This window comes from Battus philenor, unplaced genomic scaffold (genome assembly GCF_028537555.1).
Source record: "Battus philenor isolate CCGP_79_NKW_IND1 unplaced genomic scaffold, ilBatPhil1.0.hap1 SCAF_11, whole genome shotgun sequence".
Classification (NCBI taxonomy): domain Eukaryota; kingdom Metazoa; phylum Arthropoda; class Insecta; order Lepidoptera; family Papilionidae; genus Battus; species Battus philenor.
Window position 1 is genome coordinate 10,157,854 of NW_027181673.1, and position 72,089 is coordinate 10,229,942.

At 31.5% G+C, this 72,089-nt stretch overlaps 6 protein-coding genes across 6 annotated transcripts; all 6 read right to left on the bottom strand.

Annotated features, from left to right (window-relative positions):
* Nucleotides 1-207: 207 nt before the first annotated feature.
* On the bottom strand, nucleotides 208-1,782 carry LOC137932218 (uncharacterized). The gene is made up of 2 exons (XM_068775822.1): nucleotides 1,771-1,782; nucleotides 208-1,497 (listed from the first exon to the last, which is right to left on the bottom strand). The coding sequence occupies exons 1-2, from the start codon at nucleotides 1,780-1,782 to the stop codon at nucleotides 208-210; spliced, it is 1,302 nt and encodes a 433-aa protein (XP_068631923.1).
* Nucleotides 1,783-6,015: 4,233 nt separating this feature from the next.
* LOC137930866 (uncharacterized PE-PGRS family protein PE_PGRS10-like) lies at nucleotides 6,016-7,200 on the bottom strand. Its single transcript, XM_068774207.1, has 2 exons — nucleotides 7,132-7,200; nucleotides 6,016-7,043 (listed from the first exon to the last, which is right to left on the bottom strand). Exons 1-2 carry the CDS (start codon nucleotides 7,141-7,143, stop codon nucleotides 6,048-6,050), a joined length of 1,008 nt encoding a protein of 335 aa, XP_068630308.1. The 5' UTR covers nucleotides 7,144-7,200; the 3' UTR covers nucleotides 6,016-6,047.
* Nucleotides 7,201-11,029: 3,829 nt separating this feature from the next.
* LOC137930874 (tetra-peptide repeat homeobox protein 1-like) lies at nucleotides 11,030-12,164 on the bottom strand. Its single transcript, XM_068774220.1, has 2 exons — nucleotides 12,107-12,164; nucleotides 11,030-12,030 (listed from the first exon to the last, which is right to left on the bottom strand). Exons 1-2 carry the CDS (start codon nucleotides 12,116-12,118, stop codon nucleotides 11,146-11,148), a joined length of 897 nt encoding a protein of 298 aa, XP_068630321.1. The 5' UTR covers nucleotides 12,119-12,164; the 3' UTR covers nucleotides 11,030-11,145.
* A 3,747-nt stretch (nucleotides 12,165-15,911) lies between these two features.
* Nucleotides 15,912-20,563, bottom strand: LOC137932228 (homeobox protein 2-like). Its single transcript, XM_068775833.1, has 2 exons — nucleotides 20,504-20,563; nucleotides 15,912-19,202 (listed from the first exon to the last, which is right to left on the bottom strand). Exons 1-2 carry the CDS (start codon nucleotides 20,561-20,563, stop codon nucleotides 15,912-15,914), a joined length of 3,351 nt encoding a protein of 1,116 aa, XP_068631934.1.
* Nucleotides 20,564-34,344: 13,781 nt separating this feature from the next.
* Nucleotides 34,345-42,017, bottom strand: LOC137931469 (uncharacterized). Its single transcript, XM_068774855.1, has 3 exons — nucleotides 41,980-42,017; nucleotides 35,366-36,630; nucleotides 34,345-35,251 (listed from the first exon to the last, which is right to left on the bottom strand). Exons 1-3 carry the CDS (start codon nucleotides 41,998-42,000, stop codon nucleotides 34,345-34,347), a joined length of 2,193 nt encoding a protein of 730 aa, XP_068630956.1. The 5' UTR covers nucleotides 42,001-42,017.
* Nucleotides 42,018-59,644: 17,627 nt separating this feature from the next.
* On the bottom strand, nucleotides 59,645-65,214 carry LOC137932239 (uncharacterized). Its single transcript, XM_068775844.1, has 2 exons — nucleotides 65,200-65,214; nucleotides 59,645-60,949 (listed from the first exon to the last, which is right to left on the bottom strand). The coding sequence occupies exons 1-2, from the start codon at nucleotides 65,212-65,214 to the stop codon at nucleotides 59,645-59,647; spliced, it is 1,320 nt and encodes a 439-aa protein (XP_068631945.1).
* Nucleotides 65,215-72,089: the final 6,875 nt, after the last annotated feature.

A 72,089-nucleotide genomic window follows, 5' to 3' on the forward strand; every position in this document is an offset into this window, starting at 1 on the left:
TCTACTTCTCAGATGAACTTTCATAAAATAATATTGTATATATTAATTATAGAATAAAGACGTTTATATTACACATTTTCAAATCTTAGCACCAGTGGTAATCATCGTGAAATAATGAAAACTGTTTCTGTGGTAACAAAATATAATTAATAGTTAAACGTCACCAAGAATAACAACAATTTTCACAAAAACAAAAGACATTAAGTTCTAATTTTCCCATGTATGGCGAATGATAGTTATGCTTTCAGGCTGACCTCTCTGTCGAGAAGGAACTTCTGCGGTAACTTCTTTCTTACCACCGGAAACTACTCTACGTTCACTTGCTGGTTTTTCTGTAGAAGCGACCGTAGGTTTTTTTACTCGTAAAATTCTAGGTATTTCGGTTTCAGTCGGTGTTGGGGAAATTTTCGGATCCAACTTTTTAATTTTTGCTATTTGATTAGACACTGGTCTAAAAAATTCCAGGGGCACAGGGAATGGATGGGGTACTTTAACCTCAAATGGTTCCGGAATCGGCACTAACACGGGAGTTGGAACTTTAACATGTTTGATAAGCGGTGCCTGTTGATGTTTTGTAATAGTCACCTCCTTGCGAATTAGGAGCGACGTACTGTTAGTAAGAGATACCGGTCGTGTCGCATTTTGCTTTTCTGATTGACTCTTCTTACGTTCTTCGTTCTCAATTGCTTGCTTTTGATCATTATACCTCGCTGAGAATTGCAGTCTACTAAACGTGGACTCAGATTTAGCTTTTGGCTTTTCTGTCGTCGTTATTGTGCTGGTAGTTCTTTCGGTACTAGATAATTGTTTTCTTATTTGAGCACGATTCAATTCTAATAAACGTAGCCAGCGCTCTCTAATAGGGTCCTCTTGAGGAGCTTTAGTCGTGTTGGATACATTTTTTCCAGTCGCAGTGTCGTAAGGAACTAGTTTATATCTTTGCTGTTGTGCTTGTGGGACTTCTGGCTGGAGTTCTTCAACTACTTCCGCGCTTTCTTCTGGCTCCTGTTGGGTTTGTTCAGTTTGTGTCTCAGTTTCAGGGTAATAACGCCAATAAGCATAAGCATCTTCGGGTGATGGAATAAATTTCTTTTCTTCAGGCCAAGATAACTGTGGTTCTTCTCCTATTTGTTCTAAATTAAGCTCATTGACCGGTATTAAAGAAGGAATCTGTTGTTCTCCTACTAATCTTTGTGAGTCTAATTGTGCAGGGCTCAGATCGAAAATATCACTCTGTTCAGGTTGACTCTCCTCTAACTCATCTTGATTTGCTTCCGCGCCTTCAGTTTGGTCTTCAAGTTCAGTACTAATGTAACCTTTACCTTCTTGTATTGCTTTTATTTGGCTGGGTGTTAAGTATACTACAACTTCCTTGATGGCATACCTCTTTTGAGGTCTTTGGACCGTTAGTGTCTTTTCGACGAATGTTTGTGGCCCGGGGTCCAATTGTTTCGATTGTACAAGCACTACAGCGAAGGCCAAAAACATAAACCAAAACTGTAACAAATGTTTCTTTTTAATGCGAATCAAAAACAGAAGACTGGATTTGGCATAAAATTTAGAAATTTTATTTTTACATTTGAAATCGAATGTTGTTTCTTATTAATATTTTAAATACCAAAGTTTATTGAATGAGTTTTTTTTTAATAATGTAATATTTTCTATATTTTCACTAACAAACAGTGTAAAATACGAGATATAACGGTTGAAATTAAAGGATTTTTTATTTACACTACATTCACTTTTAAACCAATTTATAAATAAACTTACTAAAGTATTCATGGTGACAATGCACAAGTGGCTGCGAAGGGCTCCAAGGGAAGTCTATGCAAAATGAGAAACCAACACTTATTTTATACAAAAGTCAAGTTTTCGAAATTTCATCAAAATTTAAAGGCATCACATAATTAGAAACAGGGCGCAGACATTAGTTACGTTTACGTTTTTTGAATTAATAAACTATATATGCAAATTTACGTAGGCATTTTTAAGTTACGAACTGGGTGGGCGATTTCGAAAACATAAAAATTAGACCTCTTTTTATAATATGTAAATGTTAATTTTTATAACTTTAACAGATGCCTACAACGGTGTCAAAGATTGTGTTGACATTTTACAAATATGTGTATTGATTTTTAAAATTGTGTGTTGATGATTGTAAACCACAATAGAGTTAAACTCATGATGGGTTTGATAACCGACTTTCAGATCTTAACTTCTATTGTTATGACAGTTCAAAAGGCTTTTATAATTGTTTGGTAATTTTGATGAAATAACACCGATGAAATTACAATTCGTTTGTTTTCCATATGAAGTAAAAGTTACATTTCTAATGTTTATTAGATAAATGCTCCCTTTGTTACCAACAGCTCTATTTGGCCTTTTGTAATCTATAACTCGAAAGGAGGGTAAAATCCCCTCATTGATAAGTCAAATGGCAAGTCGCCACACCTAACTGTAGTATTGCAGGAAGGTGATAGAGGTGAGTATAAAAAGAAAGAAATAATTTGAGTAAGCAATAAAAAGAGGAAAAGTAAAATTGAAATATTGTGATAGAAAAACGGGATTAAACAAAAATTATAACCCGTAGTATTCTGCAGGGATGGTAATGGAAAGGAGGCGAATTATCGAAGGAAACAACAATGTTTTGAAAGGAATATTTTTTAGAAATCTTTATACTTTTCCTTCAGGATTAGTTCATTCAACAAAGATATCTTATTTCCTTGGTAGTCAAAATGAATATAATGATAGACAGGATCTAATTACGGGAGGAGAATAAACGGGAGATAATTAAAATGTGGATTTTACTTAAATTATTTTTATAGTTCAATAATATTTATTAACCAAGTGGAAGCTAAATTAGGCTGTGTTGATATAACTTTACAAATGTTATTCAATTAGTTAAGATAACATAAATCTAAATTTTTAATTTAGTGAAAACATTGATGTGAATATGTAGATATCGATGGTTAAACATTTTTTAATTGTGATGTTTATACAGGCCAGGCCTTAAAAATGTATGAATTTAAGAACAAAATATGCACACGTAATTTCATAAATCAAGTCTAATAAAACGTAAAATATTTCAATTGTTTGAAATTTGCTATTAATACAAAAAAGTATACTCGACAATCTTGTAGTGTAATAAAAATTAAAATATTAATTTTCTTTTTGTCTAATAGATGGGCGACAGTAAAACAAAAAAGATAACATCTGCGCGATTACAAACATTATATAATCAGGCCTGACCCACTTCAAAATTTTCCATAATTTAATTTTACCTGCTGTTACGTCATATATGTGATGTTTAATAAAGTTCAATGAACTCTGATGTAGCTAACGAGAAATAAATTTCACTCCATCTCTTGTGGAATAAGAACAATGTGGTTAAAAAAACTTAACACTAAGTATTATACTTTCCGCTAGATGGCAGAGAACCAACAACAGTTACTGTGAATTTAAAATAAGTGATATCGAATTGAAATACAGTGTAAAAGTTAAGGTTTGTACGGAAAATGTCAGATTATTAGCTGGAAATCTTCTAAGGGCTGTCTGATGTGTGCAAGTATGATATATCTCAGTTGTAATTGAGCATAGTTTATGAAATTCTTTAATATTAAGGTGTACTTTTTTATAATAACTTAATAGAAATCTGGAGGGTCACCTATGTTCAGTAATGGACGCTTTACGGCTGAAAGGATAATAATAATGATGTTGAAGATCTAAAGATGAACTTAAACGTGGTCACAGCAGGAATTTATATTTAAAAATATGCATAGCGCAATGTTGTTTCGTTGTATAACTAACAATAAGTTGAATAACCTTCCTAACTCATCAATCACATAAAAACCTACAACAACACTTGTTACATGTTACGAAGTTTGTCAAGCTCGTTTATTACAAAGCTAAGCAACCTAATTTTGGTTCTCGTACCTCTTAATGAACGTAATTTATCATCTACTCTGATATCTTAATACCTACTCGCTAAAACTTGTTTAGTTTCCCTACAAACTATTAATTACTTATATCTAACTCATAACGTTAATTTTTAAAATACATCTAGTTCTGGACTAGTATTGTATATATTTTTATCATTTCAGCCGTAAGGCGTCCACTACTGGCTTCCAATAGTACCGGTTGGAATATATGATAGTTCATAAAATTTTTAAGAACCCCTTGCTGGTCATCGCGTACCCTCAAGATATTGCATAACACACGTTGAAATATGCAGGCTTGTTCATAATTACTATGGCTTTATAGCATGGCTGCACAGACCGCGGCCCGCCGGTCTAATACTGGTGGCCCGCCGACAGCAAAAATAATACTCTTGTACATTCGAAAAATATTGAATTATATACCAGAATAAAACCAAAATAAATTAATTATTTAAATTTCTGGCGACCGGCCCGCCATCAGTTCATGATTTGCCCGAGTGGCCCCTAGTCTTAATAAGTCTGTGCAACCATGCTTTATAGTATAATGTCATAAAATTGCAGATTATCGGAGCTTTATTTTGTATATACAGAAAGACCCAATTGCTGACACAAATTTCGTGTGTATTGGGTATTTAATGCAGAATCGATGACGATGTTGAACTATTTTAAAAAAAAAGTTAATATATGTCCAAAGCATTGTCACGCGTCGTAGTTATGGTCGCTAAATGAATATTTTACAAGTGTAATATTTAGAATGGATGTTGTCATGATAAAACACAGGAAATAGAAAAAAATCCAGCACTTTTAAACCGAAAAGAAGTTAAGCGTGCGTGCATAAATAAGATAAAGTTAGAAATAATCAAATCGAACAATAAAACCAAAACATAAGAAATAAAAACTAATTACTGGACATCATTTACTAAGTTCTTTATAGGCTACATCATTTTTCAGGTAAGCATGAAATATATATAATATTTTATATAATATATATAATATTTTATAAAAAGAAAGCTATATTTAATGCATAACTACATAGTTTTTAAGTTTTCAGCATTAAAAAAATACTATCTCTTGAACAGTTGTTGCGTTACTTTAAATATTTGTATACACTCAATTTATTTCATTTTTAAACCAAATTTTTACGAAATGTAATCTAAACACGTACACAATTTCGCTTCTTCTTTTCAGCTGATAGATGTCCACTGTAAGGCATAGGCCTCCTCCAAATCCGTCTACCAGCTCATAGGCGCCACTCTGGAGCGATAAGCAACTGCCACTTTAGACAGTTACTCTTCTTAGTCATAAGTTACATTAAAATGTTAAGCTGGAAGTCAAAAACGAATCCAATCAATGTATAACAGGCGTTCGAACTTATATATTGAACAAGTTGGATGAATTAATATTCACATAATTGTCAGCTTTACATATTTTTCAGTAATATATGGGTTTCTGACAATAATTCTTCAGGTTTTACATAAATAAAAGACAGTTTTGTATTTACTTCAAAATCATAAAATAATAAAAAATACACCATCTATGAGACTTCGTTATCTTTGTTTGGTTTATAGTACAAAATATCTAATTTAAGACTTGTTTGTTCACGTATTAATAAATTAAAAATGTTTATTAATATTTCGTAGTAACCATATTAAGAAATCTTGTAAACAGTTTGTTTATTTTTAGTAAAGAGACTTGGTATAACAAACAAATATACTTATTGTTCCTATTTTCTTTTAGATGTATAAAATTATTTAGTTATAATCTCATACAATATGTGAAAATGTTTATCGTCAATTATCAGTATTTGAAATAATCATAACATTCAAATAATTAATATATATCACTGGATAATAATATTTTTAAGAATCAGCTTTGGTAATTATTTATTTTTTTCATGTTAGCTTGAATTTGGTCTCGGCTATAAAAATTTTGATTGTCGAATTTTTTTAACAATTTTTTTTACGTTGTAAGTTAACACGGGGAAGGTTCGAAAAAATAAAACTGTTTTAATACGATTTCTAAGAAAATATAAACATTTTATTTTTATAGCTAATGACTGAATATTTACAATTGTGTTCACTATTTGGTACGATCATGACTGTTTATTATTTTTTACCAGCAGCAGCTCTTCTTTTTGTAGTGGGTAACGTGTTTAATGATGTGAATAGGGTAAGGCTTCCATACGGCTACGGGTACTTCTACATGCTTCTCAACTGGTACGTGGACTTTCTTGATCACCTCGTACGGTCTCTCCACAGGGACGGGCACTTTCTTGATGACTTCAAAAGGCACGTGTTTCACCACCTCCACAGGGACTGGTCTCTCAACCTCAACATGTTCAGTTTTGTAGACAGGGTAAGGGACGTGTTTAACGACATCAACGTGGACGGGGTATGGTTGTGGCACTGGAACTTTCACTTCTTGGCGGACAGGCACGGCTACAGGTTGAGGTACAGCGACTTGCACATGACGTGTTACTTCAATAGGAACGCGACGTACAACGTTTTGCACGACTGATTGTAATTCGTATCTAGAAGCGGAGGTTATTGGACGGCCAACTGAGACAGAGGTACCAATGACACGAGGAGCTCCAAGGGCGCCCGCTGCGGCGGGGCCACCGAGTCCATCTGAACCACCATTTCCAAAAGCAGGACCAGAGGCATCAGAAGCACTCAGTAAACCGCCATCATTACCTCCAAGAGCTGGTGCACTCGGTAGTGAGCCTGCATCTAAAGACGGACCAGAAATATCTGGGGCACTGCCTGTGCCTGCATCGCCGAAACCAGCGCCATTGAACCCAGAACTATCATATCCACTTCCACTTCCAATGGAACCACTGGAGAAACTGTGACTCTCTCCGAACTCAGCTCCGCTGCTGAAGCCACCTGAACTTGAGGAGTGGTCATCGAAACTTTGTCCAAAAGAACTCGCACTTGGTCCACTTAAATCTGAAGATGGGGCAGGTGGTCCGTAAGACGACGATGGTGCACCAAAGTTTGCTGATGGAGAATTGATTGCAGATGATAAAAAGGAATCAGCACTGTGTTGTCCAGTAAGGATCCCTGCGTTAGCATATAACGCTAAGGTTGTCAAAAATAGTAGTTTCATCTGAAATGTAACGGGAATGGAAGATTTATTATTTAAATAAAATTATATTTAATAATATAGTTAAAATGTTTTACATTTTAAAACTTACAACAAACGCCATGGCTTTTAGCTAAACGCTTAGAGCCAGCTAAGTTAAAGTTGTTGTTGTCTGTTTCGAGTTTCGGTGGTTTGTGATTTGTTAAAGCGGTGGCAGCACATATTTATACAGGTTTTTCGATACAACGCCCGTGCATAAATTAACAGCGACGGATGTATCATAGGTTATATGTCCCTAGTTTTTCGGTGTTAATGTATTACAGTTGGGTAAATTTTGTTAGCTTCAACGTTATTTATTCCCGGTGGCAAAAAACTTCTTTCTATTTTTGGCTAAGTAATTGTTTACTAATTTTTATACTAACTTTAATTGTTTCTTGCTCACGTATTAAATAATATAACGTGGACTTACATTTTTTTGATATGCCTTATCAGAGTTGACGTTAACTAAAGTAAAATAATTTAAAATCAATGAATTTTTGTTTTAATCTTAAATTTACTGTATTTTAAATTTAATAGTTTTGTACTTCATTAATTGTTCATAAGCAAAGTAACTTTTTTAAAGTAGTTACAGTCATTTTATTTATTTGAAGTTGATAAAATTTAGCTAAATATTAAATTATGTTAATAATATTTAGTTTATAATCTAAGTAAATGTTAGCACAAAATAAACGAATAGTTTATATGATGCAATACTTTAAAATACTGTATTTTTGTGACAAATAAATAAATTGATTAAATCGAGTTTGTCTTAATTAATTAATTTGCAGGTATTTTTGTTTAATGGTATAAGTTTATTCTTACCAATATTATGTTCCGGTTTTAAGAATTCTGTAAATAATATTAATACTAAGATAATGGAACTACAAATTGTCTTAGGGTGAAGCGCGATTCTGTGGCTGATTTTTTCGTTTAACTTCTCTATTCACAGCGCAATGTTTTGCATAGTGTACACACACAGTGCATTTGTCATCGCATAAACATTCTGTTTGATTCCTTGTGGTTTTCTCGCAACTTTTTAGTTGCCGATATTGTAATCGAGTGCAATGTATGAAGCTGTCGTGGCTTTATTTCAAAAAAATTTATCGAACGATGTTTATTATTCACCTTTTTATTACAGTTTTTATAAAATAAACGTTTAAATTTTACGAATAATATTGTTATTAATATAAAATTCATGACTTGTGTTATTAATTACAGAGCCATTTGTTATTGTTTTTCTGTCTTATTAATTTTTTAACTTTTAAACATAAGCTAGTATAATTATGGCCTGCGTACGACTGCAATAGGCAAACATATTTTATATTGTACTATATACGTAATTAATGTAAACTGTTATCATATATTTTACTGCTGGTGTGAAGTAAGACGAATAATTTAAAAAAAAAAAAACTTTAGTAAATTATAGGCTTGTCCCTTCTTGCAAAACAAATTAATTTTAGTTACAAATCTTATTAATATTAATAGATGACCATGGCCATCTTTCAGCAACACACTATAAAATTAGTATGCAACGTTTCTTGATCAAATTTTTTAATTTGTGCGACGTTCAGGCTCTGTTACGCCACCTAATTTTAACATAACCGCCCTTCATTGAGCAACGCGAAATTATTATAATAATTCCATATAAAACTGGTTTGAGGTTTCTCTGTATAGTTTCACCTGGTCGTGAGAAAATATATGCTAATCAGTTTTCGAATGACCGATATTTTCGACTTCTTCCGGCTGTTTCCGTGTCACCTTTTACGTAATTTTAAGCTCAGCTTGTTCAAACCTGTCTCTAATCTGGTTTATATGTGCACAGACGTATAACGTAATTTATATCATCACTCACCTTTATTCGTCGCATATCGAGTGTATCTCTAGCTTAATGGTACTGGTAGCGAACCCTTTATATAATGTTACTTCGTAAAATAAATTATTTTATTAGTAATATTAATCCTGTTAGTCTTTTGTTAGTTTTTTATATTGCGGATTTTCTATCCGTGAGTCTTGAGTTCGATGTTAAAAATCAGGTATAATACAATTGTATCCATCAATTAACATAGAGTGAAATTGAAAAGGGGGTGTAGGTGGAATGACAATATAGTCCAGGTCGTGGGAAGTCGCTGGATAGGAGCTGGGCAAGACCGATCATCGTGGGGACGATCTTTGGGGGAGGCCTTTGCCATGCAGTGGGCGTCTACCGTCTGACATGATAATAATGATAAGAAAGGATAAGGATGGTCCAAGTAGCAATAAACAAACTATTATCTGTATTAGATAAACTTTGTATACATATTTCATTTTTATCAAACAAGAAACTTTCTTGCAGGAAAGATGAGAGCGGAATTAAAAGTTGTTAAAAGGCTTAGAAAATAAAAGTTGTCCAGGCCACACAACTTTTTATTTTCAAAACAAAAAAAATTCAAATCTTTATTTCGAAAGTGGCTAGTCTACCGTGAAAAGACATTTTAATTCATATAAAAAGTAAGAGTAAACGCATTAGGCGTTATTAAGAAGAGATTTGATTTTCGTAGTATTTCTCTACATTTTATTAATAATTTGTTTAACTTACTTTGTAAAATTGTTTAAATTAGTAAAAACTGGAAGCTGAAATAGCGCGCAGAACAGATGGTTGTTGGGATATTAAGGTTTTAGAGTGACCAGGAACCAGCAACCGCAGCGTGAGTCTTCCGTTTATTAGGTGAACAGAGGACTTAGTTTTCGGAAGGCGGTGGATGCATAACGCTTTCTATCAGTTCTATTAATAATCTACGGGATAACCCTATATCTGTGTTTGAAATAATGATGACGATTAAGTAGCAGGCGGGTGGTAGTTTTGTGTGACCTTAGGTGATAATCCACTTCGAGATTACGGTCTTTCTTATTAAAAAGTATTAAAATAAGGTTTAAATAATTGGTATTCTATTAATAAATAAATCGTGTAATAGATAATCGTTCGAAATAGCTTTTTAATACCAATATATTTTTTTTACAAAAACGGGGGTGCTACTTGTTTAATGATTTGTGCTACAAAAAGTAATGTGTCGTTACGAAGGAATTATCGATATCATGTATAAAACTACAATCTTAGATAACTTTCAATACATATACATATATAAATATATGTTTATATGTACATACATATCTTACATCATACTATGAGCCTAATAGTTCCATTTGAAAAAAAATAGTACCCATTTATCATTGTTGATAGATGTTCATGTTTAATCAGTAGAAGAGTATTTAGTTTTATAATTTCTGAATTAAGCCTGGTAATAAATTACACAGATGGTCTAGCGGATCGGTAAATTGAAATGGCACTAGGCAGATCAAGATACGCGCAGAAATGATGGTCACTCGAGCCTTTAAGGTCCGGACGATGGACCGAAATTTAGAAAACACAATAATAATATTCAAATTTTATTACATAATAATAATTATGTAAATTTCTGCTCGCTATCTTGATATTTCTTAATAAGTATATCGTAAGTATGTAAGTATATATTATAACATTAAAATTTATTTAAAAGGTATATTTATCTTAAAAAGGACAAAATGACATGTTAAGATTAGATGAAGATTTCTCTTTTTTTGTTAGGTTATTTGTATAATATTTTTTAATCTAAGACTTAAATGCAGTCGACTTCTCACCTTAACAGTTACGTTAGTTTTTTTTTTTAAATAAGTTGAATCAAATTATCGTTATTATTATTTTGAGTATGACGTATGGCGCCTAATAACTCAAAAAGTGGTGATATAAACTTGTTGTTATTTTTATATTTATGTATTGTCAATGGTCGTAATAGTTTTGTAATGTATGTACAGCATAAATTAATTAAAAATACTGAGTCTTTGGATAATCATTTTATTAAAATAACGAAACTTATATTACTATGTACAAACTGAGGTGAAAATCATTCGAAAAGACAATTCTTGACCTAACTTAATGACTTAGTTATCACCCTACATTGCAGCCTCTCGATGAGCTTATGTTCGCAAATATTTACAAAATGGTTAGACTAGTAGAGAGGTGTAAAATATTTTGTTAATGACGTTCATCGGTAGCCTTGTGGAGATCCTCCATTTACCAAAGCGACCAGCCGTGGCCGTGTTCCTTTTCGTGTCCATGGCTATGGCTAACATGCGCCTTGTGATGTACTGTCTTCACCACTGGTACGGGGTAGGTTTTGACAACATGAACAGGTACTTTCACCACTTTTACAATGGGAACTTCGACAACCTTCTCGACTGGTACAGGATGATCTACTGGCACCTCTACTACTCTCTCGACGGGTACTTTAACGATCTTCTCAACTGGATAAGGCACTGGTTTGTCGACTTTAACATGTTTGATCTTTAGAACTGGTACCGGCACATTTCTCACAACGGGCACTTTGACAGGATAAGGCTGTGGTACTGGAATCTTTACTTGTTGCGGCACTGGAACGGGCACTGGCTGAGGTACTCTATGGGTCACTTCGCGCACTACCTGGTATGTTTCGTCGCGAACACGGTATTTAGTTGGGGCTCCATTACTGTTAGCCAGACCGTGAATTTCGGTAATTACTGGAGCTTTAGCTCCGGGAGGCGGTGCATCGCCACCTGCAAGAGAAGGTCCGCCTAATGATCCGCCGAAAGATCCGAATGAAGATCCGCTAAAAGATCCTTCTAGAGATGATCCCAAAGATCCGCTTATCCCACTAGCTCCGGGCAAGCTTGCTCCACTATGAATGGGACCTGCACTTGCAGATGCATCAAAACCGCTGCCGTGTGATCCACTAATGAATCCATTTCCAGAAAAGGAAGCTGAAGGTAAAGACCCCGATGGGAAACTGCTCGGAGAGAAGCTTGAAGAGGCGGAAGAAGAGTATGAAGATGGTAATGGTGGTGCTGAGAGACTGCCGTGGCTACCATGTAAGTAGCCTGCATTACTGCTACAAATCAATATTCCTAAAACTGCAAGTTGAGTCTGAAATAACAATGATCAAATGTTTATTTTATAATAGCTAATATTTTTTTTATTTTTTCTTTGAATATATACTTACAAAAGTAGCCATTTTAATTAGCTAATCGCTGGCCACACGTGTGGTTGTCTCTTCAACAACAAGCCAAGCTCGTTTGTGTGGTTCCGGCCATATCCCTCATATTTATATCACAGTTGTGGTTACTATGATTCCAAGCGATGCTGGCACGCCGAACAGGTTATACGTTCGCGTCTCTTTCTAGCGGATACTATATTCTACTGAATTAATTCCGATTTCGGTTACTTAATCGTTGACCTACAAACATGTTTGAGAGTATCACTAAAGTAAGGTTCTTCTCATTAATATTCTAGTCATTAATAAATAATGATTTCGTATACACAAAACAAAAAATATAAGAATGATAAAAAAATCAGTTTTCCTTTAAAATTGCTTTCGAATATCTGACAAAAAGAAATTTTAACTTTATATTTCTGCTGTAGTTATAAAATTCTTTTAAGGCTTTTAACTAATCTAAAATGTAAAGTCAAAGTTCATATTCTGAATATGAATCTAAATCTAAATCTGATGTATTGTTAAGTATTTTTTTATATATTACTTGTAATAACTAGCTAAAAGTAGAAGAAAATTTATTCGACAATAATTTACGAATTCAAATTACAATTATAATTTCATATTATTAATAATAATTCGTTGCAACAAATGTCGTACAATATAGCGCCGAAACAAACAACTATCACCTGATATCAAGTGGTATACCCTGGCCATTACATTATGAAGCTAGCTAGGATTATGACGTTCAATTCTTGGACAAATCCAGTTTTCACCTCGAAACACAAGTAATGAGAACTTATTGGTCAAACTAATAAAATAGAACCTAATCTTTTTATTAATGTAGTAAGAAAATATTAAAAATACAATAACATCTTTGTATCCTTTAAAGATCATTTTAGTCTGTGTCTGAAATAAAATAAGTTGATTTGGCCAAAGAAGTCATTAAATATATTTTAGTTCATGGTAAATGTATAGACTATATATTTCTTTATTTTCTTCTAATTTTTACTGCTTCCATTTTGCTGTTGAATTAAATTTGTATCAAAATAATTTTCCGCGCTAAATTTCCCGCAAGTGTTTTCGAAAAGAGATAGGTTGATTAGATTAGTCAATAGTAAATTTCGTTGTGATTTTATGTCAATTAGATTTGTGATTCAATACTTATAGACAGTATAAATAAACATGACGTAATTTCGTGGCGTTTCGTGGATTCAGCGTGCGTTTTATGGAGAGCGAGCGGCTTCAGTACACGGCGCTGACGACTCCCGTAGCAGATTTAGGGAGGCCCCTTGTAATGCATTGTTCACCTTCACCGAACCTTTGCTCTCCCTACCTAACCAAATTTAAATGTTCCTATACTGCTTTAGAAAAAATGAATTGATATCCGCCAATAACAGACTTAAATCCTTCAGCAGTTTATAGAGAGATTTCATTATTAAACCTTTCGGTCGTCTCCGTCGCATACAAATTCACTACGAATTTATTCCTAGTAATTTCGTTTATTTATTCACCTTTCTTGTATGATTATTGGGTACATTTCTTTCACAGGAATTATGATGTAATATGCAATATTTTTTTATTCCTTACACATATTATTACATGATAATAATATTTTTTTTGTTGCATGCGGCACAGGTAGTCACTGGAGTTGTAAGGTTCAGATCAGACGGATGTCCTTAATACAAACATTGGTACAATCGGTTTTATCAATGTCCAACAGCGGACTTTTAGCGGTTAAAATTATGATGAGGATAATACTTGATTTTTTAAATTAGGTTTTAAAAAAAACTCAATTGTTATAGAAAATAGTAAGTTTTTCAATAAGAATTCGTAAATATATAATAACTATCATTAATGTAAATTAACGGTTGCAAAATAATGTTCCATTGATCTTCGCCTATCACGCGAGCTATGAAACGACAGATGTTTGGAATAATAGTGTAACAAAAAACTCTTGAGTTTAATGATTTAATCACACGTCTGTGATATACGCTTGAGACGCAAGAAGAAAGCGAGACACACGCAAGAAAAATTCATTTCACTTCTTAACAATAATGACTGATAAATTTATAAATATTGTTTATTGATTGAGGCACTGAGATTGGCTTAGAAATTGTTATTAAATACTTTGATAAATTAACAACTATGTGAGCTCAAAATCTTAAACATGAAAATAAAGTAAAAGATGTGGAATAAATTCGTGTAGTATTAAGAATGTTGGAAAATCGTGGAATTAGCACAAAATTCGTGTCTTCATTCTGCAGGAACTTAAGATCAATGAACGCCTTTCCGAAATGATTGATTCTCAAATATAATAATACTTCGGGTACGCTATACGAAAAACGGCGAAAGTAAGACGGTGCTTGGAAGAGATTTGTAGTTTTTGGTAGATATAGACTCTAGATCCAGAAGTAGCTTGGTTTTATGGTAGACGGATCAGGTTAAAATATACATGCAATCTCCCTTCAATCGATACTCACGAAATATTCCGTTGAGAGTACGAGGGCGATAAATTAAGGAGAATCGTGAGACAATCATAGAAGCCGTAAAAGACACCGAAGTCGGGTCTTCGTAGCAGAATAAGAAGAAATCGTTTTGGTCAACGTTTTTGATATTATTAGTTTATTAAGTAATATTTTTTAGAAGAGTACACGTAGAATTCAAAAATACAAAAAAAAACTTCATTAACCTGCTAAAATAAATGTTCTAAAAATTTTGGCGGTAGAGCAATTTTAACTCTTTTTTTTCTGTCATCAAGTTCAAGCTTTTTCCGAATAATAAATATTATGTTGCATACTTTTGACAAAAGACAAAAAATATATGGTTTTCCCAATTCTTTATTAATTTTTATTTGTTTAACAATAACACCATATAATAATAAATAAGTATAACATTAAAAACTTATAACAAACAAAAAAACTGGAGACTATTTACAATCATCGTATTGATATGAAAAATATTTATACTTTTATATCACTAAAGGTAGCGATCCAGTTGAGTACCATGAATTATTTACAATAAAGCTTCCTTAAATTATTTTTTCAGATAAATGCCGTCTCAGCTTGCCTTAAAACTGAACTTAAAATAAAGCGTAAATAACTAATAAATTTAAATGATTAAAAAACTGGTTACTTTAACGACATTGTTAGAATGCGGTGTGATTGCTCACTAGGGCCGAAATACAACCGCGTCGCGGCTCCGCACTACTAACATCGGCTGCAAACTTTTTCTGCGTACACCGCGCCACAAATTCCAGCGTTATGACGTCACACTTAGTGACAACCAATGCAGTTTCTATCAGGTTTATGCATAATATATGTTAACAGAGCTGTTAATATTTTAATTTCTGACATTAAGATAGATTTATTTATATCTTTGACCCATCATCTGTAAATCAGTAAAAGGTTAATTTGAATTAATTTTTCTATATAGTTTCTGGGAACAATCTCTTCTTAAGAGCTTTCTTGGAGTGTTAATAAGATTATCCTTATAACCTCTTAATTTTTTATCTATTTTTAACACTTCGTTTTTCCGATAAAAGAACTCCCAGTCAAAATTCACAGTTTTACATTTTACTACATTGATGTCGTATCTCCCTTTCCTTTTTAAATTGGTGTTAATTCTTGTTATAACAAAAGATCAATGCGTTAACTGCGCTCCCTGGCTAAGATACCAATGTTCGATTATCACAAAAAATGATCAGCCTGCTTTACGACAATAAACCCTTTGTTTTGAAACACCGTAACATATAGCGACGCCTTATATGTTCCGACCCATAATATTATTATAAAATCAAGAAATGAAACTACCGTAATTAAGACTCATTAGTATCTAACGTGTCAGATTTATCGATAGCTGCAGGAGGAGGAGGTCGTAAAAGAGTTGGGACTGTAGGTTTTGTGTCATCATCGAAACTTTCTGCGTCAAACATTTGCTCACGCTTAGCAATACGAGACAATCTATATTTGCTACCTCGTTGTCTCCGATTGTATTCAACTTTGCTCCGACTTCTACCTTTTATAGGATGTATTGCTGGAGGTTTAAGCAGAGGATATGGCTCACCGGTGCTTTTAGGCAATTTTCTGTGAAGGTACTGACGATCTGATAATGTTAAAGAATTTGGATGCCTATTCCTGTTCATTACCCGGTAATGCGAATGCAGTCTTGATCGGTCACCATCAATTTCCATTGCTAAAACATCATTAGTTGTTTCCGTTTCGTCAGCTTCCCTAGCTTCTCTATTTTCAGTATCCATATCATCTTGTTCAATAACTGACCCTATAGGGTGAATATGAGTTGTATCAGTAATAGGTATAAGACTTTCTTGTTCTTCTTGGCTTCGTGAATATTTTACTCCTTGATAAGGATAACGGTCCATGTTACGCACTTCAAAAAAAGGACTACTGGCAGTTCCCACACCATCATTCTTCATATCAGGCATTCTGTATTGTCCAGAAACATCACTATTTAAAATAATTTGTTGTAAATGTGATAATTCCCACGGTAAAGGATTACGAAATGTCTGAACATTAAAATCGTTTGATGGTGTTCTTCCTTTTAAAATTTCTGTCACCAATTTAAGATCTAAATTATACGGATTAACAACTTTAAATCCATTTATGGTAGGTAGTAAAGTTTCTCGTTGACTTTCATGTTCAGGTTTAGAACTTAACTCAGCTTGCTTGTCTCGTATTAGTTTGTTTAGGATACTTGCAGCAACATCTATTTGATGCGAATCAACGTTTTGATTAAGTGTTAAAGGTGTACCTGTAGGAATAATTCCATTATTATTTCCATTCATATGTGAAAAACGCAAATTATGTAAGCCTTGTGTTAACCAATACGGAATGTCATTGAGCTTCAAACTAATACTATCAGAAGATGCTTGATTTTGTGGACGTTGCAAAGATTGATGTTGCACGTTGTTTTGGAGTTGCACGTTGTCTAAATTTTGTTGTGTTATGTATTGATACGATGGTACATTTCCGTTTGTTTGCGGCTTAAAAGATAACTGTTTGAAATTTAATGAGGGTTCATAGTTTTTAGGTTGTTCATTTGTTAATTCTAAGCGTCTTAAATCATCTGATGGTATATTTTCCGCTGGCGTAGTTCTTGTGTTATAACCGTATTCTATATTTTTATCTTTAAAGTAAGAGTCAGAAACTGTTTTAGCAGCTTGGTTAAAATTCTGTAAATTGCTATCGTTGGTTGAAATATAACCATTGTGTGAATCTGTTATAATATTTTTCTGTACATTATTGACTTGATTGTTATTAAAAACATCCGTTTTAACAGAATTTTGTGAAACTTTATCCTCCTCAAATCGTTGTTTGGTTGTTACTTCTTTCATACTTTCTTGAGAATTCGAATAATAGTAGGGTCCGCCCTTTATCATATCTGATTGTGTTTTGTAATTGTTTGAATTATCATTAGTAAAACTTTTTTGATTATTGTTATTATTTCTAAATATGGCATCATTTATGTCAGAACCTGTCAAAACATTTTGCGGATTATTTAAGTAGATATTTAGTTGCTTATTCATGTTTTCTTGAGATTTAGCTGCTGCTTTTGCAAATTCTTGTCCTAACTTTTCAGAATTATACTTAGAAGTTTGGTCATAGTTGTATGTTTTTCCATTGTCGACATAGTGATAAGGTGAACTAATTGAACTACTATCTATTTGATGAATGCTGTTTTGTTGTTTAGGATACTTTGCTTGGAAATTTACGTCGTATTTTATCAAAGGTTTTCGACCGTCAATTTTCCAACCATAATCTCCATGCGAATAAACTTCACTTACTTTGCTCTGTTCCATATCCTTATCTCGATTTTTGAGATCAGTAAAGGTCTGATAGTCAGGTTGAACGAAGCTTACAAACAAATTGTTTGCGGAAGGCATGCTACCGATACGGTTGTTATCACTACTTGTACTATCTACATTAGAATTTTGTAGAGAATCTTGTATATTATTTTGAAAAATTTGTTGTTGAGTTTGTGCTTCTTGTCTTAAATTTGCCAAATTGTTATAGTTTAAATGTGCAGAGTTTTGCCAGTTCACTCTTTCTGTGTCTGGATAACTAGATGACGTTGGTAATTGAGTTGATGATGGGAATTCATTTATATATTGTTGTTGCATATTCATGCTCACCTTACCAAAGCCATTGGCAGAATTTTCATAATGGTTTACTTGCATGTTTGAATCACTATTTCTATTGTTACTCCCGTAATTAAATATATTAGTATCGGCAGTAGAAGAATATCGGTTAATAGGATTGTATGAAGGTGATCCTGTTTGTATATTTGGTAGTGTAGAAGAATATGACAGTAAGTTTGTAGGACTAGACAGGTACATAGGCGAGGAACTTGAAACATAGTTGCTAGAGGGACCTTCAATGTATTGATTGTTCGGTGAACTTGTCGATAAATATAAAGTTACCGATGAAGGAGTACTCTGAATAGTGTCAATACCATAAGAGTAAGCATTGTTGTATTGGTTCGTATTTAAATTAGGAGTATATACTTGTGAAGGATTTTTAGGTTCCATAAGCGGTGACATATTCATTTGTTGGTTTCCATTATTATAAGCTGAAGTTGAAAGCGTAGAGTATTGATATTGTGGTTGAGGAGTAGCTGTATATCCAAAAGTCGGCGCAGGCGTTGATATTTGTTGTTGTTGTTGATGGTATTGATTTTCGGCACGCATCTGTTTTAGAAATTCTTCAGGCGGTAAGGAGTATTGCATTGCTGCGTACTGATTACTGGCTTCGGTTTCAATATCTTGTGTATTTTTATTTACACTTTGTTCGTTAGCATCATCTTCTGGTTGTAGAAAAGGATTTTTTATACGAAATATTTTTCTAATCCTTCCTCTATCCAGTCGATGGTGGTCCGAAACTTTATTGGAATCATCTCCTATATGATATTGTTGAATGTTTACAGAACTCATGGTCTGACTATTCGGTACAAGATTTGTACTGTAACTAGTGATAGTTTCGGGAGATTCTTCATTGGATGAAATTTGTTTTAAGTGAACATTGTTTTGATCCTCATATTCATTTAAGCAGTGGACCTCTACGGTGATCAGCAACAAAACCAGTATCCGTATCTGTAACAGTGAAAAATTATGTATTAGAAAGATATATAAAATTTTAAAAATATTTTTTTGTTATAAGGTATTCACCAGTATATGACACCGTATTTAAAATTAATGCAATAAGTGGATTTCTCCACCAGATGACAATAAAGTCAAATGCAATGATTTTTAAAATAATTAATTAATAAACCAACAAATGCATTTTTACACAATTTTAATGTCCCAAAAAGTAAATAAAAATTAAAATACTTTATGTAGTAGGTAAAAAATTTTAAGTTTTAATTTTAAAGTGATATGTAATATCACATTATTGTTTAAATTTAATGTTACAAGCATTTATTATCATTATGTTAATTAGATAATAAAAGCTTCATCAACATATTTTTAAATTGAAAGTCTTAAAAGACCAACAAACTAAATGTTATATATAATTTGTAAAAAAATATTCTTCTTGTTTATTCATACAAAAGGTATTTTAAAAATTAGTAACAATCGGAAAGAAACACTCAACAGCTGAACATAACTCTTATGCACACATAATTATAATATTTTAACAAATATGTTTTACAACACACACCAAAAGTGAACATTCAAAAAAATTTTAAATCATCCGTACCGTTACATAGCTGTTTTGTAATAGTAGATTTCTCTTTGGCACACTAATGTACAGAAATAATAAAACTAACGACTATTGTTTAAATTTGGTCAAAGATGACAATGAATCATTTCAGGTAATTGTTTTAGAAAATAACATCATATGTAATAAGAACTATATTTTCTAAGATAACTTATTTTTAATACTTATAATTAAATTTAGTCTTGTTTTACAAAGTATAACGGCTAACTTAATGCCGAACGCATTTTTAACAGTTAACCATATGGGAGGTGTAGAGATAAATTAATGGAGGTAGGTGAAATAACTTAATATCATAAAAAATAGCAAATACATGTACACGCATGTAAATAAACAAAAATAAAAAAAAACTTCTTATAACATAAAATAAATAAATTCAAACCTACGTTTTGAATGCGCAACGATTCTTGATCTAAATATTAAAAGGAACTACTTGGTATTTTTTCTCATTCTTATTATTTAATATAAAATATATTTGATTCTATAATAGAAGACTAACTAGCGACTATCGATATTCTCTGTCATGAAATCAGAGGGGCAGGGAAATTGGATAGTAATAAATTTATTCTGTGACCACTCGGTGTCAAAGTTCAATGTGACGTACAATTATCTATGGTCTTAACCTACGGATGCGACAACAGCCTTTCTCTTGCCTTTAGCATTTATCAGTTTCTCTAACCTTACATGGTACCCAAGGGAAAGTTGTAGGGACTCTTGATTTAGTGCCAACTTCCCACATGACAATCCTATCTGTCATCGCAAACAATTTATAAATTTATTATTTTTATTAATGTCTTATTATGATGATTTTTCTTCTAACAGATTAATTAAAAAAATAGATTTCATATTAACATAATTAGTAAGGTATTTTTGTTGTTATTTTTATTATCTTCTTAAACAATTTCACCAGTCAAATTTCTGAACGACATTTTTAAAATTAAAAAATATTTTTAATGAAGCAGAATATTATGGTTCAATCAACACTAACTCATGAGAATTTATATAAACTATTAGAAATTTTCCTCAGGCATAATAATTATAGACAAATATATTTATTCCTATCTCAAAACATTTTCTAAAATTATGTAATACAGCGCTTTTAGTAAAATTACATAAATTCCATAAAGGTAAAACCTGTCCATTCATTATTTGATACGAACAAAGTGGAACGTCAAAAAAAATCAAGATTATGCGAATAGTCTATTTGACCATTAATGACTGTACATCCTGGTGACACGGAGAATTGCAGACTCCTCAAACATACAGACATTAGCAATACGGAAATTTTCTATTTGATCGTAATAAAACAGATACTCAGAAGCGCAAACGGGCTTATCCGTTTAGTTGGATTTTATATATTTTTTAATATTTTTGTCCACATTAGACAATTCATAACGACCTCTTATGTAAGAAAAATGTCATATTAGACCAATTTGATAGAAACTATTAAAGAATCAGATTCAAGTCCCTTATAATGATATCTTACAACTTAAAGCAGACATTAACAATATCTTTACTTAGAGCAATTCATTCCTATGCTTTATTACTCAAACATTCTTCACATTGAAATAAGATTTTTTGCAAAGTTTAGTTCAAAAAAGAACTTTGGCTTATAATAGAAAGCATTTTACACCAAATAAGTCCAGGAATGATACTTAGCAAGTTAGATATACAGATATATCAACGTGTAAAAGAGAGAGAAAACAAACTATTCCTCCTTGTAGGAAGAAAGAAGTTCTAAGGATATGGTGACACTTGCACACTGAAATTACAATACATGTACATATATAAAATACATCATAATCATTATTAAAAATCCTCGACTGCAGCAGACCTTTCGTTTGCCGTAACATGGCGCATGTCAGTGTCGGGAAGAAATTTTTTAAATGATAAATGAAGTATTTTTGTTTATGATCCTGTGGTCTTACATCCAGGGAAAGCGATTTTAAGCCGTATTTTTAAAGAAATTCGACATAATGTAGCCTACTTTATTTCGAGCAGATCTGACCCGTACGCACCCGAGGAGTTCGGACAGATATGTTTGATGGCAATTGACAGGACACTATATGTGAAATCAACCTTTAGAGTCCTATATATATGTTTCTTACATATCGTGTAACACAACAGAATTTTAGATTTTTTGCAAATTTATAACATTGAAGTGATTTCAAACGAAAAAAAAAATTACAAATTAGTGAAATGAAAAAAAAGCACATTATCTATATGAATATTTGAACCGAGTAATATAAATATGTAGGTTTATTTACATACGCTTGTCGAGTGTTATGTGGAACGGAAATATTTATTACGTAAAAACTAGATTTATGACATTGTCCTAATTGGAACGCGACACGGCTATACTTAGATCACGTAACCAAAGTCACCAGAGAAAGTGGACGAAACGCACTCACTTCATTTTTATGTTATTTTATGTAATACGTATCCGCCATTCGTAATTTTAACAAGTACATAAATTGTTGTTTGTTTATTTTTGCACTTCATCTATTTACGTCAATATACGTAAATAATTACATTAGTATTTTTTTAATGTTGTTATAAGCGGATTGGCATGTTCATGTTGCAGTGGGCAAGCTGAATACCGTAGGACAGATGGCCGGTGGAGCCATAATGTTAGCTGAAATGGAGACCACTCGTGAACTTATTAAGAACATTGCAAGACGTAGGATGCAAACAGCTTCCAGTGGATCTTATTGGAAATTTATGGCGCAAGCTTATATCCAGCAGTGGACTTAATATGGCTGAAATGATGATGATGATGATGATGATGATGATGATGATAAACGTATTTATACTTAAATTTACAAAATAAAGTCTCTTATACTAAAAGAATCGTGTATAAGCAGCCCATATTATGTCGGTCGACAGTACGAAATTAGGCATGGGTGGCCGTCTTCATCTTCACAATATCTCTTCCATAAAATGATTGACGACTAAGAGAAAATTAATTTCCTAGCTCCACAAAATGGGTAAACATAATATGAAGTATTTCACAGCAGTAGAAATTTTAAACAGAGAATGTTACTTACCCTTGCCAAAGATCTGATTCCCGGTAAGAGTACGCATTTGTAAATTTTATACTAAAACTCTTTGTACGTATAAAAAACATTTCGAGTAAACCTGCATAATCCGAGATAATAAATACAATAAACATATATACGCAGGAAACTTTAAAAGGAGAAATTTAAAAAGCTGGCGACATACGTCTAGTATTCGCGGTTGGAGTCACAAAAAAACTTATAGTAAATTTAATTTAAACCACGCATTGTAATCCATAGTTTTAAATAAATTTAAATAAAATTATTACTATTCAGATAGAATATAAATAATTCAATTAATCAAAATAAAAAAGTCTTATCCAGTTTTAAACAAAATAAATAATACAAGATACTGTTATATTTGAACAGTTATACAAATGACTTGATTATTCAATAGGTGATGCTTAAAAAAATAAAGTAACTTATAAATTAGCAAGCGTATTATTTCGTTCTCTCTATACTGATCTACAAATACGAAGTTTTTATTATTAGAATATAAATTATATTATGTTGTCCCGACACACTTTGTGCTCTTAAGTTATACGCCTGCTTCAATCCTATAGGAAAAAATAATTAATGTTACTTATTTCAGAGTGTTCATTTTATTCATTGATTTTATTTTAAATATATAAGCTGACTGTAGCAGATGAATTATAAAAGTCGCGAACTTCAAAATAAATGAATGAAATGTCAAATGCTATATTAGTTTCTAGCGAACTGGTCTATTACGCACAGTTCCAATCCTTATATTTTTTTTAAATTTTTTATTTTCTGCTCAATTTTCAAATTATTAATTTCGAATGAATTTTCTGCAAACTACGAAACTCTGGAAAAAATGGCAGAATTCGGTAGTCGTTCAACTTCATTCAAGTTATTGGCCATAATCAAGACATAGGAAATAGGGATTCACTTTTATACCTCTACATACTGCTTATTATGTTTTCAATCATTTCAAGATATGTTCATAAGTAAACGTCGCGACTGAACTATTCAACTAAACAATTCAAATGGTGTCTGGTGTTGACTTTTCAATTCTTTGTTATTTTGTTCGATAATAATGTAAAAGCAGGGCTCGTTCAATCGGAATTATTATGATAGTAAATCCTTTTAGTTTAACCTTATTTATATATTTATGAATTAGTTTTCAAATAGAAACGGTTTCGTATGGCTTTAACAGCAAGTTTCCACAAATAATAAATTAATTTATAACCAAATTTTTCAATCATATAACTCAATCGTCATAATTCCGCTGCTGGTTCGGCGCTATGTTTTTAACACCACTGGATTTTGTATAGAGCCATGTTAAAGATAAACACTACAAACCCGATCGAATAGATTGTAACCTTAACGTTTAAAATTCATCACTTGATTAACTAAACATATTCTTTATAACAAAATGTTGACAAATGTTTATGTGATGGTGGTGGATACCTGTCCAGTAATATTTATCATAATTTCAAATGTTTTAAAGAAATACATACATAACATTTTACAGTAAAAAAAGCTAAATTATAAAGCTTTAAGACTTATTTTCTAAATTTATTTAATATTCTCAAAATCTAATTTATTTATTATTTTCAAAATCTATTGGAATATGACAGATCAGTAACTACTAGCAATTTAGTGTGCTTAGACAGATAGTAAACAATAATTAAGTTTCATATGTAGTAACCCAATTTATGCAAATGCTTTTTCTCGCTAAATTATCATTAAGTTATTTATTATCTCTGAAAATAATGATTTTTTGGATAGGGTTTACAACACATTATTTAACGGCAAATGAGCTATACATTCACCCCTTCAATGTTTTTACACCTATCAATCACTCTGTATGTTTATTTTCTTAATGCTTATTATTTTAATTATGTGAAATTATAATTATTTAATTAATTATACAATTTCAGAGTAAATTTTGCATAATTAATTGTAAAAAATATTTTTTTCTTTGTTATTAACATATTTAATTGTCTTGTTACGTTACTTATAAATGTAGTGTTCGAAATTTGTTTAAGTTTATCGTTAAGATATCAATGGAGAATATAAATATTACAAAAGAATGAAAGGTTCTAATTTTAATGGAATATTGTTAACTGTGCAAACATTTATTGGCCATATTTTTTGTAATATTTAATACTGTATTATAATGATATTATAATTAAGCAATTATAATATTTATACAATTCCCACGTCATAGAGCAACATAACGTTTGAGGAATACGAGCGATAAGTGGATTTCAGGAACAATGACAAGACCTGTCACTATTTCATAATAATACCGTAAATTTAAGCTGATTGCAGAAAATGTATATGAAACATTTATTTCAAATTTATATTTATTGGAAATCTTTTGCCGACTGTAAAATATTAATAATATTTATTTAGGTTAATAATTCAAAAGTTGTATATATTACATTAAATAACCAGTCATATTAATCTCAATCTTAATAATCAGGAAACCACAAAGTTTTGAAATTACCCGTGTAGGCCGTGTGAGAATAATACATTATCTATTTATCATTTCACTTCTTGTAAATAACGTTTATTTATTTAGACTACCTAAGTCTACTTTAGAAGTTACCATAACGGAAAAATGTTATGGAATAATTGAAAGCCATAGGAGAGACCTATGTCCTAACAGTGGACGACCTATGTTTAAAATGATCACGACATTGAGTCAAAATATCTTTATTAAATGAGATCATTGCAATTGTTTACAATCGTCAGTTAAAAATTATATTTACATTAGTTCATAACGCGCCAACTACGGAGAAGAACTAAGAAGAAACTCAGTGGGTTTTGTAATTTATTTTTATGATTTACATAAGCATAATTTTTTTTTTAAATTACAACAATTCATTGCCAAATTCTTTATTGTGAACATACTTGGAAATAGAGTAGAGTGGAGTCACTTTTAGCAGAGCTTGTGCTAAATTTACCGTATTGTTTGGTCTAGTTATAAAATCGTATACGTTGACTTACGGTTACATTTAGATTGTTTTTTTATTTGTTAATTCCATTGGCCAGATTTATAGTAATTTAATTTAAATTGCGTAGTTTAGACAGCATACAGTCAGTAATAAAAATTAATTATAACTATTGATTTGATATTATAAAATGCATAATTTTATTGATTTTTATTGCAGTTGCTGAAATATTCGTAATAAATAAATTTAAATTATAAAAAGGCTTATAGAAGTAAAATAACCTTTTTTATTGTATAACTATATATTTTTACTTACTGCTTTATTCGCGACCTTCATATTTAAGATTTTTCGGCACTAAACACAAGAATTACAGATAATATATTAACACCACATAACTTGAACACAATCTCACACCATAGTCCTTTTATTCGTTATGTTTGATAAAGTTTAATTAATAAAGGGTTCGCAAGGGTTGTCTATGGTCGTCGAGCGTTGCAGCCGTGGTGAAATGAAGTTCAAGGCTAGTTTGTCTTAGGTTTATATACAGGGGTAGCGAAGCGTGGAGTCTTCTATGTGTGCTGTTCAGTATAATGCACGGTCCCAGTGTTTCATGCTCAAGCGAACGTTACTCTCGGGACTATAGATATCAAACGATACTGTGCAAACATTTGACGTAATTACGTACACTCACTATTAACTTCAAGTGTAAACTTTCATGCACAACGTAAAGTTAATTGATAAAAAAATTAAATTCTCTTCTCTGTCTTTTGTGGCATGTATTACTTACGGTAATAAATATATGAAATATATGAATATAAATAATACATATATTTCATGTTGATTTCCTTACACGAAATTATGTGCAAATTTCCTATAAAACAAGAATGAATATTTATTTTTCACGTGCTAGCAGCAGAAAAACTAATTGCATTTATTTAGAAACTCTTTTTAGTAACTAATTGCGTAATGGCGGATTTAAACCTTATAGGGGTATTACTACTAGTCAATCTATATTGGTGCAAAGCAAAAAAAAATGTAAAATACTATACATTACGCATACATAATAAAAGACATAATATTATTAATTACCAACAAACACTTTTTTATAAAATGTTATTTTATAAAATAATTTCGACTTAAATAATTCTTTTCTTCAGTTATCGATTTTCCATCACGATTCAAGATATTCATGTATAATTTCACCGATGCGTAAGATTAATTATGAAATCCCCTTGCGACGTAAATCTTTCGACAAGGCCTGATCGTTTCAAAACTATTACCGGTAGCTTTGGGTTTTAATATGCTTATGTCAAATAAATAAAAAAAGATGTCAATACGCAATCAAAAATAAATGGCAATAGTATTTGGAAATTTTTTTGAACGATAATATATGATTTACATATTTTAAATTAAAGTACGTGAAAATTGAACTGATGGTATCTAACCTAAAATACGAGGCAATTCATTTCTCTCTTATAGCAATGCATAAAAATCTAGTAAAGAAAAAATTATTACGCCTTCCCATTCCTGTCCCAATTTATTCTATATTTAACATCATCATAATCATCATCTTGTCAGCCGATAGACGTCCAGTGCAAGGCAAACCTCTCCCAAAGATCGCCATGATGACTGGCCATGCTGACTAAATAGTCCTGTATTTACTATTATTGGAAATACTTATTTTAATAAAATAAGCCAATGAAATGAATACGTGCTTTTAAATTCACTGAATTACAGTATACAACGTTGTTGCAAAACTTTTTATAATACTCAAGATATCTTGTTAAATTGACCTATTCGGAGATATTAACCTTTGCATAGCTATCGACGTCCCACGGTATCATCGCGTGACTAACTATACCTTGGTTTGCAAGTTTCAATTTCGCTTTCAGTGAGTCATGCATGCATGGAAGATTCACTGCGGTTAATTAAGTTAACTAAACATGATAATTTAACTTATTTATAACTGACTGTGCCCGCAACTTCATCTCCGTGGAATTTAACAATTTTTTTTTTGGCTTTAAGAAGTTTTCTAAAATAAAAGTAGCCTAAACGACACCTTATTGCAATAGCTACTTGTGCCAGTGTAAGTCTCCTAAAAATCAATCCAGCCATTTTGAAAATTAACCGAAACAAACAGACAAACGAACTGTCAAAAATTTTAAAAAAATCATTTTGGTAAAAATACATGTATTCATATCAATTTAGTAGAAAAACTGTTATTTAAATATTACAAACAAACAGTTCAGTTTTATTTATTTTTATAAACATCGCATTTATCCTAATATTTGTAATTTCTAACCAGTTTAATTTTTTTATAACAAGCCGGGAAAACACATTACATTGAAATACTTACTGTTTAAAATTAAATTAGTACAAAACATTGCGTATCTTAGATCCAACGCGACGCTGCAATGCGTATAAATTAGATGGTTGGCAAATAATTGATCTTTAGTTATTAGAAAATAAAAATAATTAAACTAGAAGAGTTTATTAGATACCATTCGAAATGAATACTATACACGCAAGTACTGTTAATAACAGTCTGCTTGAGACTAGAGAAGTAAGGAATTTGCGTTCTTGCAATTATAGAAAATCTTGGCGCATCTTTCTCTAAACGTATTATAACCTCACAGATTTTTTTTAAGAAAAACACGTTTAAGCTTATGAATATCAATGTTAAAAAGTTTTATATATTGGAAATTTGTTACATGTATTATATTAGGTATTATTATGAGTATACATAACATACAGGCTGAATGGTTTACTGGTGTAAAATTTTTATAGGTTCACTATAGATTATTTGTACAGCGAAAGTGATAATTTTTTTTAAGTTTTTAGTCTAACATAAATCAATAATTTCTTTTTTCTATTCGATTGCGACAGGCAAACAATTTCTAACAGTACAAAGTGCAGGGATAGATAGTAAAAAGTATTATAATTCATTTTAATACATAGTAATACTAAGTTTGTAAATGCCTTCTCTTATCAAATAATAGTCGTTTTACTTCTGAAACAAGTGATTTTCGGACAGGGTATACGATAAATTTGACAGCAAATAAGTTATGCATTCAATCGCTCTATTTTTTTCTTATTAACAATACTGCTGTAATAATTTTCTTTAATGTTAGTATTAAAAGAATCTCGTAGTATACATTAAATCACCAAGATAGAAGAGGAGATTAGAAAGGAAAGATCCTATCATGCATTACTGTTTATCCATGGGGCTTTGGAAAGGAACTATTCAACTTAAGCAGAATAACAATAAATCATCGTAAGATGTGTTATCAATAAAAAAATACTACAATGTATTATTTTGAGTGTACATTTTAGAAATAAATTCATGGTCTACATTTATCGATTATCGAGACATTTCTTCACAACTATGGCTTTATCATATATCTATTTATTGAATAATAAATCCCATTTTTAGATGGTCGCAAAATAACTTGAAAACGACTTCGCCGGTTTCACTCAACCTTTTAATATCTTTCCTAATACTTTGTGGAAGGGTTTAATGAAAAACAAAATAAAATTGTTTAGAAGCTTGAAAAATTTCTGAAAACGAAGTTACTTAAAATTTGGCGACTTTAACAGTTTTATATAATAAACGCGCGTCTGATCATTCGCATTGAACTTTGCGCGTTTTACCGTACGCTTAGAACTACGCGTATGGTAGTTAAAGCGCTATAAAATAACATTGTCTTTTATAGATGCATAGTTTGTTGATCATAACATTGATTCATATTTTTCATTTAACCAATAAATAAAGTGATCACTCAACATATTTCCATGTTGTATTAACTAATTTTTTGTCTTGGAATGCGTCAGGCCAATAACTGTTGATAGTACGTATTGATTCAAATTTCAAAAATTTCTTTTTTTAAAATTCAGTGTAGCGGTTTAAATATTAAAAACACTGTGTATAAATTTTGAAAATTGTGTAAAAAATTATGATGAACAGTGCTCTCTTAATGAAAAAAGGTATAAATTTATTCTATACATATTTCTTCGGAAGTGACTAAAAATACTTTTATCATATATATTTGTACATGAAATTTATAATATGCATTGTCATTGTAAACAGACTTCACAGTTTCCTCGCAATTACTCTTTATATATTTGCAACTTAAGAACTGTTCTAATCTTGTTTCTATGAACTACATCTTGAAACTTTTGGACTGCGGATGTTCACAGAAAAACCAAACTTTTTCATTGGCATTCATTTACAAAAAGTGAAATTCATAAAGTTTTGAAAGATTCGCCCAGAAACACCTTGTACTTTATTTGTGTAATTCCTCTACTAATTGTCCCTCGCTAAGACAGTAAATCATATCTGGAGAGCGGTCAAAAGACTTCCTTGTGTTTAACGCTGCAGTTATCGATACAATCAAGTAACGCCTAGAAAGGAAACGGACGTATGCCTTCTTATTTATTAGATCGTACAGCTCAAGTATTGCCTGCAGCAAAACGACTGTGGACATTAACGCCGTTGCTGTTTCGATGAACGTTCATTGTGTAATTTAAGATGGAAACTCTCTACTCCTTACTACTTTCCATGTTTTATAATTTTAAGATGGTAGTGTTATTATAACACAAGCTTCCATCACTCGTGCAGTTTGCCGTTGGAGCTGAAATCTTCTCGAGTGGCGACCATGACGTAGTTAAGTTTGCGAAAAGTCGCCGGATGCAGGCAGCTCAAAACCAGTCATCGTCGAGATCTTTGGGGAAGCCGATGTCATGCTGTGGCCGTCTGTCGAGTGAAAAGAAATAGAACAATGAGAACATAAAATTTTATTATTCTGGCTAAGATCTAAAGAGGCAAATCCTATTATTATATTTAATGACAAGAGTTAGATAGATTTATTTAGATAAACCAATAAGTAATAACAAAATATAACAATTTATAACCAACTATAACTTCAAACACAAGCTTCAGTGTTACTAATTAATACTATAATTTTATGACTAACGTATAATAAATATAATAAAAAAGATTTATTTAGACTTCTTGTGCCACTCCTACCAGAAGTTTGTCGACGTATTCGTATTGACTACCTTCAATTTAAATTGTTTTACTTTATTTAATTTTTTATTGTCTAATCTCATAATACATACATAAACCCGTCTGGTTTCGCATTAAACTATTGTAGCTCTTATATTTTTTGTTTTGGCCCCATTTCTGGCGCCTTTCGTTCTCTCGTGTTATTGTACGACAGGAACATTTATATCAATAATATTTACAATATATTTTTTTATTTTGATTTGCATATTCTAATTTAATTTTTTTACATAGTTTCTGTCGTTCTTTTTCTATAATTATTCACATAGTAACTTTCCTTTATGATGTAAATAAACTTAAAGAAGTCTTGAGAGTTTGTATGCTTCGACTCGACGACAGCCCGTATTAGCTAAAATTTTATTATCGCAGGTTATTTTTAAATTATGATATGCTTGAAAAAATACCTTCTTGAGTTATTGTATCATTCTAATATTATATTTTTTTAGTGTACGTTCGATTTATGTACCTAGTTACTTATTATAGGCAAAGTTGAGGCATTGCCTTTACCTTTTAAATCTTTACGAGGCATATTAAAATGTTGACAAGTCGCAGGCGCTTGTGTTTATATTTATAATGCTAAATAGTACATTGTATGATTAATGATTGCAATGGTATTCCCTTTTAATTATGAAAAACAATACAGTTTATTTATTTTATGATCATAAATTTAGTTTACTTTGAAATTTAATAACATTTGATATATTTTTCAAATATATTAATTTTAGAACATCTTCGCAAGAAGTTGCTTAAATGAATAACATCGACGAACTAATATTGGCTGCTACATAACCAGCAAATGTGGAGTTTCATTTCAGAAGCGTTTTAGCTAATTAAATAACTGAGGTAGTAGATATACTATTTTACTTTTCAAGCTAACGAGCATAGATGCACAAAGTTTTGTGAAATTTCTCAGCATGGCACACACAGCTGTATAACTTGTTACCAATTGATCACCTGACTCGTCACAGACCCTTTTAATCAATAAGTCGGCGTAAAAAAGTTACAGAGTAAATTTAGTCATTAAAGAAAGCTTTTGTGCTTAATTTTTCGCTATTTCAGCAAAAAAAAATTAATAAAAACTAATGTTCTGAGCATAGTTTAAAAAGAAACATGTTTCCTCAATACTTCGTTGTCGCATGCACGTAGTTTATACATTAAGCGCCTGGTTAAAAGGTATAAGGTTTTTGATTCTTGTTAGTTTGTAATAGATTTTTATAATCAGTTAGCACACTAACAAATTTTGCATTGATTTAGCTTAGTGCGTTTGTTTTTACTTGTGAAAACTAATTAAATAATACCAAATGTAAAAACAAAAAAATTGTGTGCGCTAAACAATTTTTACGGTTTTATTTTTTATGAAAGTAAAGAGCAATGCAGATATAATGTAGGCACATCATTAAAAAAAATGTAGGTTAAATAAAAAAAATAGTAAATATAATGTGCCTTTATATATTGTATTACTAAGTAATGTAGTTACTAAAGGAAATATATTCAGTACGTTTCATATAAATAGACATTTTTTATTAGAATCTATAATCCACATAAACTTTAATGGTTCCGACATTTTTTTCGCTCACGTTTTTGTTACAGCGTTTACTAAGTCTTTTAAACTATTTAACAACATAAATAGTAAACTTTAAAACAATGTTGAATTCGACTAATTATTATGATTTTTTTTTAATCATTAGGATATTGCTAGGTTTTAACGTCGCACTAACAATGTCCCTTATTGAAAATTACGGTTAGTAACTAATTTACTTATCCATACTCCATGTTGCTATGCCATGTATTTGTACGGTGGATGCAGTATTCGCCACGTTGATGAAACTATCTTGCGATCGCACCTTGAGTCTCGTCCGTGTTATACACGCACGAGTTCGTGTGACGTAATATTACTACCATCTACTTGCATCATGGACACTACCACGCATGAGGGACACCAGGGTGTCTGTGGTACGACGAACAACGATGACAGCTTCGTTCTTCGACTCTTGAGCCTAGTCTCTGTACCATAGCCTTGGCAAATTCAGGCCAACAAATTGAAGTCAAATTTGAATAACAAAAATATGTGAGATACTATTATTTGTAAAGTGATTCCTTTTCTGAGAAGATACGTCTATGTAATCCAAACATAGCAAAATCTATTATTGGTTTAAGTACATTACTTATACAAAACACAGCTACAAGTTTTAAAGTAGAACGTACCCAGTTGAACATAGACCTCTCCCATTGATTTACAATAGGTGGTTAGAAGCTGTCTACAACCAGCGTGTTCCTTTTAGAAGGTTATCTACCTCGGTTAAAACTACCTCTAAAAATATTTATACATAAATTGCTCAATAAAATAGAACAGCCTGTTTAAAGATGGTAATAGCAACTGACTTGATTCGCCACGATACTCAGTCATGATGCAGCGACGAAGAAGAAATTGTTCAATGTTCTTAAGCTTTTTAAAACCTAACAAAGTCTTGGTGTGAAGATGTGCAATCCAGTAAAAATTTACTTATAGATAACAATACAATTTATAATATTCATAGACCTTCCTTCATTTGGTTACCACCATGCAAGTACAGATTTATAAATCGTTTATGTCCAAATGACATGAGCAACGAATAATCACACTAATTAATTTTTTCTAACTTATGTATTTTATTATAACATTATTATTGACATAGTAAAGAGCAGAGTATCGGTTGAATTTACATCTGTCTTTACAACAGAATCGCTACAGCATTAAATTTAATTATGGCTTAACTGCACCGTTTTCCTATACATGAATGCACTTTTTTTCACCAAAGATTAGACCTTGGTAGAATTTAATGCGAAAAATATCTCAAAATAAAAAAAAACTTCGTCATCATAATCATTTCAAGTATAGGATGCCCACAGCTGGACATAGGCTTTCCCCATGGATATACCTATATCCAGCGTCCTGTAAGTCACTGGTCATTTGTCCGCGCGCTATATAGACTGGTCGCCGTAACTTTAACTTGACATTTAGCGGGGCATATAGGTTATTTTCGTGCGTCTACGAATCTCTTTATTCCCGATTAGATCTCGTAAACCAACGAAAAACAGAATTTCCTTATTTCTTTTATAATATATTGGCAATATAGCAATCGTGTCAGCACTAGAAATATTTATATGAAGCGTTAAAAAAACTAAGATATTACAATTAAAAATTTATTGAAATTCTTACTGAACTAGGTACAAATTAATCTTATTTTTAATTATTGCACAATCAAACAGCCACATTCACATCTAATATGTAGCAAAATAAATAATAACAATTTTAACTAATTTATAATCATTTCATTTTTGAATATTTTCATGTCATTATGAACATGAACTATATTAATTAGTATATTACAGGAAGTGAATTATTTTTATTCCATTGTTTAACTTAACAGCTAAAACCAACTTAAAACATTGACTTGTATATACAAAAGAGCGCTTTAGGAATCTAATTTTTTTTTTATTATGACGATACTTTCATTTCGCCTGATTTCTTAGATTGTGAAGAGACTTCAGGCTTATTGTCAGGTCTAATCATACGTTTTGGATAACTGTGATAATAACTCCTTGGATAGGAAGGATGCTTTTGCCTGTTAAATTGATTACTATATTGTTTAGAAACTTTGTATTCTTCGGCATTAAAATCTTGATTGTTAGATCCTGCTTTAGTGTAGTGCATTGGCATAGAGTTCACGTATGTAACCTTCTCCTGCCCAGTCAAGACGGTCTGAGGTACCATTATTCTAAAACGCGATTGATACTTAGATGAATTAGGCACAGGGGTTACATAGCTCACTGTCTGAACCGTCGCAGAACTGGGTTTCTTGGCCTTCTTGTAACTGAATGGCAACACCGTTGCAATCGTGTAATCTTTATTTGGGTAAGTTTCAGAATAGACTTGAGAATTAATTTCTCCTTCTTCTCTTGGCTTTGGATAATTATATCCCTCTGTTGAGCTTACTTCTGAGTAATATTGCTGGGCTTGTTCTGTGTTGGGTGATGGGGATGAATATGCGCTTACCGAGCCTGCAAGTTGATGTTGCGCTAAATATTCAGAAAGCTGAGAAGAAGTGAGATCGGTAACAGATTGACTGGAATAATCTTGAGATAAAGATTCTTGAGGAATAAAACTCGACTGGCTCTCTTTAGAAAATTCATACTGTGATTCAATGTTAGAATTTTCGGTTTGAGACTGTACGCTACTATCATATGCAGAGGAAATATATTTCGAATCTTGATTCACTGAATACTGAGGTGCCCCATATTCAGAATTACTTCCAGATTCGAAAGAAGGCTTAACTAATGAAGCATGTTCGCTTTGTTGATTATAGGATGATATCAGCTGAGGGTTCTGGTATTGTGACTGCTGAGGATTTTCGTAATGTGACTGCTGAGGATTTTCGTATTGTGACTGCTGAGAATTCTGGTATTGTAGCTTCTGTGAATTCTGATACTGTGGCTGCTGGGATTTCTGATACTGTTCTTGGTAAGCTTGTGTGTGCGATGCTGACTGTGGTACATATTGGTAACGATATTCGTATTTTGGTTCTTGTGTTGGTCGTCTGTATTGTGATTGTATTTGTGAACTTAAATACTTTTGACTATTGGAACCAGAAGGATATTTAGCCATAACGGGTTTGACTGCTGAGTATTGTACTCCTGAGAAATCTGACTGCGTGTATGATGGCTGAACATGGGGGTTTGAATACTGTTGAGGTTCTGAATTATAAGACGACGAAGTAGGTGTTAAAGAAGATGATGGCATAACGGAATTGTGATAAGTCATTACTCGAGGAGCACTATCATAACCGTTTTTCGTAAAATACTGATTAACCAAATCTTGAAGATTAACGTTGTTTAAATAATTGGAGTGAGGATAATTATTTGGCAAGTTTGCGTACAATTCAGCTGTAGGATTCTTTAAGTAGGAACTTGGTACTCTTAAAACTAAAACTGGTACCACTGGGCGATTTTGATCTAAGCCGTTTTTGCTCAAATGATCCGAAGTTAAACCAATGTTTTGGTACTGAGGATTTTGAAGCAGTTGTTTAGGTTCAACAAAGTAATTTGACATTAAGCTTGGAAATTGGCCACTCAGCCCAGATAGTCCTTCACCATTGTATGTCGTATATAAAGTTGACGGACGCATTTTTGATGTGTCCTTTGTATAAGATTGTGTGGGCTCAAAGGTTTTAGAGCTGTCATCATATTGATCATCTTTTACTGATACTAGTTCGAAAGCTTGGGATGGTTGTATTTCTACACTCGTAGATTCAGTCTTTTTTCCTGATGACTGTTTAGAATAACCCTCATTATTTTCATTGTATTGAGATGGAACGTCCACTTGTGAGTATGGATAAATCACAAACTTTCCTTTTTCCTGCGTGGGCTTTCCAAAGTAAGTATATTTGTACCCTTCATTGGTTCGGTAACCATATCCTAGGTTGGCATCTATAGTTCTTTTATCTTTAGATTTTGAGTCCGTGTCGTTTACAATTTCAATCGCTATAACAGCCGGCAGTGGCTTTTTTTCTGTTGTATTCGCTGATTTATTCGATGTTTCGTTTTCGATATTTTCAACTGGCACATGTGATTTAACGCCGAATTTTTCTTCTACTTCGTGTAAAAATTTTTTTTCATCGTCAGTCAAAGATGATCCTGCCTTTTTGTCTTTTTCTGCATCGCTAGCTTTATATTTTTTCGGATCTGGTTCCGTAGACACTCTTGTTAACACCGCACAAATCAAAATCTGAAATGAAACAAAGAATATTACATAACAATTGTGATACACGGAACAATTTTATTACATCTGCAATTTGTTAGCTGTCATTAAATATCGTTTACTGTTTATGTATTTTTCATCCGATTTTCACGTTTAAAGAGTTAGATGGGAGTTTAATTTCTATCGTTGCATGGGTTTTTACGAGTTTATTACATAAATGTTTATTTCCTAAACGACTCATTCACAAACATGTAACAATTTCTCACTCTTTTATTTATATTTAATATTCATAACAAAAATCTATAGGCTGTTTTGTCTTTTAATTGGAACTTGTTCGCACGCTTTAACAATAGGTTTTCGATTTTTAAAATACGAGGGATGGTGTGAACAACAACAGTTATGCCTATTACATTGCACCAAGAAATTTTTGTAATATTCTGAGAAAATTCAAAATATTACATAAGCGATATCAAATAAGGCTAAAAAAGGTACTCGTTGAAAGAATTCTTCTGTAAGTAATAACTAATCGGCAACTTTGTGACTGAACTTAACATAATTAGGCATAAATAAGTTAAAGTTTTTTGTCCAATCGATTATCTGAGTTGGCGACGAGCAAAATCATCAAAATAAAACGTTTTTTCTCTCCTAGTCATTGTTATTATTTTGTTCACATTAACGCTATGTAACGCTATTGTCTTAACTATGACTTTATGAAACTTTATCTTCATTACCAAAAGCGTGTAACCATTTCTTAAACCCAAAAGGCATAATAAAAATTTTTTTAAGTAAACGAATGTTCCTGGTTTTAGATTTTTTGCTTACGTAACTATAGTTAAGTTAAAGAACACGACGCAGTTTGGTTAAATCCGCTTTGTGAAACAGTTTAATGTTGCGTACAATATATGGCATGGTATAAAACGCGTCGTACTGTATTATCAATAACCATCTACTGCATAACTTTATTCGAATGCGAAAACAGTATTTTCCTCAGTCGTTACTTTCAATGACCTCTATGACGCCTGCTGATAAAACTGCGTTAACTTATTAATATGGATGAACCTGTGCTGTTGAATTACGCAAAAATCTCCATAGACTTTTAGCAGTTATGAATAGGAAAGTACGGATAATTTTATGCTCACGGAAGTAAAGTCATCGATTAAATAACGATGAATGGCCAAGATATCATTTGTAATAATAAATAACAATATTATTTTCCAATCCGATCGAGGCTTTCGCTTGCAATTAAAATTTCTTTTTTATAACCATGTTTAATTTATCGTATGTATTTCCTGCCAATTTTAGGCGATTTTTCGCTTATGTATACGACCATATAACTTTTAACTATTAAAGCATTGTCGCTGACGTCTCATTTTACTTATTATTTATCGTGTTCAAAACTATATATTGCAATAAATAAAACATAACGAGGAACATTTATGTACTTTTTTATTTAATCAAATTCTATACGTGAGAACTACAAAATAATAGCAAATTAATTATAAAAATTACCTACATATCCGGTACATTCAAAAGGGAAATCATTTGTCACTTTCCAAGTTCTAAATGTGTCTTGTGTGATCTATATGAGTATGATGAGATATTTTATAATATCTCTAACATTTTCTAAGGTTCGAAGCGTGGCGCTAGAAATTATTTGGCGTAAATATTTAACTCTAGTTCATTAATTTTAATTTTCAGTGACTAATTAATTATAGGTCCTCTACTAATTGTTGTAGAATAAAACATACACTTGCAAAACTATTTCTTAATTTCACGAGTAATTTACATAAATAAAATTTATGTTATTAATAAACACGAATGCACTTTCATGCAATCACTCAACATGTATTAGAAAGTAAAGACAATTGAGAATCGCTGAGTTTTCGTTGAAACCTTAACATTTTTAATATATTTACAATAAACAAAATAAATGTGATATTAAAGTTAACAAATAGCGATAAATGTTTGTCGATTCTAAGACGTTGAATGTAACGTGCTGGACGGAGTAATGTGAGATGAAAGTGAGCATTAGCGGATTAAATCGAAGTTAAATGAAAGAGAAAGTGCATCGGGCTTGCGTCCAGGCGGGAGTTGCGACATCGAGCCAATGTTTCCTGTTTTATGTCCCATGCTTTATACGTTTCTATTGTTAATATTGTACATCTAAATAAAAATTTCTCATTTAAATTTGTTTTATAAACATGCTTGTGGCAATCTCTGAAGATAACCTATGGTTTGTAGTTGGCGTGTATAGGCTAAAATAAAGATGTTGATAATATTGTAGTTTAGTATTATCCAAGGTATATTTATTGTTTTAGAGTATTCTTAAATTATTTTACATGTTCTAATAATAAACCAAAAAAGAGTCAATAATCTTAACATTGCTTCATTATTGGAATGTCAATTTCGTATGATCTACCGTATTAACATTTTGTTGCCTAATATGGCATTGCGAATACCCTATCATTACCGTTCTCTATGTGCAATTTCGATGACTGTCAATAAGTTCATTTAGAAATAGTTTAAAGCTAATATCGCACCATTTTTGACACTTAAAGCAAATATTTTGTAATAGATTTTGACACAAAACTAGATGTTCTTCTTTTGGTTTATTTAATATTAAATCAAACGGCTTAAATTGTTACCTTTAACTTCCCCACACAAAATTTTACCGAACAATATAGGAAATTGCTACATAAGAATGTATTTATTTTGGTATGTATAATATAAATGACTTTTATTAAAAGTATAAATTCCTTTATTTTCATCAATCGTATTGTGGTAATATAATGCACAGAATTTAAACAATAAATTGTGTTTAAGTTTTCTTTATCGTTTCATCATCACGAAGGACATCCATTAATGGATATAGGCTTCTCCCCATATGATAATGGATGCCTACCATGTGGTTACAGTGGTGGCCTTTTTGTTTTAGGTAAAAATATTTTGCTCCGTGTTAGTTCATAAGTATGCATTAACGTAACTGCTATTATTTAGATTTAAATAGATTAAATCAAATTGATTTCTACTACTTAAAAAAAAAGTTTAGGATTAATAAAATAAAACATTTCTTTATAATCAACTCTCATTGCAAAACGCTCATTTGCAAATGTCAGTGACGGTAATAAACTAACTGCCGAAACGTCAATGAATCTAGTTAACATGTCTTAATGATCGATCAATATTCGCTTTGGTAATTTTTTTTAAATATAAACGCATACTTTTATAATTGAATTAATAATTTCGCTTTCTCTTACGGGCGGATAAGAGCACCGAACTTGTTTTAAATGAATTTATATTCATACGTCACCAATAAAAGTTTATGTAATACCCGTCAGATTACTATCGGGATAAAATTGCTCTTCCGTTATAATAACATGGTTTTGGTTTTGGACCCTTTACCGAATTACATTATTCTAGAAGTTTCAATGTCGTGCTATAATGAGATGTAAATAAGTTTTCTTTGGTAATTATTCAATAAATTTAGAAATTATATGAAACGTGGACTAGGTAGGCAAGCATAAAATTCGATGACTTACTGACTGACTGATGACTTACTACTGACTGACTGACTTATCCCCATGCCTTTTAACATTTACATTGTGGTTGCCTAACTCTATTCACTATTTATGAGCATACGCAAACAGTTAATTACACAATATTCCGTAACAAGTTAACTTAATTTAGCATAAAATTATGAGAATTACAATTAACGGCCACTCACTCGGTTATTCAAGTTTGAGTATTGCGTTAAACGTAAGATATGTGTTATTGTTAGCGTATAAAACAATTAACAACTATAAGATTAATATAAATAAAAAGGTTTTGAATTTTTGGAATTAATTTTACCAGATACTATCTTAATAGATCGTGTCCGATGTAAACATGGGGCATTGGAAATTAATTATATAACATGTACAACAAAGTACATTATTTATTACAGTTAAAACACCCTGGAACTTATATTAAGAAGTTAATCTTCTTACATTTATTAAAATAGCAATCGTAAAAAACAATTTAATATTTAAATCAGTAAATATCAGTTTTTGTAGTGATTGCCAGAAATTAAAATTATATAAAACTCAGTTATTTATTTGATTATATCAAAATATTTTACTGTGTTAAAATTATTAATAGGTTAATTAAAGTTTTAAAGATAACAAATCTTAATATTCAAGTAAATACGTGACGGATAAATAGCAAAATGTTCTGAAAGGAATTTCCAATGAACAAATTGAGATATGTATGCTTATAAATTACATATAAATAACCATTAGCCGTAATCTTTTCTAAAACTCTAAACTGTATATTTAAAATTTAGTGCCATTGCAACAAGAAATAGTTATTCATAATGACAAACATGAACGTCTCATTATGGATTACAAAGAAAATACCTTCTGGCGTTTATTTTTATTCAAATAAATACTGAGAATAGAAAAGCAACTAGGTCATACTTTGTTGTGTTCTTAGATCTAGAACATCTTTATACAGTCGCAATTTTTATTATTGGATGTTAAAACCGTTACAACTCTTACTCCATAAAATACTTTACTCTTCTGTATTATATTGGACTTACACCTTTTGCATTCTTTAAATATAAAAAAAACTATGGCTGTTATTATATTATTTATACGTTTATTTGGTAACCAAGAAATAGTGAAATTAATCTTATTTTAAAAATTTCCATAAAGTTATCATATTGCATTCGACTTCCGTCCAAATTGCAATAGATAATCGCAATTAAATTAAATTTATTAAGCTCGATTTGAGAGAACTTCATTTAAACGGATGATGTTTTTGTCAATGTAATTTTTTTATTACATTTTCCTCTAAAAGCAAGTTAAAGTGTTTGAATGTTCTTCTCTTTAACGTGATTAAAGCGTATGATGTTAAGCGTATATAATATTAAAAAACACTAGAATTAACAAGGGAATAAGGTAAATATTGCAAACCGATACCAACAGCGTCACCGTTCGCCAACTAATGACATTTTCGCAACCAATATGTGTAACGACTATTTGCAATAAGATGTTCTTGTATATACAAGAACATCACAAAAACTGGTAATTTGTTTTTTGCGCACATGGCCACATAGCAAACAACTACAGTGCTATTTATAATATTTTTTACTATTTATTCAGGTATATTTTCTCGAGAAAAACTTTTGAGCGGTTATTCTATATCATATTCCTATTAATATTTTACATTAGTGGTTGTAAAATTTGAACAATTACTTTATTAAAGTACACAATAGTTCACTTTATAAAAAATATTCACCAGCCTGTTTGTTTAATGAAATAAACAAGTAATCAAAGTCGGTAAATAAATCAATTTCTCAAATAAACTTTAGCATAAAAGTATTCGATAGATATTTACCAATGCAAACTTGCACTGCATCTTGTCCCTCTTGATTGTAACCGCGGCACTCTGTCAACAGAAAACGAAACTGTTTAATATAATGTATTTATTTATTTAATTATCACATAACACATCACAACACTATCATTATCGATTCACGGATACGCACATCACTATGTACCTGTTATCTTTTGGTGTTCTGCTGAGTAAGTAGAGAGCAATAGGTCCGTGAAACACTATGTTAGCTTCTTATATACCTCGGAAACATTCTCGCAAGATGCGCCGCGAGGCTCCGCTAGTCCGAAAGCACTCACACAGTCAAAATACACGTACAGTTGATACGCCAAACTTGATTGCGTGCTTTCACTCTCGTTACAAGACATGAAATAACTTCCAAAATGAAATTCACAATTTTAATCACTACACATTTTAAGATACAGGTTGGGGTTCCTAAAGTATCTGAAATTATTAAAAATAACTGCATTGCATTGAATGACATCGGTGTGACCATATTGACCAATAATAAAATAAAAATTTTCTCTCGAAACAGTAGAACATATTTATTACAAACTTGTTTGAAGTTCGAATTAAATGGATCAACCTTCATCACTTCGTTAACAATGTTATACAAAACTAACTATAACTACGTTAATATTGAGTGCTATGAAAAATAAAAAAATATTTAGATATTTGACACCTTATTAGACGATATTTAACCTAAAAGGTAGATCCTATAGAACATCTATTTTTGTAAGAGATAATGAGGAATTATTAATAAAAGATCTCTAACCAAATAAGTTTAAATTAGTATTGTATGTCATTTTTGTTTGATTCTTGTAGTTTTATTGATTTTTTCTTATAGCAAAAACATCAACACCGAAACAAAATATAATAAGATAAATATCAAAAATGTATTAAAAAATGAGGAATCTAACGGTGCAGCTATGTTTAGCGTATTGTTTATTAACGCGGGACAGTGGCGCTTTCAATTTATTTACATATATCTAGACCCGTGCCAACAGTTTATTTCACTATGATTTTGCAAAATGCATGTGAGGCTATCTTAACCTTATTTCATTTTAAGTGCAATGAAATATAATCCACGTTGACGTATCAACAATTTTTTGCTAATTTACCAAATGAGAATTAAGGCATAAGAATGTTTTGTGTTAATATTGTAAGATACAACTGCAGCGAAACGAATGCGTATGTGGATCAGTTCGATCTACATCACGTAAATGTCCCGCTATTTGTTGTACGTAATGTATATTCAGTAACAATGACGGGAACTCGTCCGTTGTTTTGAGACTCGCTCGCATGGTGATTACGCTGTTGTGAAAAGAAACAGTTTCGTGTAACGAAATTAACGTTGTGCAATCGTGAACCTTATAATTTAATTAGAAAGAAAACACAGAGTTTCTACAAGTTTGTTCAGATATGTGTACAGGCATTTCACTTTCACTGAGAAAACAATAGATATATATTTTTTTATAATTATAAATACTTTTACTTAATGGAACTGACAACCGAATAATGTGCGTAATTCGAAAATGACACATAATAGTTTACTATGTCTTACGTAGCTTTTTCCCATGTAACATATTATAGACGTTTATGTTTCAACTTTTCTTGTTTGCAGAATGCGCTTTTTATGAACGCGAATCGTTTATGGTACTTTGTTTTGTTTAATAGCAAAACAACAGTGTTACGAACTCAATTAAAACCCAAAAAAAATTATTCTTTAATACATCTCTTGTAGTATTTAATATTTGTTCAAATAATAAATGCTTTTAAAAAGCCAGGTACATCTAAGAAGAACAAGGGAAAAAAATCAGCGGAACCATATATTCTTAAAAAAAATTAATTAAGATATAAATAGCCAGAAGAAGAACACACCACTTGAAATGTATGCTTATGCTGCACCATTTACAGTATATGCCCTTCTATTATTACCTTGATGTACTAACGTTCTCTAATATTTTTTTGTTAAATCTAGCAAAAAGAACTCTGTGAACATTATCTAGGCAACCTTTGTATTAGAAAATAAACTGATGATTCATTGCAAATAATAGAAACGTTGCTGGCGCTTTTTGCTTTTTTCAGCTTTAACATTTTCTGAAATGGTAGTAATGTTAGTTTCAGAAATTCTCGAGAAAATACAACAATAAGCACTAATCGAGGTAAGTCTTCACATATCCCCAAATTTAATGCGCGAGTTTCAAATGACAGCTCAAGCTAGGAACCCCATATAAGGGCCATTTGCCTTTCCGTTCCATGAAACATCCCTACAAAGCAGCATGCGCTTGGTGGTCTGCTGATCTGGTGATAAAAATTGTAATAGGCAAAGACGATGAGCTCTAAATAGACGTCGAGTTTAGTTATTAAATTAAACTATTTAAAGGAATGCCCCGAAAAAACTTGGATTATCTTTAATTAAATTTATGCTACAAATTTACAATTTTTTCTTAATTTAATTCATTTTTTCAATTTCAATTTCATTTCTAGTTACATGATAATAGACGACTATGCAAGTGCCATCAGCATAGTTATTTCCTTTGTAATATAAAAATGAAAAACACGTATTTATAATATATACTAGCTAGCTATACACTTAGAAAGTAAAACGAATCTAGCTTGGCTTTCTTGACTTTACTAATATGCGTCATCAGTCAAGACGCAGTGAAAAAAAAATTTAATGTCGATTCATGATCACATTTTGATCGCTGATTTACGGAAGCATAGAGTCACCTTTGAAATTCTCATGAGACTATTAAGTATGATCATGATAGATTGCAAATAATATGTGGCTATAGACGTTCTAGACACCCGAAATTCTCAATTTGTAATACTTCGTCTTACAATGAGATATAATTATAATGGACTGAAAGTCATCATATAAATTATGAACCCATCAAAGTTCACTTTGTGGTATAATAAACTGGTCCAATGCTTTTTGTGTAACACAAAAATTATAGACCATATTTATGACTTGATATGTACATCAATGCAATTAAATTCAGTAGCGTTAAGTGCTGTAACAGATAATTAACATACAAATAGTTACATATAGACTGCAATGGTTTCTTATAATTACACGATATTTACGCAATACACAAAAGCAAACTTTTGAGATTTCGCGCGGTAATAACTGTAAAAAATTTTTAGAAAAATCCTCACCATATCGCATTTCATAAAATATATTGTTATTAGTTATGATTGTTATGATATATTTAAATAATTAATATCTTTAGTGGCTATATTCATATATTGGAATGTTCAAAAAGTAATTTCGTTTTTTCCTATCAGATGAGTTAATTGTATTTTTGCGAACCGTGAATTAGCACAATTAAGCCTCATAATCATTACACCAGCGTAATTTATGTAGCAAAGTTTGTTTGTAAAAATGTTTAACTAAATATACGTAATTTTTCGTTGGTGCTATTTTAAATACATAATAAGCGGTGTTTTTATCATTTTTTACTTTTTTACTATAGCGAAGGTAAATGATGTTGTATAAGCTGCTAACTACTTAGCTAATTATTTATCAAAACATCAGTGTAAGTCTATATACATTATCGTAATTTATTTGTCGACTTGTAAGCCTTTCTTGAGTTAAATAATTTGGATAGTAAAAATAACCTAGCAGTTATGTCAGTTTTTATAGATTTCCAATGAAAGAACTTATAAAAATGACTCCGAATCATATTTAAAATGAACAAAAAAATGTTATTAAATTTACTTAAAGATAATTTCACGTTGCAAATTGTTCTTATTCTTCAATTATGTTATAACTTCAAATTTTTCGACTGCTATTGATAGACTTATTTTAAGCATTGATACATCGCTTATCTTCGATTGACCAAAAACATAATCGCTACAGTAACCTTCAGTACAATGTTCAAAAGTCTTAGGAGAGCTTCTCAATAATGTTTAAAATTGAACGTATACTTTAGACATTTATTAGTTTATGTTTAATTTCGTGAATTATTATAGAGGCTTGGAATCTACAGCGCTACCTTATATGTCAGCTAGTGCCGTTGAAGCAAAATGTAACGTGCAATGTAATATGTAGCATCTTCGTGTGGTGCTGGAAATGTCTCAAATCTAGCTTTTGGCATATTTATCTATATAACTTATCGTAATTACGTCGCAGGCAATCGTGGAATGTTGTTTGGATTATCTTATTATGATGAAGTAAATAATAAGAAAATATGTGAAAGAATCAGACAAATTTTGCTTGACGAGCAGCAATTGTATGTATATTCATAATGTGATTTAAAAGTTGATGACATTAACTTAGTAAAAAATGCACAAACATTCATGTACGAGAGGCAGCTGATTTAGCCAATTTAGTAACAATATCAACTTTCGTTGAAATTAAATCAACCACTGACCACATCGTATCATTTCAATTGTATTGATTTCATTCTTTTGTAACTCTTAAGTTATTTTTTAAAAGTTGGACAATAATATTGTTTGTAACGTTGAAATAGGAACAGGATTTTATTTTGGCAGATTATTAGTTATAAAAGGCGCCGTATATGGTGTATTTACAATATCACATGAAATACAGTACACAATGAAAAATTAATAAATATACAAAAAATGCGCAATATTCAACACCGGATAATTGCTATTGCTGCCTTGAATATTAATTTATTAATTAATGTAGTAAGTAGTAACATCACAAACAATTTACCAAAAAGTTAAATATTTAGAGCAGAAACTAAATGAACACCTCTTTATGCATCAAACATTTATATCACAGAGTTATTTGAGGAAATTGCGCTATCGCGTGTGATGTAATAAAATAGAATTTGAAACTTTATGAATAATTTTAAATCCTCTGATTATCAAATTGCCTCATTAACATATTATAATGTTTCTGATTCGGGATTAATTTAGAAACATTTATATTGGAAAAAAGAACAAATTGTCTAATACACATATGCTGAATATCAATTTGACCTAATCGGCACAGCATATGCTTTCAATATTTTAATTATTAATTACTAATTATATGAATCGCTCTAATTTAACAAGATGATTAGTAATTTTGAATAGTTTTAGAGATTACACGAAAATATTTATTAATTTTTGGGTAAACTTACTATAAACAGATTTCCATTCAAATGTAAAACATGTAATCGACACTTTACATACTCTTATTCGTTCATGTGAATTCTGTTTTTTTAAATAAATTAAATATACAAAGAAAAATAATTTTTGAATAGATTATTCTCTATTACACTGTTTTAAACACACGCCTTTAAATTCCAAGACCAGTCGTAAAGTTAGTTTTGTTAAAGCACAGTCTTTAATTTTTTTAATACTGTTACATATTTTTTTAAATTACAGAAAACCATTCGCTGTGTCTGATAAAGCCGAGTTTATACCCAGAAATTGGAAACAAGTATAAATGCTTTAAATGTTGTTGTACTATGTTGAAATACCCCGTGTCTTTTTCTAAACATGGTTTAAGGAAAATGTTACATAAAAAATACCTATAACATGTAACGTTATTTTTGTACGCAGTATTTTTGACGGAAAAAACACCTCCATTTAGTCCTAATCTAGGAAAAAACATAAATAATATATGTAAACGTTATCGAAATTTTCGGTATGTGACTATTTGTTTCTTCAATTTTGCGCGTCTTTTTCTTTTATTGACAATTTAATCATTTAACAACCTTAACACCAAAAATAGAATTTGGTGCTATTTTGTTGTATGCTTTTTTTGTTTAATAAAACTAGGAAATTGATAGATATTTGTCACGATTAATAAATATATAGTCTTTCATTGGTGAGTGCAGATTTTCAAGTCATCATTAAAATTCTTTTCCCTCTATTTCTGTTTAATTCTAATTGATTTTAAATTGCGGGCTATGTTTCCCGATAGATAGGCCGATAGATATTTTATGCGTACAAGCCGCAAGTGTTCCTTTTTTAACATTAGTATTTTATTAAACCGTGACCGAATTGTATGTATAATGAATCGATGGATAAACGGCAAAGTTATTTATGATTTTAGAGAGATTTGAAACTTAGTTACTCAAGCTTTCACTCCGTTTTTGAAAATGAAAGTATTCATTTTTAGTTGCTTGAAATCGCGTAAATTTCGCTTTTTCAAAAATGGCATTAACATTTCTGGTTATTATTTGAAATTTGAAATACATTGGAATGTTATACAACCCTCCATAGATAAACTTGTTTTACCTATCTGTAAAAATAACGTTTTCAGTTTTTTATTGAATATATTTATTTTCTATTATGACGACGAAAACAAATTTGAATTTCGATTTCTTGATTAATAATGTAATAATAATTTAAAATAAGAATTAATTTTAATTGCTTTATTAAAAATTATGTTAAAGCTTAGATAACTGACACAAATTGCGCAATGTTATTTCCTTTTTAATGATGTAACGTATAACTTTTCTCTCTTAACTTAGCCTACATATCTTTAAATAATTCATTCGATGCGTTTGCTTGAGGCATATATATGTAGCTATACTAGCTAACTTTGTACTGCCTCTAAATCTGGTCAAGGGCAAAAGTGATGTGGCCAGCCATAATTTATAGAAATGAAAGCATTAATAGTATAAAAGACAAAAACAGGGCAATTAGTTATAGGTCTTAAAGCTTTAAATATTACATTATATTTACATGTCATTTCATGTTCATTTGTTTACAATAATGTAGACGTCCTTAAAATAATAAATAGCGTAATGATAATGATATTGTATGTATGATAATTCTAACGTAATGATAATGATAATGAGAAAAAACGTTTTTAAAATTTGGGTCACTCCTTATTAAAATTAATTATTGTGTGTTATCTGTTCTTACAGAATTTTTACTGTCAGAAGTTATTAGCTGGTCACATTCCAATAAAAATATAAATTAAAGTAACATATCTCGGAGTGATTACTTTATACAGTACGATTAAAAATAGATGTAAAAGCCTTAAAGCGTTTTGCTGACAGCTATACAGCTTTCGCACCTATAACCATTCAACCTGTATATTAACAAGCATGCTTCATACCTGTTAATTAATATCTCGTCGTTTTTGCCCATAGACGCCAACTGCAAGCTTCCCCCGAAGATATCTACGTGAAAATATACTATAATATTACTACAGACATTATAGATTGGTATCTGACTATCGTTATTTATACTAAAACGACTGTACTAAAATAATAACATAAAATTCACGATTTCGTAATTAATTTAGTTAACAATCACATGCAAAAGGACTAACTTAGAGGATAAATACTATATGTTGGTCAAAATGTAAAATGTATGTATGTCAAAGTTTTGGATAAAATCGCACTGGTGTAATGACAGGGTATTTATATAGCATAGTTTAAAAACAGGACAATATTGCGAAAATTTTCTCTATATACCATGGAATGACAGAGAAGTTTATTCTTTTTCTTTTCAGTTGTTTCTTCATTTCTAAAGGTCATGTCCATCGTAAAAAGCCTTGACGGGATCAGTGACAAGCTCTTTCCATATCAACCTATCTTCTGCTTTCTATTTAGTAAGAGATCTCCATTTAGTCTTTTACCGTACTTTTCCTAGAACCAGCAGTTTGTGAAAATTACCTGGAAGTGCCTTTTTAAAAAAAAATAACTTGGGTCTCGTTGGTAACGAGTAATATAGTTTAATATACGAGTAAGTATTTAATTGAAGAAACTAAAAAATGAGCCTTTCGTTAAAGAAAGTTCTATAAGCAGCTATTCAAATTTTAAATAATACTATTCACAAATACCGAGAAGCTAACTTTGAAATTAGAACAATCGCATGATAATTACGAAATATTTAACTTTGCATTGAAAAATGACTGCACACTTTCAAAGTTTACATAGTATCTGATCACGAATATATGCTATTAAATAACATATTTTAACGGCATTGGAGTACTGATTAGTTAGTAAATTTCTTCACATCGTTCTAAATTAAAATACGACAACGTATCACGCACCGGTTTTCTCGTACATTAGCGTTATCTTTGCTCGTGTCTTACCAGATATATGGAAGCAAAAACGTTACGATAATGAATGACTACATTTCTTGACCACGATTAACTTTACATGAATATACGAAGACAATAATATCCGTTGATAAAACGAGTATTAGTATTTTCTCAGAGATTTTTCAATAAGACTTCGTTTTTTATGTCAAAGTAAAGGACATTTTTTTAATCAAAATTATTCTTTAGATCAAAATAAAGGATAATTTGTTTATAAAAATCATTCATCTTAATGTTATATTGGTATGAGCAAGAGTTGAAAATTTTAATAAGGAGCATATATTCACAATAGCAATGAAAATTTTGGAGTATTTATAAAAAAATACAAGAACACTTTAGCAAAATGAGTTTCCGATTTATTAATTGATTTACGGATTTTGAGTTTTAATTCTGCAGTCGATTCAATGGTCTCTGTATAGACGATATGAATATGAACTTATGCGATCGTGGGTTTTGGTTTGAAATAAAGGCTACAAGTAATGGGCTCAGTTAAGCTTACTTATTAAACATAACATAACTTAATGATGGTGAAAGCATGACGACTTGCATTTACATAAAGTAAGTGAAATTAAAGAGGAAATTTAGGAGGCAAAAAATTTAAGTTTATGAAATCTATATGGAATTCACTTCAATCGAAATTCAGTCCAAAGTTTATATTAAAAAGACCGGACAGCGATGTCATTTTTGCGAGTTATTCCAGCCGAAGGACATAAGCCTTTATCCAAAAATGGACATATGCCTCCTTCACAAATTTCTAAAGCAACCGGCATTCAACGTCTTCCGACAACTTTAACAAAAGTTAATGTCTCCACTTACGCTTATGAGAATGTCACTATTTAAATGTCTATTTTAAAAGTTGTAATAAACATACTCTGAGATAACAGTTGTAAATAAAAGAATTAACTATTTATAGAGCGATTTTGAATGATATATGCAACTGAAAGAAAAAGTAAATATTCGACATTGCGTTTACATTTGCTGCTAAAACCATTCCTGACCCTTAATATTGTTTGTAAAAGTAATATACAGTTTTCAAAGTTTATTCCCAATAATATTACGGCTTCTTATCAATCAAGAAGAACAATATCGTTGAATAAGAATGGGAGATGCTCACTCACCAAGACATTCCTGTTTGTTTTGTTATAAAACCAATTGATTCTTAACGGTTGGAACTTTTAACACTAAATCATTTAAATTTGCTAATTATGGGATTAAATAAATCACTTTATTAACTTTTCAAAATCGGTAAATCACGGAAAAATAGATAACTTTCCAGTCTCTATAATATTACAGGCTTACAGTTATTATGATTCTAAAGCTCGTCGTTGTACCTACATTATATAAGAAGTGTTGAAATAATTAAATAAATAAATTAACCTTAAGTATAATGTATTAACACCTAAACATAACAATTTGCATAATTAATAGTATTTATTCTAGTAGTATATTAAGTTTATTTTCTAATGTATTCATTATCTATTATCTTACCTTCATTATCTATTTGAATCATTACAACTATTACCAAAAATTTAACGGTATCATTGCGAGGAATCCTAATGCGTCTAGGTAGCCATTGCTAATTGCCAGTGATGGTAACAAGACAATGAAGAAATGTGATATACCATCTGTATCTTAACGTAACAAATACAATAATGCAACTTCGCAGTCTTGTTTTTAAGATAATTTTGATGGCATCACATTGTTAAGCATTGAGAAAATCGTGTAAATATCGTTTTATAGTAATAAAACACTAATTTTATTAAACCATGACAATACAATACACATGTAAAAATATAGTAATTACAATGTAAAACCTAGTCTTTTCTTGATTTTTGGAGATATATTATTTTATTTTATTCATTTTATTATTATTATTAGTACCTTTAGTTCTGTCACGTCCGCGTCACAAGTTAATCCTTGTTGACTTGTATACGTTTGTATATCCTGCACTATTTGCATCTATTGAAAATCTTTCGTGTTTTCTTAAAGAAATATTATTCATAAAGATATTTTACTTATGTTACTTAGTCTATTCGCGTTAATAAAATAATGTCTTAAGTTTTTCATCCAGCGTAGCCATGCACCTTGATTATTTCTTCGCTTGCTTACTTGCTCTGTACTCTGTAGAAGTACGTGCTGTTAGCCCGAAGGCTTTTACAGCTTCATCTGAAAAACTGAACCCACAGAGCAGAAGAGTCCGTGAACTTTCTTTTCTTCGTTTCTTCGGCATTCGAAACTAAGACGACATTTTCTTATTTGTTGCAGTTTAAATCATACCCTAGTCTTATTATTTGTTTATTAACCACAAATAATTTTGAAAATTTTATTTCACGTGCGAACTCTTCATCGTCTACCATCACTTAATCTGCAAGGTCAATGATTGATGGTTTAAATTAATTTGCAATTTGACCTAAGCCGTGATATAATGTCAGCTTTAGCGACGTTGTAAAATTATTCACACTTCCATAGTACGCAGTGAATTTCGAAACTTTTGACTTGAATAACATTTAAGAGTTATTAATATTAATCGAATTATTATATTACTAACGGCATAGTTTGACATGTGTATTTATTATTAACGGATGTCATTTTATAAAGTGCACTATCGGTTAATTAATTAGAGGTAATATGAAAATATGCGAACTATAATTTGAAAAACATGCATTTTTAATGAACGCCGCCTCATCCCTTTGCCGATAGATTATCACAAAATCTTTCAAAGCTAAATACTTTTTAGCTAAAAAAATGTTTAAGTCTAATGGTTCCTGCCCTTTGTTTTGATTTGATTTGGTGTTATATTAATCCTTCTTCTCATCTGTATACTCCTGTCAGAGTGGTTGTGTTCATGCTCCAGTCGGTTCTGGTGCCCCTGTTATTCTGGCTGAGCATCACCGTGTATCTCGGCGTTTGGCGAAATAAGAGCGTTAATTTACTGACTTATTAGTGACAGTTTTGATGTTGTCTGTCCGTCGCGTTGGAGAACGTACACGAGATCGCTTGATTTCAACTGTTGGTTCAACAGTTGGTTTCAACAACGTTCTATTGAGTCTTCATTACGAGTGATATGTCCAAAAAACTTGGGGATTCGTATTTGCTCACCGAACTACATCGATGTTTGGCGAAGTGAGAGCATTCATTTATTGACTTATATTAGAATAAAGTTCTGTAAGAATTTTTCTGTGTAATTCTATTTCCACGGGTCACTCCATTTTATTTTAAACAATTTGTATTTATTCATAGTAATTTTCGTTTCTCGTCATTGTATTATACAACCCGCTAATGAAGTAGCAAGCTAAAGTGAGAATAAGCCAACTACGTTAATAAAATGGACGATTTGAGAACAAAGTTTTTGTTTTGCATCCTTGCACTTGCAACTTGCTGCGATTGTCATGAGAATAAATGAATTTAGATTCATCAACAATAGCTAGAGGTTACGCCTTACGTTCATAATATGGGAGTAGATCAGAGAAACCGAAAATAGCGAAATACTTGAGCGTCTTTGATTTTTTTTATAAAAGTTCATAGTCAGTGTCCCAGTATAAGCTGCCGGCTCTTCAATATTTTGTTCTTAATTGGTCATGGTCTTTTTAACAATAAAATGTTTACTTTAGATGTTACCGACAGTCCTCTATGAAGAAGTTGAGACTGGTACTCACGAACTGCTCCGGTATGCGGGGGTAGCATCTTACAGTGTTACCTATCTTGGATCACCGAGATGCCTCTCCGAGATCGCCGATGACGTCAAGGGATTGCTGGGATTTCTCACTTTCTTTGCATAATAAGCGCAGTGCCACTTAATTGAGTGATTGAGAAAATCAGCCCTCTCAGACAAAATGAGACATGGTAAATGTACGTTAAGGAAATGAAATCTGCTGTTTTATTTAGGAGTGGATTAAAATTATTTGTATAAGAAAATATTACTTTACTAATATACCTTGAATTTGACATTGATTTCCATCTGTGTACTGACTCATCACAATATCTCTGGAATCACAAGGCTTCAAGACTTGAAGTTTTACAGGAATATTTCTTTTATCTAATACTTGTGGACAAAGCTCAGGAGGCGTTCAATAAAAAGAAAGCACCTTTTCAAACTATAGCTTTTATAGGGATAAAACCAATAGAATAATTTTTTTTGGCGTTTTAAAAATGACCAAGAACTAGTTTTAAATAATGATGCCTGCAACAAACAGTGCAGGCCATGCGAAACGAGTGGGAGACAGCTAGTACATATACTATAGAATTGACAACATGTATGTACAAATGTTGATCTTATTAGCTTTATAAACAGTAATATAATAAAACAAACACGCTAATAAACGGAATGACGCATGCCGTCTAGCACATGCCATTCTTTCGAGCCGCTGTTTTCACTTTTTTCTCAGAGATGTTCCATCTCCGCGGCGCTTAGCATGCATGAATTCGGGTGTAATAACCGAGGACGCATTTTAATTGTGATATTGCAAACTTGCGTGTTTGAACGATCTCACTAAGTTGTCACACGATTGCCATCTTATATAACATTGCCTACATTTTAGCTATATGATGGGAAAGTAACCATTATTTGATATTCCGTAAATCGACGTGACATATTTTTAAGTCGCGTAACTAAATTAATATCGCAACTCGTAATTTTATGCGCGACAAGTGTCAATCTGAATACGTAACAATTTCGTGGCTCGCAAAGCTTCTTTAAAGATTTATCAGCGACAAACCAAATAATGTGGTAGTCAAATATTCGGCGACAGTTATTTATCATCATATAGTAGCTGACTGTAAGTATTTGGCTGTTTTTAACATTTGTGTATTTATTACGCATAAATTTAATCAGGCCATAAACAATGTAACAATAAAAAAAATATTACATTTCTATTTGGAATTTTCCACTCTTAGATAATATTTGTGTGTTCTCTCAAGTCTTCGTCGATCGATGTTCAACGTATTTTCTTTAATTTAAAATGGAGAGGGGTTTTAAAAAGAACCAAATTGCTGTAATGGCATTACAAAAAGCAGGGATGAAACCGAAATTTTGGTAACTCTCCATCTGCTTCGTATTAGTTGAATGTTTGTAAACGAGGATATTTACAGTTACAATGAAATCAGCTTTGTTGGATCTGACCAAATATTATTTATGAAATAGGCGAAAATAATTATATCATCGAAAACTTGCTTCAGAAGAAGATTTACATCCTGTAGCCTATAAGAGACACACTGGTTTTATTAATTAACTAATTAGAAATGGATCAGAAAGTAAAATTAAATCAACGTCTCGCAAAGGGGAGTCGCAGAATACATTTATTTTCTGAAAAGAAATTTTTATACTACTTAGCATTATTTTAATGAATCGAATGACCGATTTCAAGTCAACCGAGTACAAGGTAGATATTATCTGACTTTATTAATGGTTTAGTAGTTTGTTAGCAATCAAGGAACGACTGTGCGGTATTTTAATTAAAATGTGCCAGTGAATGATTCTTGAGAAGTTGGTTAAGCTTTTTAATAACATTAGGTTCGATAATCAATAATGGTCTTTCTAGCAGCATTCAGCATCGAGTCAGAAATATGCCTATAGTATTTGAAAACGAATTTCTCTGACTTCATCTGAACTGAAGACTTACTGTGATCTAATGCCGACTTTAATGAACGGGATTATGATTTATGGTCAATTATAGAGATTATAGTATGCTCTTAAAACTGTGATAATTTAAACACCCTTTAACAAACCATAACATTGGTAGTAAAGAATGTTTATAGCTATACTATATATATTTATATATATATGTATATATATGGGTGTGTGTGTGTGTGTGTGTGTGCGTATAACATATATATGTAATCAACACACCGATATCATTTATCGGTGTGTTGATTACAAACTTCGCGTTACTATGTACAATTATACTCATCATTCTCGAGTACACTCGAAATGTCATCACTGTTAGAAATCAAATCATAACACATTCTTGTACTTGTAACACTGCTTGCGCTTTAAATATTCTTATTTTATGAACCAGTAACATTTGTAGGAACTTTTTTTTAATATACTTAACAAATAATTGGACATGGCATTATGGAACCAAATAAATGTTGTTCTTTAACCAATACAGCTGAAAATTCTTTTTAATCATTTACAGGCAGTTTGCGAGTTTACATGGAGTCGAGTAGTTATATACAGTAATAAAGTTCCAGAGCTCCTTCGAAAGCCTAGGCTCGAATTGTTTCATTATTAATTCTTGGCAGGAAACCGACTTGAGTTGTCAATCAAAAAACATTAAATGTTTCAGTAGCTTTTTAATATCGGATTTTATTTTTTCTCATTGAGCCTTTGGTGCTCTTGGTGTGTATTCCTACTAACCAGTATTAGAATGATTCAAATACCAAATTACAATAATAATCTCTACAATATATTATGTAGTGATCGCAAGTGCGCCTAAGTTTGTATCTTCCACTAAAAATAAATGCTCTACTTCCTTTTTCGTCGTCATTACGGCCTATAAATGCCCACTAAAAGGTATAGGCTTTTCCAGACATCTAGGGAGTGATAAACTATAGTCGCCAAGCCTAACAAGCGGGTTAAGAATCGTAGTGTGGTATTATGGTACGCAGAAAACGCCGCTTCCCATTCTCTGGAAACTTGCATATGAGCAGTGGCAATCCCTTATACTTCATGCGCATAGTGTGAATAATATAAGATATGAAATTGTACCCCGGGAATAGAATCCGCGGTCGTATCGCAAGTCTCAATCCCCTACCGCTGGTCTACCACTGCTCCTCAAACTCTACTTTCTCGTTACAAAAAAATTTATAATTTAGTGTTTATTATATAAGAGCCTCTTAAAAAAAATCCCTGTTTTTTCTAAATGTTCATAGTAAATACTTGACATAGGATCACTGATGTTTTACACAGATACACTGATCTGTTTCTATCATAGTGTTATAACACATCAGTAATTTACTTCACTTAAACGAAGTCTTAAGAAAAACTAAAAAGTATAAAAACGATAGAGTATAAGAAATAAACAGTGTGTAGAAATAATCCTAATTTTAATGTATCATAAAAGTGAGATTCTATGGCGCTTCATCACTATTATTTATAGATTTTTTAAAGAAAGACCTAATGGTGTATTACCCACAGACAAAGTTTCGTAATATTTTTATCGCAGAAAAAATAAACTAGAATTATAAAAATTTAAATATCTACCAAATTCACAAACTATTTTTATTAAAATATATTATGTGATTTGTTCTTCATTTAAATTCTCTCGCATAACATGCAATTATTTAAAAAGTTTTTATTATGAATATTTCCTGCTTTCTCTTCCTCTTTGTTTAATAATTTAATGAATTGATTTGAATTGATATGCTTTTAAAAACCGTGCTCAAAAGTTTTTAATAAATAGTTTTATTGCCATCTAGCGATATCATTCCCAATAGCACATGTACGAATAAACCGCGTCATCTGTTGGAAACTTTTTATAACTATCAAGTTTCTTCTATTGCCAATTCTCTTGAGTAGGAATGATTTTACTGCAGTTAAACGTTTATAATCCATGAATCATAGAGGGAGTCACAAGTTTTTAAATTAAGAAAATTAAAAAAAAAAAAACTTTTTCAATGGAAGAGTAACTCTTGATTTAAACGAAATAAAATAATAAAATAAATTAAGCATATCCAAATATATTTTTAATAATATTTTCTCTGATGTAGGATGAAGGGGAAGGTTTACAGAAACATAGAAGTTATTAAGAATTTTTTGCGATAATAAAACCTCCTTAAAGTAACTTTGCTAAATAAGGGGCTTCACAAGGAGCCTCGGCTCGGGTTATTTCTTTACATTGTATATTTCTACAGATTGAGAGTCGGAGAGAAAGGTCATCAATGTTATCATCATAGCTTGGGCTGTCACTCGATGTGCATTTAACATTTCGAGTTACAGGTGCTCGAGAGAGGCGAACATCAGCTATTTCGATGTATTCGGTGATTTATGTGTATTTTCCGTTAATATTATTATCACAACTCACGTCTTATTATAAAAATTAATTGTATTATGTACCACCACATATCATATATTTCGTATTATAACTCTTTTTATTGCTATAATACACATATAAATGTTTTAATCCTCTAACATTATGTAATATAAATTATATGTATATAGCTTTTATAAATACCATGAAGTATTGCTTTTTTAAGTTATTTATTATATTTTAAGTTATTCTGATTGGAAATTTAGTTAACTTTAAGTTTTTTTAATTTAGTTAAATCCATCATCAATACAAAATTAAGTTATATCCGTTAGCATTTACATTTTTTCCTATATTACAAAATGAATATGTTTTTGTGATACAACTTTACTATTAAATTCTGTTCTAATTCCTAAGATATCATTTTCACTGATGTTAGATTTTGCTGTTTATTCAAAAAATGACTTCAAAAATGAATTCACGTCACACTGGTATGCGCTGTAAAAGTATGATGAAAGAAAAATTGTATAGTTTGTTTTATTATTTTACATCGAGAAGAATTACCAAAAGGTTTTAAATACATTCGTCATTTCAGCTCATAAACACCCACTGCAACGCCTCACCCATATGGGGGATATACGACAATTACCAGGCTTAACACGTGGATTGTCGATCACGGATCGAAATTATGGTACCCAGAGGACGCTGCTGCCCATCCTTTGGAAACTTGCTTATGAGCAGTGGCAATCTTATATAAATAATGCGCAAAGTGCGAATTATTTAAGTTTATCCCCCCGGAATCGAACCTGCGCCCTACGATCGCAAGTCCCAGTCCTCTATTGCTAGGCTACCAATATATTATGTACAAATTACCAATGGAACATCATTTTAGATGTTGTGACCAGTTTTAAATGTTTATCTTAATTTCTATCCTTTTTGTAACATAATATTATGGGGAAAACGTGGGACCCTTAAAAACATAAATATTACCGATAGGATTTTGTCACATGTACCTCAAATACATTTTTGGAATAATGAAAATAATATATTTTTAAAGAATATAACTCGTACGTAAATAAACTACTTACTGACTTCTCCATTTTTTAAGGTACAAGTGACTGTTTAAGTTTTGATTATATAAACTGTAATAAAAATTATATCACATGCATCATATTTTACTTAATGTTATATAGTGTAAGATGTGTGAGCGACCACAAACCGGCTACAATGAAAGTTCCATTATAAATTTGTTCCCGTGGACGATGTAACAATTGATAATGGATACAAAATGATGATGAGATTTTCCGGGGTTCATAACGGAACCAATTTCTAGTATTTTTAAATTCCTTATGCGATATGAAGCTTACATTTAAAAACGTATTAAATCCAACTATTTGCATTTTATATTTACTTATTGTAATAATCAAAACCAAATTTTACTTAAAGTTTTATTCTGTAACAACGAACATTTAATTACACCACATAATAAAACACGAAATAACTCTTACACGCTTAGAATACATTTATTTCTTTACTCAACATACAATATAAAGAAAACGCACACACACACACATACGCACACAAAACAGGTACAGTAATATCTCTATATTCTGCATCAGAATATTTTCACGCTATAAATAATGTAACTTTATGGCTAGAATTTCTACATTATTTCAGTATTAAGCTAATTACTTAATTTTACCGGCATATTAGGTGATCTTTTATAGTGTCCATAAAACGATCGCCCGATTGCCGTATGGAACGCTTGATTCGGTAGAAAGCCACTCTCGTAATGACCCGAAGCCGGTGATAGAGGAGACATAAATTTGCCCCTAGACAAAGCTTCGTATGCGACCAGCGGATCCTTTATTATACCTCTCTTTAAATATTCTACTTGAACATGCGATGGTACATAAGAATCCAGTAAAGATGTTGGTCTGGTTTTAGGAGGTGGTCCGTAAAGTTCAAAGGGTTTGGTAGCAGAACTGGCAGCGCCGAAGCCCCCATTATTATATACAGGCTTACTCCAGGGACGGTGCATAGGTAGAGCCTTAGGAATATGAGCAAGATGTGGGGGTGGAGCTTTTAGAAGCATTGGACTTGGGTGTGGTAGCACTGGGTTACTCTTTGTATAATCTTCTCTGTAAGGCTTTCGAGAGTTGTAATGGCGAGTAATCTCCTGAACTTGAGATTTCACAGAAGGCACTTCTCTTTGCGCAGAATAATAATTTTGAGATTTTATACCATTTTCTTGAACATTTTCAAACTGTCCTTGATTATATTGAACATTTGGATAAAACAATTTTGTGTAATGTTGCTGTATACTTGCGGGAAGAGTAGGAGGAGGTACAAGGGCAGTTTGATATTGAATTACAGGTACTTGGTAAGACACTAGAGGCGCGATTGTTGTTGCAGCGTTTGGCTGAACTGAAACTGACTCGTAGGTTAGCGGAGATTGGTACTCTTGCATATGTGGCGTCGCAGTTGGAGCGCCGTAAGATTGTACATCTACATAATTATGTAACGTCTGCTCGAGATCAGGAGTTGAATAGTTGAACTGGTTGACTACTTGTCCTTGATACCGTGCTTCCGTATGTGTTCTAGAAGACTCATCATATTGAGGAATTAGGTAAACTTGCATTGGAACATTCTTTAAATAGTTCACCATCGCTTGTTGAGCTTCGGGTGGACCATATTGAGGCGCAGGTGTAACAGATCTCTCTTGAGGTTCAGTTACAGCATATTGTTGGGTGTACCTTTGTTGTTGTGGCCCCTGAGTAGGGCTCGGGCCTCTGAAATATCGTAAAACTCCGCTCTTTAGATACTCCAATGGAGCTTCATCAGAAGCTTCTCTGTCATCACTTTGTGGTTCCTCGATCTCGTAGTTGAATTCTTTTTCACTCTTTAAATTGTCTTCTTCGATGTCTTGCAACTCAATTTTTTTCTCCGCAATAACGCAGCAAATAGCCAGTATAAAAACAGGTGCAATCTGAAAGTAAAAGCATACAGGTGAATTCTAGTGAGGGTACACTTCCGTGGCGTGTACTAAGAGCTGTGCTAAAAATGGCATGATGAGGTGTGTCGCTATTTACTCTGAGCTACTTCAAAGTGCGACAAACAGGTGTATAGCAAAAACATTAGAATGTAATACGAAACCAGTTAATTCTGTCTGTTGATCTCGTTGTAGGAATCGTGTTCACTTTTACTCTTAATATATACTAACGTGTACAATAGTTAAAAATTTTATTTAGGTGTGGGCTTAATAATTATGAATTAATAAGAAATCTAAAAAAAATTATTAAAAAATTTAACATTTTTGCGAAAATATACCCAGCGTTAGAAATGCAAATTGCATACTTTTGTTTCCTTCCTACTAAGATTGTAAGTGAAATTCCACTTGGAACGTCAAACATTTTCACGTAACTCCATCCATTGTAGTCAAATTTCACATCTCTTGAGTTATCAAAAGAATCACGAGAAAAGATAGCAATAGAAAATTTCAAAATTGGATTTCATTACTTCCTTGATTTCTTTTTATATTAGGTTCAAACGATTTTGTCTACAATAGATTATGTAATAGATTAATGTATTTGATGTTATCTTGGTAATCACAGCAACAAAAAATAAATCAAGTTACTGAGTTGATTCTGTTTGTTTAGTCATTTATGAAGAAAAAAAACTGATGGACCATTATTAAGATTGAGACCATTATATTTTAAAAAGTTACTAATGACGTAATTGGTGTTCGCAACATATCATCAGAATATCCATCACGTCCACTGCTGACGCCAGTACATGATGCCACTTTATGGTAGCTTGCTCAATGCCATTTCAACTTAACAATCCTCTAGATTATATCGGTTACTAATATTTTCTTACTGATCTCCTCACTTCTAAATCGATTTCTTAGAGAGATCCCGAGCTAAGAGGGCTATCTTCATGGTTCGTTGAGTATGGTAGGAGATCACGTCGTAGTGCTGTAAGTCAACACCTACGAATTTTATGTGATATTCGAAATACGTGATATTTAGAACAGTCTATAATTCGTTGACAGTGCGTAGTATTACATAATATGCAGTTGACGAAATATTCTAAGTACGATATTAGTTAACATGGAACATGAGTAGAGATGGGAAAGTGTTACTTTTAGTTTCTTTTTTAAAACTCACATTTTTATGTGACAATTTCTTTATCGTTTAAATTCAATGCCTTTGTTCGTAGAAGTCAATAACGCAGTTTGAATTTTAAGTAGGTTTTATTAGTAAAACAAAAATAGGAAGGACTAGATTTAACTTGTTTTAGTTTTAAATGTTTTTTAGCCTTAAATGTTTATTTACTGTTTGACGACATTTACCCGCCTTACTTATATCAATGAGATTGATTACTTTAAATTATTAAATTTCAAGAGATTTTATCATTCGAAAGTAGCTAAACTAGATGATTAATCTTAATTGCGTTGTAAACTTACTAAATGCGATACCATTCAACTATAAAAAGCAATGGTTATATAAAATGAAGATTTAAGATCTACCACCAGTTGATGCAAATGTAAAACAAAAACAAGAGAATTTGACACAGACTAATTAGAGTTCGTTCATATGCGGAATATTTATTCCACTTGCTACATTTTAGTCATATATATCAATTTACTTTAACTCATAACTTTCTCACAACGAAAAGACGATTCGAAGCAAGTTTAATAGTATAGGACTGTAAGGCATATTTTATCAAAGCTTATGTCATCTGCTGTTTTCAAGTAATCAACGTGTACTGCCCTGAAACTATTGTATAAGCCGTACAGAAAATACGTAAAAATATCTTCGAATCTAAAATATCTAAAAATAAACTAATACAATCAGACTTGACAGTCTCCGATATTACATGTGTTTCTAACAAGGACTAATTTTAGCCAACTTATGTATGGACGACACAAATTAATAATTTTAACTAATAATCATATAACTTATCGTTAGATTTTCTCGTGGCTTTTGCCGCTAGCCTACTATTGATCGCGTTAGTTAGATTAATATACCTCGAGACAATCGGAACCCAAAATCAGTCTCTCTTACCCTCTCTCTCTCCTAGAGAACAAAATTAAACAAACTACCAAACCAATATGTGAATTATCTTAACATTAAATATATATATATATATATATATATATATATATATATATATATATATATATATATATATATATGTGTGTGTGTGTGTGTGTGTATATATATATGTTGTATTGTTATGCTCAAAAATTATATGAAACTAGGCTAATCCGTTCACGCATTGCTCTGTTATGCAAATAATTTAAATTCTAAACAAAAAGGTAGTTTCGATACTTTAAACATAAATTAATTAGACAAAGATTTTTCTAAAATTTTTCCGGGGACGTACCCAATAATTTACTAAATTTTCACGGCGATTGGTTGTATGGTTTTTGAACCAATCGAGTACTGATAGACAGGCACATACATTAATTTTCATATATGTAGATAAGGTAATGTAAATTAACTCTTAAAATATGCAAAAAAATTCATTTCTACATGTTATCTAAAGATCGTTAATGTGACACACATTGGTTAGAAATTATATGAAACTAGTGTGGTGGTTAAACCACCAAAGTTTTATTTTGTAATAAACCGTCTATTTCTTTAAAGAAACGGCGAGATATACATGTTACATAAACCTACTAAGTTACAAAATATCTTTCTGTACCATTGATAAGGTTCGCCATAAAATTTGGTAATTATTACCCTTTTGAAATAACATTTGGAAACTATGTTAAAATATTGATATTTTAATGGTATAAACAAACCTATATATATCTCATCGCAATATCTCTGGAGCCGTAAAGAGAATTTTACTCTAAATTTGGTAAGAACATCGCAAGGGAGGTTGAAGGTGCGCATTCAGTTCGTAAAACGAGCGTGGGACATCTAGTGAGTTATAAAGCTGTAAGCTGAAGTATTGTTAAATTTAAAACGGCTAATTATTGTCTTCTTTGTCATTAATGATTATAAAAGTTGATCTGTCTTTTGAAATTATGCATATTATGTCACGCGCTAATGTTTTATTAAAAAGCTTATTTTTGTAGATTAAAATTGCGTAATACGTTTTAAAGTATGCCAATTCATGAAAATGATTATTTCTTACGAAATTTGTTTCCTTTTAATTTATCACAGAGGAAAAAGAAGTTTGTGCGTCCACGACTCTTCAAAATAATGGCTGCCGTGGGAATTATAAAACTTAGAGACTATAAAGAGGTTCGTTCAAGGCCAGCACTCTAACATCTGAAAACCGGTGAAAATGTAAATCCAAACATACTACGATAATCCATGACATATAAAATTCTAGGTAACAATTTTTAAGATTTTGATATATACGAACATAGATAACTATGTAGTATTGAACACGCTACTTATTATGTCTTTGCACTAAACTTTAAAAAAGCTCAGGTGTATCTACCTATATTACCCAGTCTTTTAAAAAGCAGTTTGTTTTCGGAAATATTAACTAAAACGAATGTTAAAAATTCCAATTTAGTACTATTCTAGGAATAAATTCGTTAACTTGTTTTTCTTTTGATTATAGAGCATTTCCAAAAATAAACGTACAGATGTAAATATAATTAAAAATATGATAACTAAAATAATCTATATTTTTTTATATTTTCTTTATGTATGTAGATTGCAACTTATTTAATACCATTTCACCGACAAATATAAAAATTCATTAATGCTATAAGGTTTGAGCGTAATATTTTTCTTCACAAATCTTTATCAAATTACTTTTAAAAATTAAATTGATTACGTCGAAAAACTATCTTTTGGTTATGAGATAATAATAATCGATGGATTTGATTAAAAATATATCCTATGTTCTCCCGAGATCGCTACATTACTCGTAATCCGTTTTATAATTGTCGGCTTACTAAAAGCTGCCGCTTTTCAATAATAATAAAATAATATGTTTATTTATTCCTGTATGTTTATGTACACAAACTTAGAAAAGAAGGTCTTTTAAAACATATTTGTAATTACTCTTTTTTGTATGATATTTGCATCCATTATAACATTGGCTTATCTTAAACTGCGTGACAATGATGTACTAATTAATTAAATTAAATTATTTTTTACATGAGCTTATTTTGAATAAACCCTACATACTATGTTCTATAATTATATATAAATATTTATTTAATCATGTGTGTGTGTGTGTGTATTTGTGTATATATGAACTTACCTTTAATAAAGCCATCATTGTGCGATTTCAGTAATGTAAGTTACGATTTGCTGTGACACTATGGTTCACTGTTGCACACAAACGGAATATGACTCCTTCAGGTCACCACATCCTAGAGCGACGACTGGTCAAGTGCACTGTCTTCATATCCGACTTCGCAATGAAACGTTCCACTCATGCGCAGCAGTCCAAGCCCTATAATTTGAAAGAATCCTATCGTTAAAACTTTTACTTCACTACTGACTAACTGTCATAATTGGTACCTACTTCAATACAAATTTAACACAAATAAATTAAAATTATTTTTATGTATTTTATGTCGTTTAATTGATATATGTAACAATCAATAAAATAAAATAAAGTAGCATGATTTTTTTTAATAAATCGAGATTGTAAAAAAAATATTAAAATTTTACGAACTTTATTTTATCTGAAATTCGCGCGTACAAATGCTTTCGGTGGGCTGTCCACTTGGTAAGTGGTCGCGCGTATCGTTCGCTGCGTTGTTAAATACAACACTACTCTACATATTAGAAGAGCAGAAACGCAATCGTAATATCCTCTTATTGGTATACACAATACGCTAATTCCAATGAGAGCGCGAGTTCCCATCGAAGGCTACTTCATTAGTTACTAAATGACGGTGAGAACTAAAGCGAGGAACAAAATTTAATTTAAAATTATCTTACTTAATATCCTCTTGTACAAAATATTAAATAAATAGAACAATTACTTCCGATTAACTAACATATACAATTAATATGTATTATATATAACAAGTTCTAGTATCTTGTTAAAAAATTTAATAACGCGTTGTTTCTAAAGCATAATAAATGCCAAATGATAAAAAGATATATAGGAAAATAGAAATTAGTTTAAAGCTTTCAAAAGACAACAGGAAAATCTTACATAAATGATGACTTTATTCAGTTGTCAAACCGAGTTTTCGAATGTCAATAATTCGTAAATATTATCAATTATTGCTATGAAGTGTTAGAGATAACTGACTCGACAGTTTTCTTAGGCGTTAATTTGAATAAAAAGCTTCGGTGGAACCTCCATTTCCCAACACTCGCAGGTGCACTCGACTCGGCCGTCTTTGCTATTAAAAAAGTAAAACTGTTAACGGACGTTAACACCGCTTGACTGGTATATTTTAGTTATTTTCTATGCGTTCTATTGTACGGTATTTTATCATGGGCAGTGTCGTCAAAATAAATTTCACGTTAATTTTACAAAACCTATTTGATTTACATGGATTGTAAGTAACATATTTGAGAGATCCAAAAGCAAGCGACATAGATCAGATTGGGATTGCCATGAGAGATTGGCATTGGAAGGGCCACATTGCGTGCAGACCATAAGGCCTCTGGAGTCTTAAGATCCTTTGAAGTGAGGTCCATAGACCAGTAGTACGTAGTCAGTGTACGATGTCTGTACACGTCTCGTGCTGCTGCGGTACAGCGAGGATGGCGGAGGAGGCACAGCTCCCTCCCGGGATGTGTCTTGGCGCAGAAGAAAGGAGCAGCTGTTAGTTCCGTAGGAGGTCCGACGGCCCTTCCAAAAGTACCCAAGACGCCCACCGAAAGGATTTTAGTGGATAGGAAACCTACAGAACCCTTTCCTTTCCCCAGACGATAGAGTATCCTGCATCCATCCTGAAAACTTCCCATCCGATACCAAAAAAATGAAAGGTGGTGCACACAAAGTTTCCAGACGAATTTGTTAAGGTCGTCGAAAGGTGCTGTATGCAGGCCGCTTCCAAGCGATCATGTTAGAGATCTATGAAAGAGGAGGCCTACATCCAGCAATGGCCGTCCTATGGCTGAAATGATAATCATGGTGAATATAATTTAATAATATACTGCTTATTCTGGCGAAAATGAATAAAGAAATAACATCTCTACCACTGTTACACCATATTTGGTTTCCCACGCTTAAATAAACAACTATACAAAACAAAGATTTGGTAAACTTTAATTATTATCTGGAATTAAAGAATGGAAGGCACTTTCAAGATAGCATTTTAAAAACTCAACGAACACATTCAGCTTGCTGAGGTTTTATTTAAATGGACACTAATAAACGTAAAATATTTTACACACTGAAGAAATAAGTAATATCTTTGCACAATATTTACGTAAATAATTTAAACTGTTGATGGGTATTGGTATCAACAAAACGAAACTGAAAACATAAAAATTGCATTACCATTTATATAAATGAGATTTTTTTATTACTAGATGATGAGTTTTTATTATTTATTATTACATAAATTCATCTAGTTTCACGACGTGTATGTTACGATATGTAGTATAACGTGATAGTTAATTTTAATAAATGAAAATGTTATATCTTTATAAATTAAAACACATTTATATTTTATTAAATTGATAGTAATATTTAGCATAAAATTTTAAATGTTACATAAATATCTTTTAGTATCTCCAATATTATGCTTACTCTACTGTTTGATATTTTAATTTTATATTTTAAGCTGAGCAAATGTTTCTTGTTACAGATAAATGCTATTTGTTCGTGGCCTTCACAGATTCAAAGAGATTGATAAGACGCAGCATTAAAGGCGCTGAACTTTGAGTTCTATGGAGTAATTAAACTTGAGGACGTATTCTGGTGCCTTGGCTCAGACCATTATTTATTTCACAAGATTATGAAACTGCCATGCTCTAAGGTTCGTTCAGGCGTTCCATGGAGTAACAAAGTGCAATGCCTCACGAAAAAAACTTCGGATAGGACCTTCGCAAGAGTAGAACTTTTACTCTGTTGATGCCTCGGATTCGAGATTCTTACATATCATGCTCTTGCTCTTTGCTCTTCTCTATCTATTATTCTCTATGAGCCTTAGCGTAGATTCACATTTTCTCAACGAGCTATGCTGTGGTCAGTACTCGGGATTTCTAGTTCGGATCAGGTACAGGGAGATCCGTAAACAAACATAAATAATTGACAAAGTCTACCAGACATGAGAGGGCCATATCGAGCAGAAGTGAAGGCCGCTGTTTCCGTTAGATTGAAGACCATGAACTGACAAACTCAGCGTAGAGCGTCCTCCTACAAGGTGGACAGGTGACTCTGTTAAAGTCGATAGAACATGTTGGATTCATGCCGCTTACAACTGGGCTTATTGAGTCTATGTCGGAGAACAATGTCCAGCAGTGCACACCATTCGGAAGCGATAATGATGATGATCTTGTATTTATGAAATGCCGTAAGTCTGCACGATATAGAACGAAATTGGCATATGAGAACGGAAGACTTAGTACCAATACAAATTAGAGCTAGGGTTATACCAACTCAACTCCAAAAACTTGCAATATAGCGCTAGTCTATTTTCAGGTGTGTTCGCGTCACTTCAGTCTTCATCATCGAGCGGTTTTGTTATCGCATTGGAAAACAAAAAGTACTTCTTTCATTACTTCATTATAATTTGATGGCTATAAAGCTTTTAATTTTGTCGGTCTTGCAAAAAATCAAATATCATCCACGTATAATTAAAGATTATTGCTACATAGCATAAATCTGAAACATTAACAGAATAAATTAATAAATTATCAATATTTAAGTTATTAATTTCTTTACTTTTAGCAAATATTAAGAAAAACAGTATGTTTTTTTTTTCAATTTATGCTTTCGTAACAAACAATTCGTAAATACTTTTTTCAGAGTTAATATAACTGCGACAGAAATCAAAAGCCGCGCGAAAGATATTATACTGACTATTAATTTTTCTCTCTATTAATGTTAGATAACCTTTTATTTATTTATTTATTTATACATAATAAATACTTTATGATACATCTATTCAGTACAACCAACATAATACCAATGGAGAACTACATTTGGCGGTCTTATCGAATATCGAAGAATATCGTCAAATTCATCGATAGTCGGTTTATACGCAAAAAGGATTATATTCCATGGTATATTTCATAATCATTATCATCATTTTAGCAGTAAAACATCCACTGTTTGGAAAAGACCTCTCCCATAGATTTTCAATAAGATGGAAATCGGATGGAAGCGATTTAAATTCAACATTTCCGACGACCTTATCAAAGTCTTGTAGGTGAACATCGTTACTTCGGTTACTAGTTTGTGGTCACTCCAATATAATATCTTTTATAATATGTAGTTATATATACAACGTGTTACAGGTAGAGAAAAAAAGAGAATACGATTTTAGGACATTGAAAAATAAAACAGTTTTAGGAGTATTTTAAAAGTCCAAAGAAATTTTGCATTTCTTATTGGTATAGGTTATACATATTAGAAAGATATAATTTATTTTTTATTTATTATTGCAAGAGGTCGTCAAGTTGGACCACTGCATTGCATGCATGCATGACTTTGTTCTGGTTTAAGAGCACTGTGGCTTGCGAAAGTACTGATCCAAAGAAACTATCTACCATCTGATGTCTCAAGGTGACGAATGAAGAAGCGGTGTTGCGCAGAATATTGTATTGCAAAATACCGCTTTTTTGGCATCGAAAAATGCTGCTTGGCTGTTAGCATTTATAAATTCACCCGGCTGAAGTGTTACTGTTAAATTAGCTTAGTCTAAACTTCTTTATTTAACTAAAGGAAATATAATAAAAATTAAACTTTTAACAGTGATTTAAATACATTCATATACTACTTGTCACTTGATTTGACAAATCGGAAAAAACAACTTAATTACACTTTTTAAAATATTTTAAACACAAACAATTTTGAGTACAATAACTAATCTATATAAATATAGTTTTAATATGTCTATGGAGTGGTTACAGAAGATTGTTTTAAAAATAAACTTTTCCGACGTGCCCAATCAAATGTCGAAACAAAAAAAAGGTTCATAAGTTCGATTCAAATAAAATATGTAATAAACGTATTATAAAGTTCGACACTAATATTATAAATAATAATTAGACTAACCTTAAACATTACCTATTAAAGAATAGAGACTTCTAGATCGCCGTACTCTTTTCAGATGCAAGGCATATGACTGCTCTTAAGATATCTATATGGGGATGTACCATAATTGCCAAGCTTGGTAGGCGGGTTGATGATCACAGTATGGTATTGTGGGATGGAGAGGACGCCGCTGCCCATTCTCTGGAAATTTCTTTTTGAACAGTGGCAATAATTAATCCACAAATTGTGAATTACATGGCATTGTATCCCGGGAATCGAATCCGCGAACTGCGATCGTAAGTTTCTGTCCTCCACCGCTGCTTAAAAGATTTAGATACAGAAAGTTAAGCCAAAATTTAAGGCAGCCTAAGATAGCCGACCCAGATAAACGAAATAATACGAGAAGAGAAATATTTCGTTGAGCATTTCATTGTTGTCACACCTTTGTTGCGCTAATATACTTCACATAATACTCGCACACACTAAATTAATATTTGGAAATAATATTCTCTTCGAATGAAGTAAGCGAATTTCAACTGGATTTCATTATTTATTTAGAAAGGTCACATACAAGGGCTCAAGTAAAAGTCACTTCTTACTGGCCCGTTTTTTTTTCTCGACCACTCTTCGCCAATCATTTCTTGTGAAATAGTTGTATGTGTAAAGACTTCAAATCAAGTTACAAGATCAAATATTGCATTAATACAATTTGAAATTACATCATGTAAATCTACTAATAAACTATTTGTATTTTTATGATGCCCATCACATATTTTTGCACTTTCCAATACGCTTTTGGGACCTAATATTAAAGTAATTTTATTTTTATCGAAACATTATTATACTAAGTTAACAAATTTTTATTACAGATTGAATCACTAATGAGATTGGTATAGGAATTGCGTGCGTAGAACAAGTGACCGCTGGAACCTTAAGGTTCTGAAGTAGACGAACCGGCAAGCGAAGCGTAGAACATCCACCCACGAGTTGGACAGACTACTTTGTTACGATCCTCGAGGGGAGTGAAATCGAAGCTATTATCAACTGGTCTTATTAGAAATCTATGGGGAAAGCTTATGTCCTGCAGTGAACGTCCTATGGCTGAAATGACAATAATGGAAAAACTTATACCTGTGTAACTTATACGAGTGCCATAGACATATTTTTGTATCGCGCGACCTTGTTTTAAAAGAATCTTTGTTTCATTTAAAAAAAAACATGATATCGCAAGAGTCTATTTTTGTGCTTTCTTATCGAAGAGAGATTCTTCGTTAGCCTATATTGGGGCTGCCGTTGTGTTCATGCGTTGTTTTTACTGATTATTTTATGTCTCTTAGAACTGCATTTGCTTAACTGTAACATTACGTATGTATGTGTAAATAAATGTAATAACATTAAATTAAAATTGATGCAATATTATTAACTTATTCATTTGACATAAAATTAAGTAAAACGAGAAATATATTAGATCTTATAACAGATGACAACTACGTCTATTTTTGTTTGCAGTTAGATAAACGGCTAATATCTAGATTAGCTTTTTAATTACTATAATTTTTTCTCTAAAATTTTAATTACGTTTACATATTTTTGTTAATAGATTCCAACGTTTGGGAAATAAAATTGACCGGAAATATAAATATCGTAATTCTTATCCTTTTACGTCAAATCTCCGTTACTTAAAACATTTTTAACGTTTTAAATTATATACATAGTTGATTTCTATAATATTTACCACGAAAATTTTATTTTCAAAAAACCTATTTTTAATAGATTAGTAGACTAGTAGTTGTGCAATATTGGTCACAATCTACCACAAGAGCAAGATCAAATACAAGAATCGTGATAGAAGAACAAAAAAAGTAATGTATAATCATTGTCCGTTCTATAACAATACCGCTAAATAAACGTTCTAATCAGATTATTTCATAGTTACGTGACAACGGAACCGCGCAATGGTCTTTGCACTTCAGATA

Coding starts and splice junctions, on each gene's coding strand:
- LOC137932228 (XM_068775833.1), bottom strand. CDS start 20,563: ATGTGGGAAGTTGGCACTAAATCAAGAGTCCCTACAACTTTCCCTTGG. Junction 19,203..20,503: donor TCCCTTGGGTACCATGTAAG/GTTAGAGAAACT, acceptor TCACTGTTACAG/ATACGGATACTGGTTTTGTT.
- LOC137931469 (XM_068774855.1), bottom strand. CDS start 42,000: ATGCAGTGCAAGTTTGCATTG. Junction 36,631..41,979: donor TGCAGTGCAAGTTTGCATTG/GTAAATATCTAT, acceptor GTTTCATTTCAG/ATTTTGATTTGTGCGGTGTT. Junction 35,252..35,365: donor TCGCACACACAAGCTTACCA/AGAACAGTATCA, acceptor TTACGAAAATCC/TCAGCAGTCACAATACCAGA.